Below are 72,089 nucleotides of genomic sequence, written 5' to 3' on the forward strand. Positions count from 1 at the left end.
GGCTTTCAATGCTATTGGTGTCGTTCGCTGGCGTCTTTGTCGTCGTTGTTGTCACGATGACGGCTCGTTTGATGACAGATGCAAATTCTGCTTTTCTATAACCCGCCCCCGAAACCATTTCTTTGTATACCTCGTATCTTGTCCTTCTACATTGGCTGTGTGCTTCCCCTCTTCTTTCCTCAGTATATTTGTGTTTTGCTTGCGTTGCCTATAGCAGTATAACGAACATCGTCGCTGTCATTGTTATTGCTCACACTGCCGTAACAAGTGGAGTTCTGCTGTAGGATTTCTTGTACGGTGCGTCACTGGCGTTCGAATTAGCAGGAAGCAAGACTACGAAATATGAAAAGAGAGAGACCTACGAAAACAACGCCAAACTGTAAACCAAGGCTCTCAGTAGTCCGCAGGCAACGTCTCGGGTTGATGCTATCAGTGCCGAAAATGTTGGTCGACAACGCGCTGGCGGAACATGCAGGAACAGTGTGATAAAGCGAGACGATATCACCATTAGCAACAACAGCATGGATGGCAGCAGCAGCAGCGGCGGCGGCGGCGGCACCAGAGGTGAGTTCGAAGGCCGACACCTCGACCGCTGTCGCCTTTGCGACGTCATGCTGAGCATGGCACCCACTGCAACAGAAGCAATCGCATGCATCCTTGTTGCATGGACATGGCGATACCGAAGCTATCTATTACTATACAGATGCAGTCGGGCGCTGCTGCTGCTGCTGCTACCGATTCTGAGCCTAGCTGTTACTCAGGTGGGCAAGGATAGCATTTCGAAGTTGCTGCAAATTCAGAACTAGATTACGGTAGAGTGACGGTGGCACCGCTGCTGCTGCCGCAAGCTGATTCTCCCATCGAGTGAAAGGGCAACGGTAAAGCCATACATAGACAGCAATGAAAATGTCAGAAGTACAGACGAATAGAGAGCAGCTTAATTCCCCTGTCTGTCTCTTTTTCCGCCCCATAACTGATGCCGATGACGCATTGCTTGTACTATCATCTCGTTGGGCCATCGAAATCGCGGCAATGAAGCCAACTTATACGTTCATCCATCCCTTCATCGACTGGCAACATTGCGCACCTTTAACCGCAGCAGCATTTCGACGACTTTCAGTGGCTGGTGGGTTGGTCTGTTTTTCAATAGTCGCAGTGCCATCGACACTTCTTTTAAAGTAGGGCTCGTACATGCAATTGCCTCGTCGGGCATTCTGAATGCATGTTTGTGTGTGTGTGTTAGTTTTTAGTCATGTTTTTCAATTCACGAGCGATTAGAATCACGAAGGAACCTATAGCTGAATCAAAGAAAAAGGAACAGCTAGTAACATCAGCGAGCAGTACGGCGAAAAGGTAAGGGCGGCTGCAAGAGCGACACCAACGGCAGGGGAGACATTGAAGTGACATTGGCATAATGATGATCTGGCAAAGTCAGTTTGTTACCTTTTTATTTCTAGTCGCTTGGCTCCTCCTGATTTTTCGTCGTCGACGTCCGCGTCATCTTTTTGCGTCGTCTGTTAAAAATATAGATTTAGCTACCCGATTCGAACGGAAGTAAGGACGAAAGACGAAGCAAACGTCGCAGATTGAATAGTGAAACCGCATTGGCCACCCGTACACATAAACATGGATACCAGATCATTTTGCATGAATAAAGCATGAAGAACAAAGGGTACAGTACAAACAAGCTGACTCGTTCTCAAATTTGACTCATAAACAACTCACTCGCTGGATAAATAGATAGATAAGTAGGCAAAAGACAGCCTTGCTGGCACCATACGCTATTGCTGTTGTCTGTCGTACCGGCGCTCCTGTCGTAGATACAAACGGTCCACCATGAAACGTATCTAAGAGGGGTTTCTAGAAGGGCAGAATACATACGCTTGTCAGCTTGTGTTATTTTAGGAATACCAATTCAAAACCTTACGCCTAGGCAACACTTAGCACCTATAGACTAAATGGCTACGTTTCATAAAATCGAAGTCAAACACTGACTCACTTGGCCGCAATTAGGAAATGAAGACCTGCAAATCGCTTGACTAGCACGTACGTCTAGCTTCGCTGTCTACCCTGCAGACTCCAGCGGATGCCAGGTCATAGGATAATGGGTAACGTACTTGCATGTTAGGGATTTTAGGAACACATTGTAGCGTAGGCTTGAACCCGGGCATAGACACGTTCCGTTCCGTGCGGAGAGCCAGCTTTCTGATGAAGCAACTGACGACGATATCAGACATTAAATATAAAGCTGTTTAACGTAAAAGTATTTTCGTTCACCCAAAACGTATTAACAGAACATCATCAAGTAATTTGGCATAACTTTAGTAACTTAAGCTATTGCTTCAAAAAAATAAAGTAGATAATTCACAACACGGCATTGATTTTTCCATTGCTAAATTCGAGATTTATTACGGTCATTGTTTCCTAGAGGATGCAGCACAGAAATGCGGACCAGCAGCTGCCCATTGTGTTATTGTATGGTTACCCTCACAGAAACAAATTTGACTCTATGGAAAAAGGTCAGAATATAGTGGTGTTTGTTAATATCGCTCAGACCCATAGCTTTTAGTGTGGCAATAACCAGATTTTAGATACTAGATATCTTTATAAACTCTTTGAAAAACTAGCATTGCTCTATATGAAAATCCACGGACCTGAGGTCATTTTCATAAAGGCTCATCTTTCCCCGTCCAATAAGTGCTGTTCAGAGTCAGCTTGTTTGTTTATTGAAAGATCTAACTTTGACATTTATTGATACTTACTTTGTTTTTCTGATGAGGAATCAACGTGCTAGTTCAGTAACATGGCATTCACCCTTTGTGGATACAAGTACTGTAAAATTTTTTTGTACAAATACAAAAAAAAGGCCCGCTATTATGTTTTCTAGAATGATTTATTTCCCCTTGCCATTAATTAATACAATTAACAATTAACACGATAAGCATTTTTCTTGTTCACAAAAGCTGTATGGTGCTATTGTATATAGGCATAGTCCTTTGACGTACTACGGTGCACGTGTCCTTTCTATTATTTGATTGTCGATTAATACCAGTGTTGTTGGCCGGTGGTAAGCACTGCGGAAAATCAAATGAGATCTATCATTGGTTTAGCATGATCTTATGCGATGTCTTGCCCGCATTGTGATAGCCGTACGAGCTCGTATGTTGACAGGACGCAGATCTGGTCTTAGACGAGCTAAACACGAGAACAGCATTCCCGTTTTGCTAGGTACTTCAGCTGCCTATGAAATAGACAAAGATTGCAGAGGCCTGCGTATGTTAGGTTCCCGTTGAGTTTTCTAAACCAAATGAGCGCACCGTCGTTAGATCGGTAGGGATAATGGCTATTCTCTCATGTATTTCTCTTGGCCGTCGCCCCTGCGGGCAGGCAACCGTCTCACGTGTACTAGGCAATACAACAGTGACAACTCGCAGCATCTTTGTGGCCATTGTTCGGAGTACATTATATTGAAATAGTAGAAGGACTACTCAGTAGCGCTCCTCCCTCGGCTGCGGAGGCGGGTAGGACTCTCGTCCATGATGACACGCACTCATACCCATCGGCGTCACTTCCATGTTCATCGTCGTCGTTGTCGTGAGGACGATGGTGGCGTTCGAAATGATGCTGATGCTGATGATGGTGACGATTGAAAGATAACGTCTGATGACTGCTGATAGTGATGACACACACACTCGGATTAACGCTAGCAGAACATGAATGACAACGAGGATGTCGGCAACGAAGTGGCCACAAACATTATTTACTCTGGTAACCGGCAGCGTCAGAGGCATCCACCACTTACAATAGAATGCTGTTGCTAATGTTGATGGCGCTGCTGGCAAGACTGATGAGCACTATCCACGCCCACGTCGGCGCTAAAAGCCTGGGTGTCATCATCGTCATCACGAACATGACCAATGTGGCTTTGATATTATCACTGTTGGCGTTCCTCTGTCCTTTTCGCTCTGTGTACATGTGACAATAACAAGGCATTATGGCTAACAACGCTTAGATGTCGTCGTTGTCTGTTCTTCACCGCCGATTCTATCCATCCTTTCATTCGTTGCAACGTGTTGTCGGTATCGCTGACAGTGTCACACTTGGCGACACACGTCAGGACTCAGCCTCTCCGACCATCTACAACCTACCTCGATACGATTATATACAACAAATATGTATTTACGTGGCGTTGGCGAATCCTGTGTTTATTCGAACGGCATAAATACGGCGGCCATCAGAAACTCGTCACTCGCGTACTTGAAAAACATCACATCATATACGTACATATAGTAGTCAGTCTAGCCGGTACGGCTGGCATTTACGTAGCTAATCAAGCGATTCCTGTTCTACTAGAACCCCTAATGTTGCATTACGCTAAGTTATTGGCTGCCCACTAATCAGCAGAGCCGATAAGACCGCAGCAATGGCAGTAACGGCGATCGAAAGAGAAGCAAAAATATAAATGTATTGTATTTGTTTATGATTGGTTTGTTAGTGAGTGGGGTTGGCTAGCTTAACTTGTCAGGGTTATCATGCAATCCTAAGACAGTCGTCTCTGATATAACCAGTAGGCACAGAGGAAGCAGTCGGAGAGACGAAACAAGCTCACCATGAACTAGATCTGCCGAACGGCAGCGCCACCGCCGGCAACGACAGAGGTACTAACAGCGCCATCGTAAATTCCAACAACACAATGGCTATTTACCACTTTAAGCTCAGCATGGCAAGCAACACTGATTAGATTTAATACTACTCTATTGATGTTGTTTCTCTAATATATAGTCGTTCGTACGTTGCTTGCTATTTCGATAGCCTTGTATCGGCGAGCCTGGCGACACTAACGGATATGGCTAGAAGATATTCTCTAACTGTAAGATTTAGAAGTATTCCCGCAAGATTTATCGTACAGGCAGAACGATTTCAAGCTGGCAAAATACTTTAGGCGAAACGAATTAGCCTGAACGGAACCCGTTGACACAGAATCTTCACAACAATATAGTAGACAATAAGCCAAGCAAAGGTGGGCATGGAAAAGTCCAGACTCATAAGGGCTAACTACTAACGTTACTTGCAGATTAGTTAATTTTTTGCACTAATAGGCAATTTCTACAATAGTATGTCAATATTTTTTTTTGACAAAGGAGATTATTACGTTTTAGTAGCTAAACACTACACTGGGCAAGAAGATGCAACCGACATCATCAGGAGACGAATTCAACCCACCTGAACGATCATATTGGAACGTTCATTTTGTGTATAGCCTTTACTACAGAATTGGGCTTAGCCCGTCCCATAATTTGTCCGCGCTGGCCGATTGAGCCAACGCGAATACCTGTAGGTACGATGTACTAACTATACAACTAGGTAGTTTTTCTAGATATTTTCTGAGCAGTTATCGAACAGCTTTCTTTTCACGGCCAAGAATTGGCGAACCCATATTATTATTTGCCTATGTTTTTTATCGATGCTATTCTCCATTGCTGTGACCTATAAATTCAGTTTCCAGAGTCCCCCATTTCAGTATCTACATATCGTCGACTTGCGCTAATTGCAAATTATGTTCTGGCTTCCTTCGTGCGTCTGTGGGTTAGCGTCTGGTTAGCAGGAGCTTTATTGTCTGATCGTGCTGAACACTGATATAAATAGACGACTATTAAATTGTCCGTTCAATCGTTGTTTATTAGCTGGCCAGGTTGCGGTTTCAGTCTAGACATCAGAATCGGAACCAATCGACCCGATGGATGCAGTGCATAAAACGGCACTAACAATAGAACAACTTTCTGGTAGTAGATAACAAACTACAAGGACGAATTTGTGGAGTTTGTTAGCCGCAAATCAGACAATAGTCTGATATCTATCGGAAGGTATCAATGTGACCGTGTCAATGGTAAAGTAGCCTTTGACCTAACGGAACTGAAATCTGCCATACTGCAATTGTACACCCCTCTGAACACACGTTTTCGACATTACTATCATGCACAGAGCTATGTTATAGTTTGTACAATCAATTTTGTAACATCAGTCATCTGGGGCGTTTTCGCTATGGCTAAGCATTTAGGCATTTCTCTATTTAAGGCTGTGCATTGTTGATCCATTTTATAAAATGCTTCTTTGACTTACAACCGTCGCCATAGCATAGCATTCAATATCGGTGCCAGTGACTTGTCGCACTGCTAGCATTCGGTGCCGTCGACAAGCGGCACCGAATGATATTAAACGAATCTAACGAAGTGTGACACTTCCATTGGTTTCTCGTCTTCTCCGTGCGATCTTGCTGTCGTACGATACTTTTTCTCGCGGAAGAGGCGATGACGGCCATGACGACGATATTCTCCCTCTCGACGCGGTGACTGCCTTCGCCACCGCCACCGCCACCGCCTCCGCCGCTGGCTCTCGTCGATGCTTTTCAGCTCCGCAGCTTTGTCAATTGCACTCAGATGAGCTCATCGGCCTTCAGTGTTGTTCAGCCGTATTAAGCGAACAGGACGGTGTACAGGTCTTCCCCGTACAAACATACAGACAGCAAAGGGGGACAAGTTGCTCAGAATTTGTTTATTTTGTCGCGCAAAAAGCAGAAAGTAGCAAGCAAAAAGGGAATCCTTTCGTTAAAGAGAAAGAAAAAAAAAAAACACTGGATAGTCTATGCAAAGCGTACCACGAGAATGTGGGGAATGGGAACAAGCAAAGTCAATAAAAACGAGCAGAGTAATAAGCGCTCATACTGCTACTACCGACAGGGGCAAAAAGACTGATAAGTCTAGAATCCCTCCAGTATCGCCAGGTCGCCTTAGGGTGTATTAATTGCAGCGTGAGACAAGGAAATCTGCTGCAAATAAGCTGGATCTGGTCCAGCCTTAGTAACGCTGGACACGACAGCATCCTCTACGCCAATATCGAAAGGGGTCATCATAACTTACAATCAATAAGCAGGTCTGATCATCGGCGTATCAAGATTCCACGTAACTTTAAAGAGATGTTTTGAGTTGAAACACCCAATTCTACTCCGGTTGCTTCAGTATTGCTTCAGATGGCCGGTCGCTTCCAGTATAAGACGATACGCGTTTTTACCCGCTTTCGAGTCTATACGGCTTCATGCGCCTTTAAGTTTAGCAGCATCATATGGACATAATCGTATGTCCTTGTCCAGTTCATCTTATCATAAGCACTCATTTAATGAACGACGCTCGACGAGAGTTCGACTTGCGGAAACGTCACCAATATATTATAGAAATGTTCAACTTCGGTATTGGCTATGTATATAATACGGTGTCATAAAATTTAGAATCCGTAAAAAGTCAAATAGTTCGACAAATTGTATCACATATTAGAAACATAAAAGCTTCTGATAATCCAAGTATTATGACAATACGGTTGTCCGTTTTCGAGTTGGTCGTTATGTATTCATTGCTTTGATATGCTAGTACTACAGACCTTTTATTGGTTGGGTAGCTGGTACTACTTGGTAGTCTCGTTATCTCGCACTTCATATAGAGTTCACGATTCTACATAGCCACCCTGTCAATCCGCCCCCTGCACTGCATGCTATAGTCTTAACATAGAGCTATAAAAAAAAAGTTTTCAGAGAAATTTTTGCGTAGCCTAGTTGGTATTATAAATCGGACGGGCCTTTCCACTCGAATCGGCTTGACTCGATCCAGCCCAAATCCGAGCTAGATTCAGAGGGTTTTTGGCTGTCGAGTTGGGCGAATAGAGGCCATTATGAGATGAGATCTGCCCGTTTGAGTGGCCTACGGCTGACGACCTAGTTCATGCCCTGACACACAGGGCTGACACGGCAGCCAGCCGCTATACAATGTCTCAGGAGCTTAAGGTTACCGCCCTTCGTGTCAACACGCAACGCTCGAAGATTTCCACCACAGTGATAACATCAAATGATATACCTGTTCAGGTGTAGGTTAGGCCTGCGACGCGCGCGTTGCGGATTCTTCGAAGACTCGTATCTACTTTGGCGCTCGATCGTCTCAACAATACGTGGTTCTATGGTTGCCTTTTTGACTGACAACACATCAGCATAAGCAAGTCTGGCTTTTGTCCTCACTAAACCCTTTTTCATCAGGCAAAGGCAAGTGTACCTTATGTTTTATCGAATTTCTTCCCAGGTCTATATTAGCCACCCATATTTAGACAAAGAAGATTGAACTAAAGGAAAAAAATGTAGCGAGGGTGAACGTCAAATTGATTCCAGGACCGGGTTATGGGGACGGAGCCCTGCTTTGAAAATACGTATATATATGCTACGGTCGTCTTGCAGAATACTTGCCCTAGTAGGATGCGGAGTCGAGCAGCTGGATTCAGAGTTTTTTTTCACTGATTTACAAGTCACTCCAGTGACGAAAGGGACAATCCGGATTCGTCTCGGCGGCTGTCGCTGGCCGCAATTTCTCTAAGTACCGTCCGGTGCTAGCATGATCGATAAAAGGGTCCGCTGTGCTCGTAGTCGGGGAATTTTGCAGACTTTCTCGGGAACAATTCAAGGACATTGACTGGACAAACAGACCTAGGCTTGTCATTATAGGCAGAGATGTGACTTAATGCAAAAGATAAGAAAGCACTCATATAAGGAAATAGGTTCTATTAGCCTAAACAGGTATACGTTCTAGGAATAGTGCGTTGCTATCTATCTCCGAAGCAGGGTATTATTTAGGCGTGACGTGTACGGCTTTTTGACAATGATACAACGAACTAAGAGGTTATCTATAGCATTTGGCCAGTGCATCCTCAACGGAAGAAGGCCGTTTGGTGATGGATTCTGAGCTCACTTCTAAGTAAATGACACTTTTAACTGTGTCTGTGTATTATACCGGTCGATATTAAATGACGGAGATTTAAAGGACTGACGCGTGCAGCCGCAAGCGGAAATGCTAATCAAGAATAAAAAGGGGCTCTTATACCTGTAGAAATCGATGATACAAATAACGAGAAAAAGAAACTCAGATCACAATTAATCATTAAGTTCTTTTACGTTTTGCATTTCGAACAGATCGACGGGTCAGAAATGGCCGCACCTACATGTTTATTTCTAATTTTTTCTTTAGATTAACTCCTTTCTTTAGATCAGAACCTTAAGCTTATGCAGTATTTTACATCAAATTGAGGGCTACAATTGTCGCCTTCGCAACGTATACTTCATATTCGAGTTTTTCTCATGAACCGCGCACCTAATTGCGTGGCGTCCTAGTGAAAAATGTGGTCTGATTAATAGATCTGTTGATATCTCAATATAAATCCTGAATTATCATGCAGAATGTAAAAAGCATTCTATCAAGGTCTGTCGAGCTCAATCAATCAATCAATCAGCTTACCAATCAAACAAGCAGTCGTGCATTTTTCAAATCATCTGCGATCCACAGACCCGCCTACGGCACCAAATAGGATTGCAATATACGCCAGAATCTGACTCTGTATCAGAGTGTTTCATCCTGTCATATTACCTTGATATCATTTCAGACGCGTTCGTTTTTCCTAATTAGCAGCCTTTTTATAAGTAAAAATAAGTCTCTTTGAGTCTGGCTAAAATCTATGATTATTACGTTACAGCATAGGAACATGGACAAATCCCAGGTGTCTCAGTATCAAGTACCTTGTCAGCGCGTCGTTCTCGTAGCCACCGTACGTCTAACTGGCACGTATTGACCGTCGTAGGTAACAATAGGTGACTTCCTGTTTGGTATTTTTTATAAATATCTATTATATAATAGACACCTTGCACACCTTTAGCTGCTGTTATAGCCTTTTTTTGTTCGTATATATCAATGACGCTGCAGTTTTTTTGCTCTTTGGGCATTTTTGTGGTCAACAACATCATTCGTGGTTTACAACTGGATAGCGCGTTTTTCGTGACTTAACGATTAAACCCATTTAGTCAAGACGATGAACGCCGACAAAAAAATACAACTGGTTAGTTCTTTTGTACGTTGGCCAAGCAGAGAGCAAAGCTCGTACTATCTAAGCGATTTTGGCCGAAGCCCCTTCCTGCTATCAATATACCCCGCCACTCTTGTTTGCCCTCGACGCGTAGCAGCCATGAAACACGTCCACGTATGTAATCATTTTCTTCACTATATATATATATATATGACGGCCACTGAAGTGCTATGCATAATGTCATTATCGTGCCAGACTCGACATTACCCTACGCTACTGAGGTATAATATCTACTGCTGCCTCACTGTTACGTTGTGTTCTTTTTAATGTTTGTGCTGCTGCTGCTGCTGTTATTGTTATTATAACACTACGAGCTTTTCGGATTCGGGTGTTGACAGCCAGCGCCGCGTCGAGTTCCAGCTATTGTTACAAGGCTATAAACGTGTATGTATAATGCGGAGCAGGTCGACTGATCAATCGTCGCCCACCGCTGCGATCGTTTAGAGATAGAACAGCAAGTTTCTGAAGCTCTGTTCTTTTCAGTTTTCCCCCAGTCATTTTCAATCGCAACCTGCGGTTCCGCCAAGTGTTTGGTCTGCTCAAATACTCGAAGCTATCGATGAAACCTCTGTTGGCGGAGACAGAAGCCAACTCGACAAGTGGCGTCCCGGCCCTACTTCGCCCCCAGGCCGATAGGCAGGCTGACCGATGAATTCAATAAAAAGCAAACTCTTCGTTACGACAATGTCTCTACTGCTGCTGCTGCTGCTGCTGCTGTTAGCTAATATGCCCCGACGCAAAACCGCAATGATGGCGCTTTATTACACTCACAGATTATTTAGATTTGAATAGAAATTATCGCGCGCCTGCTGCATCTCATTGTCACTCGTGCTCATTGGCCGGTAGACAGATTGAACCAGGCCGAAGTCTGATGGCAAAGCTGCCATCGTCGGATCAACATCGACAATCATCGTAGCAGAACATGCACAATGACATTTACCATTGAAACGTTTAGCCAGCAGACATCTGGAGTGTTCGTATGCAGGACCGCTACAACGGCTAAGTGCTTTATTTATTATTATTATTTACTTTGCTAGGTAGGCGACCATGCAGACACACACGTATACGTAGCTATAGGAGACGTGCGGACGGAGACAGCGGATAGCGCTGAATTACAAATGGATAACCGTCGAAAAATGCAAGAATGTGCCGAACAGAAAATCCATGCCATTTCGTAACGTAACTGTCGGGCACCAGGGGGAAAGAGCAGAAGCATTTGTCTGATTGATATATTTGTCGGTATCACAGCGACCGCGTAAAGCGATCGTAGCAAAATGATATTCAGTAGACTTTTTGGATGCGAGCTCCGCCGCAAACAGATTCAATGTTTTCGATGAACATTTTGTTAGCCAAGTTTATTCATCGTCACATAATGGCAGCGGATCTGGACCAGATGGCCGGATTCGCCTCTGGAAGGCCACAGGGTTATTTTTAATTTGGAAGGTTGTTACGCAAATGCTTTTGACTATAATTCAGTTACGACAAGTTAGTTCGAGCGGTCCGTAACTGTGCGGCAGAGAGGCCTGACACGCGCCCACCCGAAAAGAAGTGCCAGTTGCTGTTGTCTTCCGAGAGGGGGAATATCAACACCCGGGCGCCCGCAGGTAAACGTCGTGGTTATCGACTAGCCAATTTTCGGCGGGGAGCAGTCGTTGGCGGGTATTGTGGGAGGGATCGAAAATCTATCTATAAGTGTGTTCTTAAAACTGGCCCGTTGCGTCGGATCAGCCCTAGAGGACCGCGATCAATTCTGGCGAAACCTGCCGAGGTCTTGGCGTTTCCGGCTTATCATCGAGCTCATGCGGACCTAATAGAACCTTGCGCCAATTAATGGCACGCTATTCCTCGGAAAGGAGGATATGGTTGACGTACGTGTGTACGTGCATACGTGCATTTGTATGACATGTGCTGGCTTGCCTGACAAAACCAGGAAACTGCGTTACCTTATGATTCGTTGGCAAAAACCGTTGGCACTGGGAGGGCATCGATCCTGCGACGATCACTACGTCTGCTGCTTCGACGACACGATGTGCTTCAAAATGACGGCAAGTTCGTCATTGTTGATGCCATGCAGTCGTGCAGGATACCTTGAATAGCATTAAATACGAACTGCTAAGACATCCACCAATGCACTAAAAAAAGCTGTTCCGCCCAACGCGCGGTCGGAAGTATCCCGGAAATCGATAGCGCAGTATGAATCCACTGCGCGCTAGACGATACCGGCTGCGAAATGAAGACATCTGGTTCGATAAACTTGGTCAAGTTGTAGTGGTGAAAACATATTACGGATTTAACGGATAGAAACACGCGTATGGCTCTATGAAAGTGGACTGAATACCTGTGAAACGCTAATTCCCTTTATAGTTTCCTAGTTTACTTTATATCTATATGTAACGAAAGGTAATCAAGGCTGACGACGTATCGCGTTCTATTAATTGCCTATGTTATATGCGATGTGTGCTCTTCTACAATGATAGGCTTGGCTTAGGACTCTGACTACCGCTGACTAGGTCGACAGTGAACTCTCCTGGTGGCTATGTTGTAGCTCGTCAGGAGACGATTTTTCTTTTATAGACGCAAACCGCCCATCTAACCTCACACAAAATACGTGATCAAGGTAACTGTAAGTTAACAGAAAAAAAAGTTCGATCGCCACTACGTACAGGGTACACCTCGGCCTTCTACTCATTTTATTGTAGAGCACTAGTACAATTATTTGAAAATTTCATTTCTAAATTGATCTTGACCGGTAAATCTAAACATATAAGCAGAGCTGGCAATAACGAATCGTTTTAATTATCTAAACATTATGAGTGCCGGTTATGCGCGCGAAATCCGTAAATAATTCCACGCTGCTACATGAAAGCACCGCTTTGATCTGTCATTGTGTCCTGCCAACAAGTTATGCCCATTTCGGCAACGATTTCAACAAACTACGCAGACGGAACGCTAGGTACGTAGATATATTAAATATCGTATAAGCTTATACAGAACATCAATAGATCTACTTGCCTGTAATATTCGTGCTATTATTACTATAAGGCAAGTCGAACGTACCTTCGACCCATTACACTACCATTTCTCCTCTAGCCCAACTTTCGTCGTATGTCACCTTTTCTCTCAAGTCGTTTTTCCAGATGCGTTTTTGCCTTAGCGATCAATTGGTTTCGACTGGCCTGCCTTTCTTTGGCTGCTCCAAGCAGGCACCAGGAGCTCGATCACAGCCGTCATCATTTGATTTGTCCTTGCCTATGTGCGTCTGTGCCTGTTTTTTTGTGTGACGAGATATCTACGTGTGAGGCGCTAGTTGTAAATGGTCAGCAATTAATAAACAGTTGATGCTTTTGCCCCTCTCGCTGCGTGTTTCTCTCACTGTTTGATTTGATTTAGAGAGAAGCAAAAATCATCTACATTATTCATGAACTTGTGGGCGGCTTACTTTACGGACTAATACACGAACGAACAAAAACAAATGAACGTCGGATAGTATTTAGGAGGCCATCAGCCACCAGAAACACCGTGGCCGACCGATTCGCTGTTCGGAGCGTGAACATTGCCAGGCTTCGCGTATTGCTGCTGCTGTGGCTGCGCCTGATGCCGTTGTTACCCAGACCACACGCACGATTCTGAGGATCGCGCACATTGAAGTAGTATAGAACCAAACGAAATCGGCTTTCACAAGTGTTCCAGTCATTGACACCCAAACAGCGACCGTGACGCCAGCGGCGCTGAGGACACGGCGACGGCGGCGGCATTAGTAACAGCGGCCACAGGTCAATTTCTGGCAGATTCTCGATATCGCCGCTACCAACGTCGTATCGTTTGTAATTTTGATACGTATGTTTGCTTTGTGTCCGAGTGTTTTAGGCTGGTTTCAACAATGTCGGTCTGCTGTTTTTACTAAGTACTACAATTGTAGCCTGTGGCAATTGTGACATTGCTACAGGTGTTGCATAGGTCAACGTTTGTCTATGGTAAACTGCAGATCGTTGATGTCGCATGCGCTGGCGTCGATTGTGCGCATCCGACACATCACTCAAACAACAGTAAAACGTTTCCTGCAAACTGATCTATTTTTTCGCACTATTACAACTACTGATAATACCTAATCCAACATGGCGCTGGACATATTTTCTTGACTGTTTCTCACGTTACCGCCATTGCGATTGTTGTTATTGTTACTACAGCGTAAGGCTAAATTTCGATCTTGTTAAAGAAGGATCGTTTACGAAAAATCAGCAAAAATGCTCTAAATCGTTAAATCAGTAAACTCTGTCCAGAAACTTTGCCCTCGTTCTCATTTCAGATTTATGAAAATTCGAAACTTTTTTTTTAAACAAATGTCATGTTTTACAGCAGCAACACCCTGGGTTACGTCATTCGGCAATTGTTAGATGAAAAAACAACGTACAATTTATATGCGAACGTGTATCATTATCTCTAACTACTTAATTTTCCCCAGAATATATAATAATAATAATAAGAAGAAGAAGAAGTGTTTTATGTCTAGTTATAGCTATAGTGAAAACAGCATAACTGGAACTGCAATACGACATTTAAGTTATATATTCGTATGCAATCGTTAGTACCGGCACAACACTGCCGAGTAACAAATTATCGGAGATAAAATAACGCATGATCCCAATTGTAAGAACCTCAGATCAGCTTATCAAGCTCTGTCGTGCGCGGAACACGTTTGAGTCTATTCACACCTTAATTGTTCATTTTCTACTATAATTGATTGTCAGTTAGAGCGTGCAGTCATATAACGCTTACAGCTTGGTAGCCAATGCGTTTGGCGCCATCGTTGGTCTTTCTGTCGTGACCGCTAGCGCCATCTATGGCCAACCTCGAAAGCTTTCTTGCTCGTTTAGGCTCACCTTAATTCTCCCTGTTTTTGGTGACGAAGAGATAATCAGTCACCCAGGCCCATTCAGCCAACCGATCGGAAAGGGAATGAAACGACTGAGCCTGAACTGTGCACGGTGTTCACTATGTCATCCAGAATATTTAGTGTGATAAGTCAATAAATCTGTAGCAGTCGAATAGGGCTTATTGACTTATGCTTGTCGTCTTTCTTCGCATGCTTTTCCTTAGCGTCCACTTTTCTTTTTCAATTTTTAGGTGTCACTGCGGCGGCGGCTGCTGCTGTCGTCTCCTCATCGGCACCATAATCATCATCAGCGTCATCGTTATTTTCATTTTCAGCAGCACGGGACGACAGACGGGCGGTGCCCGCCTCGCCAATTCACGAATTTGAATTGAATGCATAATCAAGTAGAAAGTTACAGTCAACAAGTAGTAAGCGTCCTCATCGTTATTAATGTATATGGTGTTATAAATGTGCACAAACGGACCGTCTTCCTGCTTTTTCTTCTGCTCATTAGTCCTTTTTCTGTCGATTGTTGTCAGTTTAGTCTGCGCCGTGGTGCTTAGAGCATCACTTGTTCGAGCCATTTGATTTGCCTCTTTTATAACGTTATTTAATTGGGCTGGCTGAGCAACGGTGATCGGTCAGCTGATGGAAGATACATATACGAAGGAGCGATCACGTGTACTTTGATCATCGCGTTTACTGTCGCTAATTCCGATCATTGTGATGTTCAGTGACACTGCCATCTGCGACTGCTGCAATAAATATTACTTGAAGATAAAATTATTTTTTTGTGTTAACTGACTCACGCTACATTTTAGTATAAAGCAACATCGGTACTGTTGTTTCTAGGTGCTGTTACTCTTTCTAGCTTGTTCCAGTCACTTGATGAGCATCTGAGATCATTGGATTTTTTCGTAATGGCTACCCGCCACAACAGGCCGGACTGCGTAGCCATCTTCCCTAATTCGTTTTCTGTTTCTTCACTCTCACGCAACAAGTGCTACGTACCTATTATATTTTGTTCATTCATTTTCGAATTTCTTCAACGGATATATTGCATTTTATGCTCGTTCGTAGCTTTGTTCCCCCGTTCCCCTCTCTTCCCTTTTAACTTGTATGTTACTTTACTCTAAATTGTTTTTGTCTCCACAATTTTGCGTCCTTCTGTATTGGGCATCTTCCGCACATCGAGCACAGTAGTAGGTCTTTTTACCTTCGTCTACTATCCTATCTGTAGGTGATGGCCAATGTTGACATGTGACAGCTTTTCCCGTTGCAGCCGTGGGCGCTGACTAGCGTATGATGTTGCTTGTGACGGCTGTAACTTTAACTTGAGAGTCAACGCACGTCGCTTTTATCATCTTGTCTAATTGAACGATAGCACACCGCGTGTCGAAGATTGATTAAGGCATACGATTTGGCGAGAACGTAACGCAATTCATAAAGTCGAACATGAGAAAACGCTAGACGACGTCACCAAATATGGCAGGAGTCAATAACTGTAGCAAAGTTTGCAATGGACCATTGTATTTTTCAAGCCGATTACAAACACTATACAGTTAATAGGTACACAGCAGAATCGTACGCCTTTCGTACCTAAAATCGAATACACATAACTCGTGTAATAGCCGTGTCCTTATTCCATAAGGTAGTGGCCGTCAATCTCGACATCGGCGTGTGCATGTGTGCCTATTCTTATGAGTGATCCCTTGTTAATAACTGGTTTGGTCCCTCACATGGAGGTCAATAACGACGATCTACAATTTTACGCCTACTTCGTCGCTTTTTTCGTCTAATGCTACGAGTGCCGGCGGTACACAAAATTGACTATGTGCGCATGAACGGTACGAGCCAGGTGGGTACTGCAGTGGGTGTTGATATGGACGACTAAGGAAGCAAACTTCACGGGGTTCGGGCGATAGTTTCGTACAGTGGCTTAAACTGAGTTTGTAGGAGTCGTAGACATGGTATAATCATCTCAGCCATAGGAGAGTATAAACTAAAGGGGTCCTGTAGATTTGTTTACCCTTGATTAGCATTTTTGGAGAGTTGTTTCAAAGGATATTCGAGAGAATAGGCCTATCGCTCAGACTTCTCGCATTGTTATCTGCTGCTGCTGGCACTCTCACCGTTACTCTGTTTAGGCGTTACATAGCCGTCCAATGCAGGTCCCAGCTTCGTACGAGAGCAGAAGTAAGGTCTCATATAGGCAAAAAAGTGATCAAGAACAAAAAAAAAAAGTAAAATATAAAAAAAGACGAAGCTGACGACAACGTATAAAACAATTATTAACGTAGGCTATTTTTGAGAAATAGGTGAACTTCATATTCTCGAAATGTTCAAAAACAAGCAAAATAGTTATTAATAAGGGCCTTTAGCAGAAGCCGTTGCTGTTAGGTAATGCTTTCTATCTTGTGACGAGCGTCACATTTGTTTCATAATAGCATCTCCTATTATATCACCTATTTAGTGAATTGTACTCTCTTATCATAAAGAAACAGGGCAAACAGGCAGCCTTCGAGTAAATGAAAACCTATTAATTGCCACACAATAACGCACCGATCTATGTGTAGCTGAGGTACAAAAATAAGATTAAATAATAATAAGGAGAGTAACTATCATTATTGGCGTGCTGGTAAGTTTATCTTACAGTAAATGATTGATTAATCACCATATATATATCACACACACAAACCACATGGCCAGAACAGCAGTCTTCTATGCGGAGCAGTTCAATAGGTCGTTACTTTTAGAGAAGTAACATGGAAACCCTACAAAGCTCCGAAACACCTACAGTTTATTTACATATCCATTAGTGGAATTACTGAATACTATCTATATAGCAAAAAATAACAGCGACCACAAATATTAGACGTCTGATCAGCCATCACCGAGCCTAAACCTTAGCGAATGGTCATCCAAGTATGTGTTTCCTACGCATTATGTCTCTCTGCCAACCTACAAATAGCAATCATATAACGTAACAACGACGATATATGGTAGTAGCCGTCGCTAGGACTTAAGCGTTCTTGTTGTCGTGTGACGCAGAAGAGCTTTGAATATTTCAATTTGTCTGTGAAAAGCGGTTTGGCAATGATGGTGGCGGTGATTGTTATGCCATGGCCCGAGGGCATAGTCGAAGCCTCTCCCGAGTGTGATGCTTGCTGCATCAGCGAGTTCAGATCGTTCCTTCGCTTCTTCGGCTAGAGCTGAGCTTCCCCAGAGAGAAGGACTCCCTGAGGGACCTGAAAAGAGCGCTCCATCGTCATTGAGGCGGTCGGATAGTGGTGTGGTTCTGTTTGATGATATTTTTCATAATTAATGCACCTGTCACCATCCGTCAGAAACAGTAGTGGCGGCTGCTGAGCCTGTTAGGTGTCGATTCACCTTTTTTCCAACCTTTTCCGCTGTTGCTTTCAAGACGAGAGCTCACAGAAAACACTGCTGAATCATAATATCTACTTACACAGAGGATGGAAATTGTCGGCACAATGGCTTTGTTAAAAATCTACTAAAAAAGAAAATGGTCGTGCATACATACAGACATTGTTAGATGATCTCTACTTGAACGCACAAAATTCTCACAAGCATTTAAAGATCATCAATCTATCACAGTTTTATCAAGTACTTGGAGTATTAACACCGTACGTATCGATGAAAACAGCTTTTCTGGTTTGACTTACCATAGAGGAGAGAAAGTTTATTTATATTTATCTGACAGCGCTTTGTCAATTTTCTCATATTGACGGCACGTAGAAATTAAAATCGTTAGTGAACCCGTAAAACGTTGTCTTCTGATTGTATCAATTTATGTCTGTCGATATCTTTATTTTATCTAGCCAATTTTCACTGATGATAAACAGCATTCATTCAATTCACTAATTAACTTATGCAGTACTAATTATCTCTTTTTTGTTCCCCATGATAAATCAAATAGTCCGCCATATACCAGCTTGCTGTATCTGTAATGAGCCGTACAAGACATATGCTAGAATGTCGAGAGCGACATAGATGTTGGATGACAAATGCAAAAAGCTATACACACTCGGATTCAGCTACTATGTCAGTGAGATGTTTTTGAGACATATCTTTGAGCAGATACCAACTGTGTTTACATAATTAGGCAAATAATAGAAAATTGTTGAATATCATTCAAGCGTCTTACCAGTAATTTACCTAAGGTTTGTCCTGTTGACAATTTGTAGATTTCCATCGCTATCGTTATGGGTCCTAAGAGATATTTTACTAATGACTTATCACTACCGGCTGATTTTTTACGGATCGGCATTGTAATCGGGACTGGCTGATCACAATCAACAAGATCGATTGATTCGGGTTCTTGGCAAAGCTCTTGTGGGACACCAAGGCAAACCAAGTCCTTGCTAGCGAAAGAGTGTACAAGATCCCTCGAGGTGGTAACCAGAAGAGAAGGGTCCCGGTAGGAGGAATCAAATCTAGGTAAAGGATAGCGGAGAAAGCGGTACAACCGACTATGAGGGGTTGCTCAACGGGGATTGATTTCGAGACAAGCGCGGCGGAAGACGCTGTTGAGAAAGCGCATAAAGCTCATGAGCGACAGAAGGGCAATGTCTAAAGAAACATGGATTGTCTTCTACGGTCCAGATCTCATTTATTGTCAAACAGGCAGTACAATACTGTTGTAGCAGAGCTGGATGCGTTAGTCATAACCGAGTACCGCACCGTTCTATTCACTTTGGTCGTCCAGTTGGTGAAGCTCGTTCCGAAGAGAATCGAAGCTGCCCTGATCGCTATATGAAGCGGGACAAGAACGTGGGCTGGTGCGAGTACTTTCGTGCAGAAGGTGACCGGTAGAGTGAAGGACACAAAAGCAAAATTAACCTTTCGAGTTTTACGCTCGTTGGTGACAAAGTTTGTAAGGTCCAAGACAATTGCGCTTACGATATAGCTAGGAACGGTAAATATTCGATAATCAACGGCTCCTAGAGGACTTACGAAGAGATGACAACAGTAAATAAAAGGTGTACAAGGCACGTGGATAGCGATATCAGCTAACTTCTCAACGTGATTTCCCACTGATTGGCCTTATTGAATGGACCTGTCTCACCATAACACACGTCGAGCAAGCAAATATCATGGTTATCACGAAGAACTTCTTCGCAGTACTGTTGTTCCGCTCAAGCAAATACATCTTTAGTGAATCCATGGCTTTTGTTTATTTGTGTATGTTACAGGAGCCATACGTGCCCAGATCCACATATATACATACAGCAAACGAAATCGCAACATACAACGACGTCTACAAACAAACCAACACAATCTCATAGTCTACGTACATCATTTTCAGGTATAAACGCACCGGCAGCTCAGACTACGCACTGTTAACATCGCTACCTCATCTTGTCATACCAAATGAAACAATCGGTCCATTGTTATTTGCATAGTTCAGTAGCTCGCAACGCGTTGAAGGCTCTAAGGTTAACTAAACAATATATTGAATACGGACACTAACTGGCCACTAAGTGGCCGACGTAAGAGCAGAAACGGGAGTCACAGTTTTCCAATCGATACTGAAGTTTTGCGGGTTAGCTAATTGTTAGGCAAGGGCGATGTTTACGTATCGTGATAACAGACCCACAGGCTCAGTTAACCCGCTATAAGGTAAGAGCCATGGAGGCTAAGCGGTTTTGCCACCAAGACTGATGGTTTGCGACCGAAATGCCTTAACCTACTCGTAGAAGAGGCACGGTAAGCAGTTGTATAGTTTGGTAGCGTAAACAGACTCAGTGGTCAGGCCAGGTACAGCCTACAGTTAAAGGCAACGGTGCTTATCAAGGGATAAACGGCAAGCCACGGAACGCAGTCACACGTCATAGTCCCGCGTTTTCATGATGCGCATTACTATGCGCTTTATCAAACTTAATAACAGTTGCTAGATATTGCATTTATTAATTCTACTGGCCTCAAGTTTAGGCATAGAGAACATTACATTTCTATTTAGCTTTACAGCAAACGGGAATAGAAGTGGAATGGCTAAGAAATACAGGACAAAAGCGTGTACAAAGGCGCGAAGTGGCACAGTACAATCAATCGGCGGCCCACGGCAACGGTATAACGCTGAATAATCTTGGCTGCTTTTGCATTTATTGCACCTTTAGTTTGCCGTAACCTCCGCATAAACATGATTACCAGTGATCTATCTACACATGATAGCAGTTAAATATGTCTTAAACAATCTAGTACTTCAATGCAGATATATTTTATCATAATATTCAGGTCTTAAATGTGTGTGAACTACATTTTTCCAGAACTTTTTTTACACCTTGCTGAAACAATAAAGCGCGTTATCAGCGCCTTCCCTGTAGCGGGAACACACGGTACATCTGTCATTCATTGCTATTACCGATGTGGTTCGTATTTCATCACCACGATACTAAACACTTCTTTAAGTATAGCCTTTACTGCTAGGTTGCTTTGTGGTCCCATCGCATCACATTAAGCACTTTGCCCTGGTATCCCGGTACTCAACATGACTTCGGTGTCCAAATTGCCCCAAGCTATGCCGTAAATGGATGATTGGATGAATGCCCGTGATAATGGCATCGACGGAGGCGCCCGAAAACACAAAAGCCAAAACAACGCGCCACGTCAGTTTTAGCTGACGTCCATCAGCTTTGACAGCCAGTGACTTATAAATGGAGAAAAAGTGCACCCTGCTGTAGTTATGGACATTGCATTCGCTAGCGATTCCCGTACACTCTTGCACGCACCTTCAAACAGGAACATACCGAAAAGGCCCGCGGCACTCACAGTCTCCTATGCCCTGGGGTGGAGTCGTCCGCCCACCCGCACCCAAACCCCTTCTTCCTGCCAAACGCCCGCCACCCGCCTTTACTGCGAGCCACTCCATTTTCTGGCTGTAGCGATGGTTGCAATGGAGGTAGCCACGCAATAAGCAGCGTATCTACAGGGGCTGACGATCACGACAGGATAATTGCAAAAGCATAGTACCAGTGGAAGAGAGTGAGTTTCTAGGCTTGGCCTAGCTCGGCCCCCGAGGTGGGTGGGCGTCCCGCATGATGTTAAGCTGATACGGTGCTACGGTACAGGTTTTGTTGTAATTGAAGGAGGAATGGACGTTTGGACGACCAAACGTTGGATCTTGATATAGAAAAAGAAGACCCGGACCAAATGAGATCTTTTGCCTCGAAGATCTCGTCTTACCTTTTACTCTGTTGAATATCTACTTTCACCCGATCGCACTGGGATTTTCCGATTCTCTTGAGTAGTTGAATAATAACAGCCGCTGGTGGTCATGATGGTGATCGTGTTCCTTCCGTTGCCAGGACCTACTAGTCGTCATGCTATTACAGCTTCAGTAGCAGAATCAACAACAATATTAACTGTAAAACGGGTCCGTTGCCAGCGACAGAGCAATTCACAGACCGACCGACGCTACCGCCTGTTTGGAGTTAAGTGGCCCCCCTCTCCGCAGCCGCCGCCGCCGCTTCCGCCCTCGTTATGGCCTGGATTGTTGTGGCACCGCCTCCGGCCATCACAATTATACTGACTTTCGGCACTCCACACATCGCAACGCCACTCCAGCGTTGCCACCAGCAGTTACTACATCTACTATTATATTACTACGGTTGCTTCTATGACAGAAGTAACCGAAATCACCGCCGCCCCTGCCGTCTTTGTCGGTGCTAGCCCTGTAGCAAAACCTTTGCTGTTGGGTCTTGCTAGGGATAATCCTAGCAGCGTCTTCTACACTAACTATACCCCGGATCGGTGACACGGCCGCCTCCACAATAGGCTGCATCGCTCACAGTCATTACAACCATAGCCGATGCGGCTAAAGCCAGCGACGCTGCCACTGACGCCGGTAGGGTCAGGTCAGGTCAGAAAGTGCATAATGGCTGATGGCAAGCAATCCTAAGCCTGCTACTGCCTGCCGAGCCCGGGCCGACCCGGCACAGACTGGCCCGCTATGCTCACTTGAATCTCTACTCGGTGACTGGCTGGGGACATCGCTACGGTATGAGACGGATGGAGTGCATTGTGGCACCAAATGAAGTGGGCTGGACGTGGATGAATGCGTGGTTTGGTTTTGCCCTCGTTCAGTGTCTCCGTGTGTATGTGCATGCATGTTGATGGTATCTATCGTCCGCACGGTTTGCTGGTGAGGCGACAGTAGCCGCGGCCGCCTCAGCGAGTTCGTCAGCTAGGGCTAATGCGATAGATAACAACGCAATACTGGGCTGCAGACTTGAATAGCAGCGACGATGAAACTGTTACACATGACTGCGTTACATAACACAGCTCACACTACATAACAACGAGTGACCCGTATCACCGTGAAGCGAGCAGAAGGGAATTCACCGAATGGCCGGTTCGGCTGGCAAAAGCGAACGCTCACTGACTATATCGACTGGGGCAATACGAGAACTCTATGGAAACGGGACGTCGCTGCTGGCATAGCCGTCCTCCCCGCCTCCATACACAGCGATTTGCCATAATGTAACAGAACCCGCTCCGCCGCTGATAATCGTTTACTAACTTATGAGAGAACAATGGCTTGTTCTGTGTATGTATTTCTGACGCCACGACGTGAAGAACTCGCGGCAGGAAGATCGCTCGTACTCACTGCTGTATAAGGAAGTCATCGTAGAACGATGTAGCACAGTAGCATTGTATGTGTAATTTTCTAACAAGCCGAGTAAAAAGTAAAAGCAGTAACTTTATTGAAAGCGAGCTCGTTGGAGGCAATATAAAGCACCTATCCTTGCTGTAACTCTGTGCGCATAAAAAGAAGGAGTTCCGCGCGGATTCATGCAGAATACTTAGAACGCTATTAGTACTTTGGAGAAAATTGCAGTTACTATTATCTCTTGGGCAGATGTATAAGTTGTTCATAATAGATTGGTGATCTACATACGTCAATACGCTTCATTCAAGAAAAATAAGTTATTCAACGAAATAATAATAATGATATTGAAACTGAGTTTAGAAAATAATATTCAATTTTCTTCTATGAGTCAATCCGACAAGCTATAAATATTATGTTTATATGTGACTCATATAAAATTGAGGTGAAACATCTAAGTCGCGTATACCGTTAGAGATCATTATATTTAAATGTGTGTCCACATAACTACAGATCCGTAGACACTTGCCTGTTATTTTCCGTCACAATTATGCAGAGAGAGAGAGAGAGAGAGAGAGAGAGAGAGAGAGAGAGAGAGAGAGAGCGTGTCGATGGGCTTGGACAAGATTGTTCCGTAAAATCAAGTCTGGTAAAAAAGGCAGCCCATTTTTCTATGAATATTGTTGGTGTTTCACGACAGACATCTAATCGATAATCTAGGCTTTTTTTTACTGTTTCAATATCGTACAACGTAATATTATTACCTCCAGTTAGCCGACCTCGTGTATAATCCTTCAATATGAACATTCAATATTGTAGTCTCATGACCGGCAAGCGATTGGTTCCGACAGACAAATCCGTTCGGCCGGACACGATTTCTAACAGCTGCTTAAAACTTCCAATCAACTGTAACTTCATGAGCTTATAATGAATCTAGGTATCTATACATGCATAGTCTATGTATTTATTCTGGATACAATATATAGCCAACAAGTTAACATTGATACTAAGTTACAATGACCGCATGAGATTATTGATGCTAACGAGCGTGCAATCATCGTTCTATTTGACGATATAACGTATTCTATAATAATACATGCTTTATTCGCGTATTTATGATCATCATCTCTTTTTAATGTGTTCCGTCTATTCATCGATCCACGCCTTCTCCTCAATCGTTTATTAAATCAATCAATCAATCAATAGACATTTGCCTGGTAGCTCACCCTGACTCAGAAACGGAAATAGACATCATTTCCCCATTAGCGATAAACGAAGTGACGTCGGCCTGTAGGACAAGACCAAGCGCGTCACGATCGCAAAGTGTTTGCTCTATTTTCCTATCCTACCATTTGCCAGGATAACGTTCTCGATGCACCACCATCAGACAGCAGCGTTACACTGTTTCCTCGGCGGACAAAAATACGCGCGGTGTCGCTCTATCCCGTAACGACGGTCACCAAGATCCTAAGGTTCGTTTCCATTACCACCCTCCAGTGTTTGGTCTGCTCTCGTCGGCTGAGTTCCTGTCGAGAGGCAGATAGCCACCACCGAGACCATTTGCTGTTTTGTGCGGATCACGGCAAATACCACCATTCGTTGGAAGCTTGTTGTTAGAGTAAGGTCCCACAGCAAGAGGACGAACCATTACGTCTTGTGGCCGTCAGACCGGTTACCTGAGGGAAGCGAAGTGAAAACGCAGAGAAGTGCCCTCCGCGTCATCTGTAGTAAGTTGTTGTAAAGTACCGTTGTTATCCTCCTTATTCAAGATAGCCTCACAGTTGTTAGCCCTGCCCCTTCTTCACAGGCGAACACAGAAATCGCAAATATCCGTTGTCAATACCGCCTGTTTGGAACATGGTCTTCGCGTAAGTAAACGCATTCAGCAAATACACATCTGCAGACAAAGAAACGATCTGCTTCGGTATATCGTTTGCAAGCCTTGTCCGTACAAAACGACTCATGAAACGTTAGGAAGCACGGCATATTGCGCTCGTCCCGTATTTCCATAAGTTATTCTCGTATTTCCCGAAAACAAACACAATTATCGTAACTGCACCTCGAGTAGACGGTGTACACCCAGAAAGATCTCGAACAGCATCAAAAAGCACAGTATAGATAATAAGCATGCTGTTCTTGTTGCTGATGCTGATATATGATGGCAGTAGACGGGACCATGATGCGGCTCATCGCGGGACATTTACCTTGAAGCGTTCTTTTCTTTCCATTCCCGCTTCCACTGTAGGCATCGATCAATGCTGCTATCATATAGAAACTAGACCAAGACCACTTCTCTCATTCTTTCTCCCGCTCCTCCTCTCTCGTTTGAGCCTTTCTGGGTCTTATTCGTTGGTGCCCAGTTACGTTCACCGGATTCTGCTCAGCCCAACTTCAGGCCCCCGCTTGCTAGCACGCGATAGTTCCTCCACAAGTCCCGAAAGCATTCCCCCAAAATCCCACCTCAGAGAAGCGCAGAATCTTGCTTCCCTTACTTCTTCCCTGTTGTCCTTATGATGATGGTAACGGTGGTGGGGTAGAAAGCGTGTTGGCCGTTGTGATGGTGCTCCGTGGCCGTTGTTGGTGATGGCTAGATTTCAGAGCTGGCTAGCTAGCTGACTGGGCTCGAAGGTACTGTGGCGGGGAATAGTGACGAGTAGTACGTGCCGCATTAGCATCTCATATGCATTCCCTATTATATGCCGCCAACCCGACTTGCCCCAAGCTCCATTCCCTCCAAGTCCTGGAACATAGCCTCCTAGTGCTGAAACAGCCGGGGTTAGACCCAGTTGCCTGTGCTAGATCCTGCTGGTTCAACACCGCTTGGGGGTTTTCAGGAATGACTATCGTAAGGTGGCGGCGTTGGTGATGGTGTGCGGCGCAGCCTCCAGGTTCGCTTGTGCTGCTGCATGGCGCACTCCTCAAAGGGGCCTGTCTCGACTCTTTCTCTCTTTGACTCCCAGCCTCTTGTATATCCCCATTCTCCCTACCGACTCCTATACTCCTGCGGCTTCCGATGCGGCTGCTGCTGCTGCTGCTGTTGCTAGAGCTAGCTAAGGCAAGCGGAGGATCCATCAGGCGGGAGGTAGAATAGTGCCGTCAATTTCATGTGCCCATGGGGCGGCGTAGCGTCAGCTAACGTGGGAAGTGGTAGGGCCGGCACGCGTGCCGTGTAGCGGGAATACGCGCGAATACGCCAAAGGGCCAAAAGAGGAAGAAAAGCTTGCGTTCAAGAGACTGTCAAGGGTGGGGGATACAACAGCAGCTCTGTTCAAGGGGCTGGGGCATGCGACAGGAACTCTTTAACGACGAGGAAACAGTCCACGACGATGACGACAACGACAATCACAATAACAGTCTACGTGTGTGCTTCTGTGAGAGCCAGTCACAAGAGCAGGCGACAGAAAAAACTTCAGCAACGTCTGCTTGCCAGCCGGCTGGCATCTATGTGATACAGAATCGCCTTGCTAAATAAAGGCGATTCTGTATCACATAGATACTGCTGCGGCTGCCGCTCTTAGTGAAGAAGATTTGATCACCGAAATAATAGTTTGAATAGTTGTTGCAGAATGAATGAATGCGCTTATGACTTGTACTTAGAGAAGTAGATACAAAATCTTTTCTTTTGGCTACCTCAACGGAATTATTGACGAGTAGAAATCTGCTCAAATAAGCACTCAGGTTCGATTCGTGTCAATATATGTTTAATGAAGCTCGTAACCCTCAAGCACCTGAACTATGCAAAGTTCTTACCACGTGCCCGTGAACTGCGAAAACCCTCTCCGTCGCGGTTTCTCTCTGACTCTCCCTCTCTGGGGTGTTTTTAGACATTAAAGCAAGGTCGGCGTATCGCATTATATGTTACAAAATGTGTTTTCCACGTCCCCTGACTGACAAGTCCGTCCGAAACCGGTCGTTTCCGATTAACGTCCAAAGTAGGCACAAAACGTCACAGCAGTGATGGGAGCAAGCGGCTTTTAAACATTCTGCAACTAATAGCACGTTTATACAATACGAATGTCTGCTTTAGCTATAATTTGGACACGCGGCAAATAGATAATAAATGATATACAGTTTATAATGAAGCTAGTGACAATTACGGTAGCACATCTGTGTGCACAAGATCTTATAATTATTAATTTAAAATTCTAGCTTAGGCTGCAACTTGTCGCTGTGGGCCTTGTTTCACCTGCGTAGGCCCAATCTCTGTCAACTATCTGATCTGAGGCGGCCTCTGACAGCGCGTAATACATACGCAAAACAGTTGAACAGCTTAAATATACTTTCATAGACATATACCATAATTGACATCTGCTCTCGCTAAGCGTATGAGCAACCACTGTCTGAGTAACTAAACCTTTGAGCTCTTCGAACGTTCTTCAGTATTAACTATTTAGAAATCTATAATCCGTAACGTATGAGTAGTACCCTTAATAGGTGCAACCAGTACTGTATATATATATATATATAAAGTAACGATCCAAAATCGGCGCTATAATGGAAACAAAACCACTGAATTTCGGAGTCGACAGATATTAGGCAGGGATCAGCTAATAAATCTCGCATTGTCCCTTATAGAGGAAGCACAGCCGGATTTTGGATACTAGCCTAGCTATATAGGTCAGTGGTACGCAACGGATCAGAGAAAAAGCAAGATAAAACTATACATTGCCAATAACAATTATGATGCTTTATTTTCCAATTACTGTTTTTACGAAGCAGCAAATTAATGGAACTATATGGATTCTCCATTAAACGAATATCGATGAGTTCGCGTGTTTTAAAAATAAAGGCTAGAAATCAACTAATTGTGATAATGCGTTCAAGTTTTTAATCAAAAACCCACCGCGCTCGACCTTGCCTACCGCCATTATTCAATGTCGAGTAAAATTTTTAGCTGGCTTTTTAATATGGACCATTTTTTTTCATCGACGCTAGGATCAAATTGTAAAAATGCGTATATTGCATCTTATCTCTGTTGTACAAACGCAATGCTATATTAGATCTGCTATTAGCCAATCAACGATAAGGTTGACTTCGGTCATTTTCTCCAATAGCGCAAAGTACGTGTGGGTTTAGGGCAAGACGCGTTTGATCTTTGGCGTTCGGGACGTTAAGCGCCATTTCAAAAGATCAAGAATGCGCATCTCGTGCTGAGTTAGTGAACCTCGACGAGTATCAAATCTTTGGCTGTGCATATTTTTAGCGTTATAATGAGTATACACACAGGCCCACACTCAACTTCTGTTCGAGTAGCTCGTATCGGGGCCTCCGCAGCAGCAGCAGCAACAACGACCTATGAAATATTCATAGGACTTGGGAGCATGCTGTTGAGTATCAGACGTGCCGGCCAAGGTTATGACCTCTAGGAATTAGCATAGCATTACGATGCCTTTGCATGATCTCTGTCTAGGTGTTGATACCTCAATCAAATGATATAATGTGAGATATATGAAGGTTTAATCGCGTAACACATGCTGCTAAATATTACTGATGGACGTCGCCGATGGTGGAACAGTTGACGCAAACTTAAATTCATTTTCGGCCTTACGACAGTCAGCGAATCTTTCAAGCTTCCATTTGCACAGAATCTGTGGGTTGATCTCTTCATTGATAGGCAGATTGATAGCACCACTCAAATTTCCATGTCGATGAGGCGTGTCCAACGAACGGAACGACGATCGATGAACGAATCAGCGTCTAAAACTGTGTGAGAAAAAACGAAACTCGGTCATTGGATGATCCGTCTATTGTGTCAATGAGTGTTACGAAATGATATGGGACAAAGCGAAAGTCTTCATCAGAGCCGCTTGTTACATTCCATACATGATAAGCTGTACATTAGAACTTCTTCATACTAATCCTCTTGACGTACGTACGTACGTACGTACCCCTATAGTGAAGTCGGTCGGTCGGTCTGAGTAATGCTTCAACAGATTCGATTCTCCAGTTGTATCTATCTCCAGTAAAAAATCAAAGTATAACTGTGTTCGCCGTGGTTCAATAATCCAATACATGAAAAGCAGCAATGCGTATTGATAATGACAACAGCTTGGTTGAGTTGGAACTCACACTTCAAGAACGTTAATGGCTTTCCTGATATTTTTCACCAAAACTAAAAAAAAAAACCTTTTCCTAAACCCATAATAGCCATATAGCAGCTATAGCATCCGAAAGGAGCATACGTTATGCAAGCGTTTACCGCGCATACGTCTCGTGTAACGAAGGCAGCCGATTTATTTTACGTCACCTCCGCCTGATAAGACAATAGGATTTCGGACACGCCGCTTATCGTCGTTGCTCCTGCTCCAGTATAGTTCTTCCCTTACCGCAACTAGGGCGTCGGCAACCCCTCAGTCTTCGGCAGTCTTTCCGATGACATGAACTACAGCAGCGTTTAGATCGCCTGTTGCCCAAATACTGGTTCATCCACATACAGCAGCCTAGGATAGGCACAGAAACGTGCATGGTTCTCCTCCATCGACGAACGTGCATATACGTGCCGCCTAGTCGATGTGTTGCTCGAGAGTCCTGCGCATTTTATCATAGACCACATTGCTCGAAAAAGGACTATTGTGTGGATAGCGCAGTCAGCCTGCTCTGCTAGTGTGTTTAATCCAGAAGCTGCCGCCGGCCTAAGCTATGACGCTGACGTTGGGATGTAACCATTTGCCCTGGCCAGTTGGCCAGTCGTGTTCCTCTAGCGGGCATCGGAATACATTTGCATTTTAACTAGCATACTGCCTTACTGCACGCGTTGCTTGTCCCGGTGACTAGCGGCTATCTGCCCTTACGTCTGCTTCCGTAAACCGGCCGACCCTCAACGCAATACTTTTAAGTGCCGGACCGCGTCCAAACGCGTCGTCGTCTTGCCGGCGTTCGAGTAACCAACAAAGCGACCTTAGGCTTTGCGGTTTCGTTAATCATCATCAATATCGGTGTCTATAGCAAGAGATAAGTTGAATAGATCCACAGTTGGAACAGAATCCGGCCGTGAAGTCGACGCTGCCAGTCTGCCGTAACTTGGGAACATTATGTATATAGTTCGGTAAAAAGATGGGTTCAAGAGCTTCTTAGGTTGGGGATTTGTTGTTTTATTACGAAGATGTTTTAGTTTTTTCTTGCTATACACTTAAAGTGTAAACCTAGAGTCAGTACTGACCCGTATATGAGATGTCACGACATTTGTAGCGGAACTTCGAAAAGGAGCCAAATTCTAACTTAATTGCATAATTGCTCTGAAAAGGCTTTATTAGTTTCTGGGAGTTGGGATTTCTGTTGTCTTCGTATTGACTCTAATTCTAAACAGAACAATCACTGGATTTCTATTTAGTAAACGCGTGATAATATTTCTACTAATAAAAATGGAATATTTACATCTATACATAACAAGTTACAGTTAGTAAAGTTTCGTACGAGGATATACACAACAGTAACATATCAATATTAATTTAGCAATTCACCTAATGACTATGCGATATCTTTAAAAAAACGGTAAGAGTGCTGTTCAGGCCGTCACCCGGGCCGTTGTCCGTTAACGATCTTCGTTCCATTGTCTTTTTTGTCTGTAGACTGCTGGACCGCCCACTCGGGTGCTTCGTCAAATATTGCCCGTTATATAGTTTTCAATTTTATTCAAGTTAAAGCACGTCAGAAACACCTTTTCGTCGAAAAAACTCTTGTTGAGAAATTGTTATTACATTTGAACAGCAGCCATTAGGCAGTCTTCATTCTGTGTAGCCACGTATATGAAAATATAGCATGAGGAAAAATGCCAAAAATATATGTTAATAATTTGGTTAAGTTAGTTAGAGTTAATTGGTGATGACGAATAGGATTGGTCCAGCTGAGGCGCTATCTTTCAAATTTAGACATTTCCATTTGGCTAGCAAATAAACCCTTAATACTGCATGTTTATATGGGCACAAACGATTGCCAGTGGGCCTATCATAGATAGGGCCGCAGCATCCTGTTTGCGCTAGGACGCTTCCAATATGACAAGGCTGTCGCAGCGATAGCAGTGTCTAACGGCGCTGCGTTGTCCTTTAATTTTAACTAGGTGTCAAGGTGTGTACATTTGTCAAAGCGTACTTCCGACCGTAAAGACGATATATCGGTTGAAGGAATATAAAGGCATGGCAGAACAACGGGCACATATGTTGATTCGTCTTGTTGGCGTGGCATCTCAACGGACGTCTGTAGAAAAACGGTTACAACCGTTATGATTGAATTGTTTTCTTCTCGACCGTGATTCGGCGATACACAGTTTACAGCAGACGAACAATTATCCACACACACACACACACACGTAAAGGGTAACTTCGAGCTGGCACTGTCAACATGTAATTACTGCTACCATTTACACCTGGACAATTATCATGACCTTTTTGAATGAATTGTTTTGTCAGTTAGAATTTTTTCGTCTACGTTGCGGTTGAACCTGTTTCTTAAAACTGTGTAAGCTCGCCATCCTGTGTTGGAAGCCCATCGTTATGCAGGGTCCGTATTTCATTGTCTATTCTAAGTATAGAGCTCCTTCTATAGCTGTTGATTTTAACACAGAAGTTTTAACAAGTTGGAAACAGATACACAAAGTATCACTGCTTTGACGAAACGGTAATACTTTCACAAATGCCGCTATGCGGATCTTTTTATATAACCACTCGTGAATTTGATATTAGTGTTATCACTAATGAATTGTCATGAAGGAGACACTATAATTATTTCTAGAAATAAGATTTTAACTTAATTACTAATCATGTAGAAATTCTGGACGAATGATGAAACGTAAAATGGTAAATAATATATATCTAAGTCGCCATATTAAGTAAGGAAAGGACCCGTATGGTAATACGGGTTTCTTCCTTACTTAATAAGACGATAATGACCACTTACTTCTTATAGCTAAGATATAGTTATAATCAAGTGTCTGTTATAGATCATATGTAGGCTAAGAGTAATTCAAGGAGTGACTCGCCAAGCTTCAGCAAGTTCCGTTATAGGAAAATTGCTAGTCCTGACTCTGTCATAGCAGTCGTTATACATCTTAGGGAACGAATATCTTGTACCTAGTTGGGTACCTACAAGGACTAGATGATAAACGGCGTTACTAGAATTACTCGAAAGCCAAACGTATCTCTAGGCCTCTCTGAGAATGAGGATACGTGCTTCCGTTAAAATGATTCGTTGTCAAATGGACCTCTTTAGGCGGGAACTGTATTTTTGATCACAGAATTCGGAGGTCCGTACATCAGTCCATTCGGCAACACTCGCCCCTCGATGATGCTCTAAGAGTTCTTCTAGCCGTTGCTTCGTCCTTCTCGTTCATTCTCCTCTTTCGTCTTTTCGTTGTCTGCGCTTCAGCGGTTCTCAAATGGATTCGTTCGTCCACCGGTTCTTTTAACTTCCTTACTTTTTTCTCTTTCCACCTCTGGATCTTCGTCATTCTCTACGACTCTGAAGCTGCCTCCCCGCCCTACCCCAAACAATGCCCTAGAACCAAGGACCTTCCATCGAATCAGCCAAGCCGCCTAGTCCCTGAGATGGATGAGAGGAAGGTTTTTGTCGAAGCAGAAGCTGATCGTAAAGGACTAAAAAGAAAGGTAGAGATTCAATTTTTCCCTCTATCCGGTTCCAGCAGAAAACTGCTGCTACAACCGTTTGCGTCGACCAACTGAAAGGTCCATGGCGGCCCCCGATCCTGCTTTTCTTTCGTAGGACCCTGCCAGGTCCACGACCACTACCAGCAGCAGCACCATCACCTTTTAGCTTGCTAACGCGTCTCGAAGTTTCGTCGTGTTCCCTGGCTTTCTTTTGTACTCCTTACCGATTTTTTTCCTGGTCTGCGTCTCATCTTCGTTCCTCCTTTGACTGTAATTCGACAGTCACCTTTCGTCGCGTAGTTTTCCTCTATTGCTGCTGCCGTTTTTTATTTTGCTTCTGCTCCGTTTTTCCTGTCGCCATTGCCGATGCCTCGTCTTCAGAATGCTGCCTTCCGGAGCTGGCTGCGTGACGTGGATCGTTCAACCATGTTGGGAATGGGTGATGGAGAAGGAAGCATGCCCTCCGCCCCATGGCAGAAATAGCGTCATTTCTAATGTAGTGTGATCATGGCTTGCTCGCCTGGCTTCTCTGCTTTTCCCTCTTAAACTCTATTCGAACACTCAGTTGCCGGCAGTTTCCTGGTAGAGCCAATATGAAGCAGGCCGTTTGAGCTGATCGGAACGGCAGACCCTGCATCCGGCCCGCCAGGCAGGGGGATCCATGCCGCCATCATGTTCGCACGCCCCATGGGCTTCTTGGTTAAGTCCAAGAGTTCGTGATCTTCTCCGCGGAGAGAGGGCAAACCCGCTGCAGGGCGAGAGTGACACAGAGTCGAGAGGGAGATAGCTGGAGCGGAAGGGCGTCCCTGGTCCTCCGGTCCCTCAGTGGGGGAGGTCCGTATTGATTATGTAAATGAGGACGGTCTCACCGTCACCACCAACACTATTGCGGCTGGCACCAACGCCGTGTGCCGGATGCCCCAGGACCGACTAACTCTTCCAGGTCACACAAACCCACGCATCGACCGCTGCTATCGGCAGCACGTTATCCTCGATGGGCTTGCCTCGACTAGCCATCAGCGTTTGCCTCACCATGACTCTCGACTCGACCTAGCCGGACTCATAGAGTGAGCCCCTTCAAGTGTGTCTGACTGCGTATACGTGTGGAAGCATGCGGACATCGGAGGAATCGGCTTGGTAGTTCGCTAGTCGTTGCGTATAGTACATCACAGTACCACACTGGTAGGACCAGTGAGCACACGTTTGGTCGATGTTCGTCGACAGGCAGCCATAGCGGCTATTGGACACTGCAGCCTGTGGCCTGTCAAGGCAGGACAACAAAACTTCTCCCTTTGTCAAGGCTCCGTTAGCGCTATGTCGTCGTTTCCCTCGATCGTCTCGGCAGTACTGCCTGTTCGACTTGGCTACTCAATATGCAGCCCTGCGCTGGGCTGTTCAGCCAGAGAGCTGCTTCCTTTAGTCAAGGTTTGCCCCTCTGCAGTCTCTCGATTCTGTTTTTCCCGGTTGGTTCTGCTTGCGCCGAGAGTCCACGCTCTTCCTGGTTCGCTGCTTAACTACGCCTGCTACTCGTCTAGAAGCTTCGCTAATGCCACTAACGCTAGTACTAGGAGTGAAGAACACGGCAAGAGAGAACAGCCAAATCAGCCAACAGCAGGCAGCACATCGAGTATGGGCGACAGCGACCACACCATAAACCGTTTTACGTCGCCGCTGCTAGGGACGGACCCTGTTAGGGATTGTGTAGGGCTGGAACAGTGCTGCTTCAGGCTGCAAAAGCAAGGCTGTTGGTGGATCGGCCGCTCACGCCGGCCGACAGACCGCCGGACTACTTGTTCGGAGAGGAGGATGCCACCATTCTTGTCGCCGTGTCCTGCACAGGCGGCGGCGACGGTGCTACTAATCCCTGCCGCCGACGGCCGTCATGGTCCTCGCCAGAAGCAGCAGCTCGAGCCACCTAACTATCCCTCCATAGCCCCTTCGCTCCGATCCAATAGAAAGTGGGGACTTTGTCCCCAAACTAAGTCAAGGCTTAAAACGAGCCTCACATAGGAACAGAGCCCAAGCAATGTCGTACTTGCAGCGGCAACTGTTCGACGGTATAGCGATCCAGCGGCAGTCCAAGAAGCCACAGATCAGCGTCCAGCTGCTCCGTGCTCCCAGAATCGTGTTCCGGTGATTGTATGCGGGTTGTTGGACGGTTTTAGCTAACGACTGCATTATATCTCGGCGTGGTCAACAATGCTTGTTGTCCGCGCCTTTTGTATAGCCCTAGAAACCACTTTAAAGTTGGACGCAATATAGTGTTGGACAGGTATTTCACTTAGTTTTTCTAATATGTGTAAGGGTTTGTAATAGCAGTAACTTAAGTGGCAGGATATATATAAAATGGTTCCACATTGATAATATCATTTTAATTGAAAAATTGGATTCCATTGTCGCACGGTACTCATACACGTAACTTGACATTAGCCTCCTGGAAGCATGTCTCCCCAAAAGAGATATTCAAATGTAAAAGGCATACGTACTGAAATATTAGGATTTAGCCTTAACTCACATTAGTTATAGTAATAGTCGTCTAGCTATAGGGTCTTTTTCATTTAACTGTGGCCCGTTTGCTTGTATACGAAGCGGGGCAGTCTCCCATTAAATAATGGGACGTATCTCCCATTTCTTCAGTTTAAACCATTTAAATTTGCCGATTTTAGCCAACGTTGTTTCAATATAAATATAATTCAATTGAAAAAAACTAATTATTTTGAGTGAATTAAGTAATTTTACAGATTACGTCATATCACTTATTCTCCGAGAGTCGTGCAGGTTGAATAGCTCTGTCCATATTATTTCATAGTTTTTGGAATTCTGCTATGAGAACGACTGCTGGGTGAGGTAACCAGACATACTATATTGATAGCGGGCTTTAGATATAAGTATATCTATGAATCGAAACTTTTGCGTAGCCAGCTAACAGCACAAATGTCTTACACTATACTTCTGTCGTTTCGAAATCCTATTCCACAGCTATTTATATCGTTGTTTCTTCAATTTGCAGAAGAGTTTTCTGCATTAGCTAAAGCAACGGGCATTGCATATTCTCTCACTAGGAGGTCTTTAATCCGAATTCTGTCAACAAATTAGGATCCTAGAAGCCGCCTACCTCATTTCATCAGCATTCATCCACCAGCGTAAAAACTAAAGCTGTATACACCTGTTGTTACGCGGGCTTTTTCAAATAGCATAAAAGTCGTATGATCTCACTTCGGTCAGGTAGAAGGCATGTCGAATTCAAATGTCTAGTGCTTTCTGTATTGAAGTACAAATCTAAGAAACGGATAGTGTCGGACAAATAGTTACAGTTTGTCTAATGCGTCAAATGTTCATCATTAAATATAAGCAGAACTTAGATATGTGCACAGCCGTAACACCAATCTTAGCACTATCTCAATATACATCTCTATTAAATACAATGCAGGAACTATCTGTGCTAGTCGTAATTGAATCGCCACCGACTTACCATTTATATAAGATAGTCACATACCTCAATGCTATCACTACCTAAAACCAGCACGACATTTTTCCTTTGTGGCCATAATCACTGATTTGGTCGTTCCGTTTTTTTCTCTCCCGTAGCCTCGCGGGCACCCTCAGCCATTGCTCGCGCTTCAATGTCAGACTCAATGACTTTTACTTCAAATGAGCTAATGAAAGAGCTAACGAGCAGTTCGCCGTCCCTAACTCTTAGACTGCTCTGCTTCGAATTTACCATGCCTGTGATTCCCGTAACCCCTGTAATACTCTACCCTACCCAATTTTTCTACGTACCCTCACTGACTTCGCCAACTTTCATCGACCGCGCTTTCATCACCATGAAACCGTGCGTTCCTATTTAGGCTTAACTTTCATTTTATGAAGGGACTTTATCGATATATAGTAGCCAACCGATCGCAGCTATTATGTAACGGAGACGACTGTTGCACAAGGTTTATGTTAGCGGAACGCTGCGCGGCCATCCAGACCTATAGATCCTAGGGAGTCTCCCTTCAAGTAGAAGCTTTTGGCATGAGTTTCACCTATAGACTTTCAAAACTGCCCTGATAGCTGTCAGTATGGCTGACGAACGTGCAGCACTTTTGTTATTACGACCGAGCTGTCTCGATTCCCCTACCCCCTCACCCATAGGTGTATATAAATTATATTTCTGCGTTATGTGTAAGCTGGTGAATAAGCTAGACCCCCGACGTAACCGTAGCCCCGAGTCACATGAGAGAGTGACCAACAGCAAACCACAAGACATTCACAAATGTAATATATGGCTAGGACAAAGCGAGAGAGAATCTTTCTCGCTTTTTGCCCCTAACGAAAATGCTTGGGAGGCTGTCATCGTTCAACGCGGTCTCTGCTCAACGGGCTCGACAGTAGACTTGACTAAGGTGGAACAAAGCCATCACTTATAAATCATTCGGACTAGTGCGATCTTTTTTTGGAACTCCATGCGGCTAACGGCACACACACACTGCACTCGTCTCCCATAGTAAGGCTTTTCTATGTCGGCGAAAGCCAGCTTCTCAGCGCTCCTCAGCTTCGCCTGAGCCGAGTAGCAACCTCCTTTTTCTTTATAAGAAGGCTCTATCTTAAACAAAGAAATACGGGACGAAGGAGGGATTAAGGGAATTACCTACTAAGGGAGGGTCACTGAATATGGTTATCATGGCAGCAGCGGCGGAGCAGAAAAATGTAAGCAAATAAATGTATTTGCTGTAACAAATAAAAAGATAAAATAAATACGAATTAGGAAGCATTTGAATTGGTAAGAGGGCAAGGTCGTGACGGACGTAGGACTTTGACCAATTCAATGCCAGTTGATTGCTCCAAATAACTTACAAAATACCAGTGTTGTTTACATACCTCAGACGAGATTAGAGAAAGGTCAGTTAACTTATAATTTCGTCGATGAATATGTTGTGACCCCATAAATGGTTAACTGATTGCCTTTAAGCTAAGGCACCGTCAATACTCTTTTTGTTAACACAACATATACAAAGCAACTAAACTAACAACAATTATTAGCTTCAATGCTTCAGGCCTAGGCCCGCACTCACACGTAGACGCTATCCGATCATCACTTGTTTCATGGCTACCCCATGCCGCTAGAGGAAATCTAGCTTTTCACCGTGACCTTGGAGAAACATTAATTGAAGCTGTCTGTAATTTCGTTAGATAGGTGTGTGTGGCCAATGATAGCTTGCTCTCGTTTACATTGACCCTAATCCTCAGGCGTCGTCATCGTCTCAGACGGTCGAGACATGGTCAGCTACCTAATTTTCGTCTGTTCTGCTGGTTTCGCTACACCCCGTCAGCTGTGAGGTCAGCATACAAAACAGGCCGGTAGCCTGCGGCCCGCGGATGTACGGTCTGACGTGAGCGCACTTTCTGATGAATTCTCGCCTGTTCTAGCTGTGTATTTAACCTGAACTTGAAATATCCATCGTCGTCTCTCGAACTAAAAGTCAAAGTAATGCAATAAAAAGTTGTATGGCGGAAAACATGTTTGAAAAAAACCTGTTGCATAAGCCAAAATGAGGTAGAGCTATTTACTTATAGCGTGCCGTGAGGTAAAGTGAAGCTCAAACTAACTATCAGTAGGATAATCATTCCATTCTATTAAATGCAGATCATCTAATGAAGGTGTGAGACGTCGAAACTTTGATTTATAGACGTGACAGTGTATCATCTTAATTTGAAAAGAAAATGTAGAGCAGATACATTGAAGAAGCAGCAGCAAAACGACGATGTACTGCACAGAAATCCATCACGTTTGCAAATTTGTGTATATGTACTTACGAATAACCGTGTACAGAGCCAATTTCTAGAGACGTTTCATTTCGTTTCACTAATTCTTAGCCTATAGCGAAGAGGATTTGTCAGGTAACAGGTACAGTCAAATTAAAAAACAATTTTTTTATGAAACTACAGCCGAAATTCTTGTAAGTTGGCCCGAGCTTCTGACCATCGCCTAGGATACGATGGTATGAAATTATCCTAAGCTCTCCAGTTCGAATCTAGATTGAAATCTTGGCACTAAATCTAGGATAAGAACTACGATATTCTGCCGGTGATGGGTTACCAAAGATGCTTAGTGGCGCTATTGTTGCATCCGAAAATTTCTAGTTTATGCTGGCTCAAGTCTCCTCGAAAGGGTCGATCTTAGATCCTACAGTAAAATAACAAATATTCACGCTTGTTATTTATGCAAAAGTAAATAATGCGCACGTTAATTTCTGCTTGCACCTAATTATTTGAACGTGAACCCCATAACGACGTTAATTTCCGATGGGAAGTGAACAGTCATGAACAAGCGGCGCCACCGATGTTTTGTTGTTGGACACCTTTAGATACAGCATGCGTCGGAAGCTCCAATATTTCGAAGTAATACTACCGTGCACATACAACGGATTGAAGGCATATACAATAGGGGCTGGCAAACCGTAACTCCCTTGACGCATCCGTTTAAGTGACGCGCACACAGCACGCTTCAGTAGCTGACTTACAATGAGGCTCAATAGCTGCCCATCTCTCTGCGGCAACAAGCGATGTTCGAATGCAAGAGACAGCGATAAAGAGCTCGTTACGTGAGGGTTTCAAAGTATTTCTCATCGGAGTAAATGTCGCCGTCGTTTCTGTGGCCATCGCCAGCTTTCCCACTGATTCTTGTATGGGTTACCGGTGGACAGCTGCGGGCTGCTGGTGTCAGTTTCATAGTTCGGTGGCTGGCGCGCGGGCAGGCAGGTATAGGCCGGTTGAGTGGTGATTTTAATGCCTGGCGAAGCCAGGCCATTCCTTCTTCAACTGGTTGGCCATCGCTGGTCGATTGTTCGAACTAACGTATTGACTGGGCGTTTGGGTGATTTAAGTGACCGGTGTGGCCATGTATGTGTGTGCGCGAAAACATATCGTCAGAGCGCGCTATATATTGCTGCGCAAAAGAAGATTATCCACAGTATGTCGATGCCCAGCCCCGAACCATTGTTTTACCGGAGGCGGAACACCACTGGTCCTTCTCGTCGATATGCGGCGAACGCTTTGTTAAAACATCAGTTTGGCTAGCGACGCCTGCCTGCCGATAAGTTCGTGCTCATCGAAACAGTGCCTCACATACGATACTGCACTGCACATGTCCATTATCCATCCATAGGCAAACCGCGTTTGTCCTCATTGGAACTGCCCTTCATGACGCCGATGCCGTTGTCACCCCCCTGACATGATGCTGTCTCATGGACAGCTGGTGGCGCTGCAGCGAACCGTCGGCCCCGAGCGAATAGATCAGGCGTGGAGGGCTGGAGATGAGGGGCCGCGTTCTGCTCCTCGTTCGACGATGCCGGTCAGTGCTGTTACAATGTTCTCCGGCGGAGAAACTACGAGGGAGAGCGTGGGAGGCAGAGGGTGCAAGATAGGAAACGTACGAGGGAGAGCAGGTAGACAAATTGCTACTGTGTGTGACCTCCATGCTTAATGAGGAGGACGCCCTACAGACCGATCTGCGCTGGTCTCCTTTGTCAGCTTAGTGAGATAACTTCAGGGAAGCCGAGGAGTGAGCGGACGGCCTTTCCTCTAGTAGAGTTTGGATAGCGTATAACCAACGATGTTTGCCAGCATTGACTTCAACGTTACCTCGCCAACTTTAACGATATGAACATTTACAAGTAGAAGAAAAACTACGTGGTATTTTTTAGCCTTTTCATGCAACGAAGTAGTGGAGAACTCAAAATCTTTCTCAGGGGGCTTTTCGTACCCGGGTGAAACTGTGCAACTTCAAATGAATTCACCAGATGTCGAATAGTTGTCATAGCTTACGTTAAATACGTGAAAAAATAGGTACTTCTCGATAGATTAAGTTTTACATATTAACTGACAAATATGGGGCATGTGTTGACAAGGGTACAGCATTGAAACTATTTTGTTTATATCTTTGTAACGGCGGCACTGATCAAAAGCCCAACAAGAATGCTATTTTTTATGTAACAGAAATATCGAGATATTTTTTTAGAAGAGACCCTTAAACAATTAGTGAGTTATGTGCAAAAGAGGTGATTTCTGCGATAGATAGGCGTGGATATGCTTGTAACATCTAGCAAATCTTATAGTTTTATTCGTGAATAAGCAGGAAAAATGGAAATATAAATATCTTACTTCAAGCGCCTCGCCCTCGAACCAGATATTACTTACGGAATTAAGTTCCGTCTACTTCGTGCAACACAAATTGCAACCGAATCGCATAAGGAGACGCCAAAGATGGGTCGATTTAAGACATACAAAGAGCAGATGCGGTAAGCATGCGTAACCCTTTTGTACGTTTCTGCCTCTCCGTTTGCCATGAATGTGGCTTGTGAGATGTAGTGGATGACTTAAGTAAGTATCAGTTTAAGCTTGCCTCACAAAAACATATTCTGAATAGCAACGTATGCAGTAAATCTAATAAAAATCCTATTTTCTATTATGGGTGATTCATTGAGTTCCAGTTTTAACGGGAACTTTCAACATGAACACAGGCGTTTTTTAATTTCTAATGATTTATTGAGTTAATTAAAGAACTCCAATAGATCTACTAAATTAACGATCCAACTATATCCTGCTACTACTGTTCCGTTGGAAATTGTCTTGCGAAAAACCTAGATCCTCCAACATGTGCATATAAACACTTGGAGCTAAAGTTCATAAACTAATACAGTATATTTATCTTTATAGTACTGTGGTCGTAGAGCAGTACATGCTTTTGAGAAAGACAAACGCCCGTACCTAACAAGGTGAGTCGCAGGCACCCTAGTTATGTTTTAGCAATATATATGAATGTATACAAATGAGGACCTCTAAATTTAAGCGGGTGCGCGGTGAGATTATTTTGCACGGTGTTTTTTTATTAGGAAAATTATTACGCAAGGGTAATTGTTTGCAGAGCTTCGAGGTATATATCACAACACGATGCCTTATCTTTTTTAGTTGAGATTATTGTAAATTATTTTTATTTTTTTATTGACAGTTTGATAGTTTAAGTTTAATCTAATAGTTAGCTTTGCTAAGGGGTGGCTGAAGTCTTCCTTGATCGCTTATCGTGTCCTGCGCTATCCCTTGGTAGAGCCTTTGCTAATTGACAGGCAGCTTTTAGCTGCATTAATTGTAGCTGAGTTAGCGTGTATGTGAAGGACGTGAACTATATTTCTTAGCCTGTGTGTCGGCGATGGTTTCCGAAAAACTTTTTCCTTCTATATCCCTGCCTAAATTTCTGCTGTCGGGGCTAAGAAAATGCAAATCACTTGCAAAGTCAATGGGGGAACGACGCAGATGTGGTTGGCTTTATAGTGCCCTGATTAATTGTCAGTTAGTTTTGTATTTAATAAATAGCGCTTGTGACTTATTGTTCTTTTTCTATCCTACAGATGAATTGCTTGTTATAACTTTACCAAACATCCGGTTTGCCAATAAGTCAACTACATACAGGTAAGTTCTGACCCTTGTGTTGCCTTCGAACTGTATAGTGCAAAGACCTCCGATTTCCAAGCTTAGAGAAACGCTTGTTTGGGGGAACGTCCGCCTTTTTGTTGTGCAATAATGCTAGCTAGCTAGCATTGTCGTTCATCCGGAATCGGTAAATTTCTACTGCGTCTTGCCTAGCGTCAAACGTCCCTTTTTCTTGTTGAAAACCTCTTTAACGATTGCCTCGATATTTTTCTAATTTCTCATTTTGTAATCTGGGTATCCTACAGATACGTACATTTTCTATTTTTGCTTATTGTTGGTGGACTTCAGTTTCGGGGAGCTTCTCTACCTCTTTGACAATATCAAGCATTTTTGAAATTCGCCACTTGTGGTCAATGCTTTAATGTCTTTCAGAACCTGTTCCAGTACCCTGGGATTCGGGAGTCTCAATGACTTGAAGTTGACTACAGTATCGTTGGCGGTCGGCTGCAATTTCGAGCGCAACACCTCATTGTTACGAGTACTATGTCGTTAGCCCGTAACCTGCGCTGTCTGTGGTTGTTTTGATATGTGTCCTGATGCTTTTCCATTTTGTAGAAGAGGGAGACGTAGATAAGTCTGTGCGGGTTTTTCATCTGTTGGAAGTGATCAATTTCTAGAGGCGGAAAATACAACAATTTTTCTGCTATTTTTTTAGATTGTGAAAATTTGGCCTATCCGCATAGGATGCAGCACTTAGATCGTAGCAATGAGCGTGCACTAATCCAGCTTTTGTCTTTTTCTAACGCAGCATTAGAATTGCGCTTCTCTTATGAACTTCCGATAGGAGTACAAGTAACATTTTAGATGATTAAACTTCTCTCGGATTTAGACAACTTTAAACCAATCGTTGCTCGATCGCTAGTTTGCTATCACTAACTTTTGCGCGGGAATCTGCAAGTTTTGCACTGGATAACGACTTTGTTGTATTGTTTCGGGAACACAAATCTAGGCGAGCGGCCTAGTTAGCTGACGTGTTGGAACTATTCTTACATAGGTGGTATTACATCATGACAAGTCACGAAAATGCTCAATTGGAAATCCACGGTGGGTCTGGCGACAAATGAAAGTAGGCGACACTTTTTTCTCCAATGACTTCCCAGATTGCGAACATATTTTGTTGCTGCCTTCAATAGTTTACGGGGTGCTTTTATAGTTTCCTGGCTTGAGTTTTTTGTACTTGCCACCGACTAGTTGGATTAATATTTGTGATTTTAACAGATACATCGTATGCTTGACATGAGGCATAACATGGAGTGCGCTTAGAATGCCTCTTGGCCCGACAGCCCGAGGCGAGATCGTATAGCGTTGTTCCAGGCACGTAGGCCCCTGGATCTTTATCTAAAGTCTAACATTGATGGCTGAGTCTTGAGTTTAGTCTCGTGCTGCTTCGCTTGCATTCATGGGTAACGAATCCCACCCAACAGAAATTCATTTGAGACTCGTGCGAGGATCAAGAGGCTCGGTACGATTTATCTTTATGTAGAAGCATCGCTTCAAATGTATTTGTAAAGTAATAAATTACTATATAGTTAAGTTATGCTACACGTAATTTAATTGTAGGTGATCTTGTCAAGAGGGTCAATGTCAACCACAAAATAACACAAATAAAATCATCTCGAGACACCCAGTAGCTCGTTTAGTATTTCAGTCTGCTTGATGTCACCGTTTATTAAACGCCAGATCCTCGTACCTACAAAAGTAGTCGAGCAAAGGAACGGAATAAACACAGGAGACGAATTAGCTTTTCGTTCGACTCAGATCGTCACTGACGGCGGCAATGAAGTTCAAGTTCGGAGCGCTCGAGCAGTAACTGTAATACGAACGGCCCGATAACCGGATCTGTTCAGAAATGGTACTCGCCATACGAGAACTACCAACTGTGAAGTCTCATGATTGAAACAAGTAGAAATTGATTTGTCTCGTCCATCTTTGTCTCATCTATTTTTGTTGGGCTTGTCTCCATTCTAGCGTGTTCGAATCCGTCGTCCGACGCGTCCCGTTCTCAGTGAGCCGTCGTGACGGATATTATTAGCTGATGGATTCGAGTAGGTCAAAGACGACCGCAGTACTTCTTATGTAAACAGTAGTAGCAGCAGCAGCGACATGTGCCGAAGATCTAATAACAGTTTACTCGCTTGAATTTAGCGGGCTAAAAGAGGCTAGACCATCCCAGCAGGTGTCTGGCCCTGCTAATTCTATTTCGTTCTCCTGTTCATTCACTGCCATTACGTTACTCAACGAGAATTACTGTAAAATCGCAGCATAGCCCTACTGTAGATTGTGCTTTGTTCGAACGCACTGAGCTATTGCTATCAGCCGCGGTAAGCAGCGACTCGGTCTGACCCTCATGACAACGAGGCGTTCGACGGTTGGTTTTCGTGAGTGCTTCTTTTGTCTGTGTCGCGATCTACAATAGCTACCAAAACGAAATATTGACGCGACACGAATCGAGATGCTCCGAAACATTTCCATCCCAAACAATGGCTTTATGGAACAAGCGACTAAGGCAATCATCGTTCGACAGCTCGGTGAAAGGAAATACAGTTTATTTCTATCACGACAAGAACCTACTTTAAAGCAATCATTGCTTTCATTCATTGCTGATGGCTGAATATGACCATTTCTTCATTTAAATACCGTTAAACCAGCTTAATTGATAAGGCAGGTGGTGCCTACACGGAGACACAGTGGTAGCCGCCAGGCTTTCATAAAACATGTAATAAAAATGGCTGGAACATCTCATTACAACAGGAAGCAGATAAATCTCACGTTTATCATCGGTGGGCTTATTTAAGGAGGGCAGCTGATACTCATAGCAAATTGTTAAGCAGAGAATATATTTAGAATTAATCTACGTTTGCGATTGTGGCGTATGTTTCTTTGCGGTATAACCACTACAACCAGCAAATAAATACCGTATATCATGGTTTGAATAAGCTAATCAAACGGGGGCAAAAGAGCTCCTAGCCTCCAGTATAGATGCATAGAGCAGAATTCGTTGTGGCAAGCTTTTCATCTATATCTCTTGCGTGCAGGCGGCTACTCCCAGTCGAGGAGGCCAACGAAAGCACACGCGCAATTGCATTTAGTGACGTGAATTGAGGTAAGATGGTCGCATGTGTGGTGGTCGTGTACTTAGTGGCGTGCTGGCACGATCGGTGATCTGCGGACGAGGCTGTTTCGGCCAAGCACGTCAAGCAGTGGCTTCGGTCTCACCTCAGGGGGGTATATTGAAACTACTGAAGTGCGACGCGTTGTTGGTTGTGTTGAGCCCGATTGAGCTGAATAACGGCAAGCCGGCATCATTTCGAGAAAGGGTTATGGGTTTTGCATAAATTAGTCTCCTGAGCTACCGAGCGAGTGCTGTCTCTGTTCAAGCAGATCTGAACGGACGGTGCAAGGTCTGCGAGCAGGCTTCTCTTCGGTTTTTTCACACCGCAGCAGAACTGCTTGTATGTAGCTCGTTGTAACAGAAAGCCTTGCTTTGTGTATAACATCGCGCGGATGCCGCTTCAACTTAGAGCCGAATGCCAACTCCATCCCTATACGTTATCTTTGCATGGCATTGCAAACGTAGTTGTAGCAATTCACCACCAGCAATCCGCTCAATAGCAGGCTGCTGCTAGGACTCCAAATAGCCTTTTTGCGTTCACGAACGCAAACAAATGCGGACGCCCTTTTGGGAGTGCTATCAGCAGCGGCAGCCTGCTGCGGCCTGGCCAAGCACGACAACTTTCCTAGCTACAACTAGCTGGAACGGGATGATATCGTCAAGCGTCGCCGGCTCTGTTCTGCTCGCTCTCTAGAGGCTCATGCGCTCCCCCGGGTCGCGCTCGTGCCTGCTCCGTCTGCTACCGATGATGACGCTCGAGCTTCTTTTAGGACTAGAAGGGGAGGAAGAACGGAGTAGCCCCCAGAGATAAAGGTTTAGCAATATAACCTGCACAATTCAAGGGCAACAACAACAACAACAACGAGTTACTACAAGTGGGCGCGAGGCGACAAAAGTAAAGCGAGGCTCCATGTGCGATTCGTTAGAGGTCGACAATAACATTGCAACAAATGACACTAATGCCAAGCAGGTTTCAAAAAACACATTCGCCATGTGTATGACACGAATGTTTCTAAGGAAAAGATTGGGAACTCTCGACGATGATTCTGGAATTCAGTGCATAGCGAATGTAAATATTACAGCACATTTTTGAAGGACTGGTTTCGGACCTCGACGAACTCGTTCTGTGTAAAGCAAATTGAAAAGATCCTTCGAACAAAACTATAGGGAGCTAACTCGGCCCAGGTTTTGGAAAATCGTACTGTTATTATTATTATTATTATTATAGTTCATTCATAATCACTTAGCGTCATGAATCGTCATAATTGAAATATTCTCAATCAGTAGTTTTTAAATTCGCAGTTCCGTGAGCATACGCTCATTTTCACATAAGCTACTGTCACGGTAAACAATAAGCCGCTAATTGAACACTGTTCTAATAGATGCCACTATAATTGCACGCATTTCGTAGCGAGAATTCGTCCGCGCCACTTGACCTCTATACAAGGTCATTCCATCTATTAAACACATAGGCCGAGCTCGGCAATCGGACCTGAGTCACCAGCGACGTACGAAACGCATAACAGAATGTTTGCCGCCGTTTCATACGTCGGACCCCCTATCAACTCCTAAGTTATGTAAAAGTGATAGTTTTGATTAGCATGATGACGCTATTCAAGACTCGTGGAGATGTGACGACGCCAATAGCAGCTTTTCTGCTCAATATTTTCCTCCGTTCTCGTAACAGCAGTACTCTCTGCCTCTCGTTCGCGCCAAACTCCCGTTTGTGCTTCTGCTGTTCCGTCCAGAGACGATGCGATCCGAATCGTCGCTGCGGCGGCCGTCGTTCCGAAGTCGTTCGCTCCGCCGCCTGGCAATGCTCATTACAATTGCTAATATGTTGCGCTCTTTGCATACATAACGTGCGAAACGAACTGGGTTGGAAATAACAAGGGATAATCTGGGGTTTCGCGCCGCCGACGACAGGAAAGACTGGAATTCCTTTACGGTGTCGAGGAGTACACGAGATTAGTTACCCCACGTCAGACTCGTTCTACCAGCATGGGGTTGCCACTGTCGGACGTGAGGCTTGGAGCGGGCAGGCACAAAGGTAAAGTGGCGGCGGGGACAAGGACAGTTGGGCGCTGGCGAACTCGTCCGTTAACGGTTTTTTTTTAGTCCACACGAACCTCTACGTAGCTATACTTTACGCTCCTAGTTGAACGTAGCTTTGATGCTGCTACCAACCACTTGACGAAAGGTTTTTATTATATAATATATTTGAGAGATCTTAAGTGGCGCGATACAAATCTAATTTCTGTCACATATCTAAAAAACTACGACGTACAAATAGTGCACTGATCAAGAATAACGTATACCAAATAGAGACAGTCATTAAGTTAACGAGCGTCGTCTGTACGTTGACGGTTCGAATTTCTAGCATTTTTACATAATTCGCGTGACATTCGCCTCCGGCTTGTCCTAAAACTGTAGCGTGTACAGTCCATCCTTGAAATACCTAAATTCAAAGACAGGCCTTCGTTATTATGTGTTTGAGCGTAACGCATTCTTCCTACATACGCACCCTGGCTTCCTTTCTTCCACTTAAAATCTCTTTCTATACTCTTATCTTTTTTTTTTTGGTTCATCCCTCTTCGCTGCAGAAATACTGAAACAACTAGTTGCTTCGTCCCTCGCAGAGTGACAAGTTCATCGTATGCCGGGGGGTGATCAAAGAAGCATCTTCGTCAGCTAAAATAAAAGCCTTATCTGCTATCGTCATCTCTCGTCCTTTTTTATTGTCTATTCCGTCCTTATTCTCAGTCACTTAACCAACGGCAGCGACCCGGCGGTTCGCTGTTCGAGGAACGGTCGATTCCGAAACCGACTAACCGTATGCCCGGCAGTCGCCCCGGTAATTCGTCGTCGTGGAGTGAGTTTAATTCGTTGCATAAATTTGATTGTATAAGTGAAGCAGCAGTCGACGAGCCTGCTGCTTACCAGTCTGCCGGCCCCTTCGTTCTCTCCATCTCACTCCGGCCTGACGTAGCTACGTCGTACAAGGATCTACGAAAGGAAGCAAACAGGTTCGCATACCACTTGCGGAAATCTCTGCTTTGCTTGCCACCGCCGTCGCTACGGAAGAAAGGCACCAGGAGCAGCTTTTGTGCGGTGGCTATCAACAGCAGCAGGAAGAATCAGTGTTTATGGCGGTCGCTTCTGGCTGCGGCTGCAATCGTCCTCGTGCGCTGCTGCTGTTTTTGCGGGTGGCGGTCGGCGATGTTGAGTCGCTGCTGGCGGTTTTGGCTGCGGCTGGCTCTCCGGCTGCTGGCCGTGTTCATTTCCATTGCTAATACACTTTCGTCTTTTGCATGCATAAAACGCCGTCGCAGCAGCAGCAGCAGCAGCAGCCGTGGCGGCTGCTGCTGGCGCTACTCGCTCGTGCTGCCAGCGGCAGCGGGACCAGCCCGCCAGCTGGGTGGCTGGCTCTGTCGTGTCGATCGCACAGCTCGCCTCGGTCGTCTGTCTGGTGGAAGCGCTCGCTGTGTTAGTGCGGATGATGGGCGCGACGACGGTGGATGTGGCTATAGAGGCAGTGGTTAGCCGAGTTGGTCATGTCGCCGTTTTCGTCATTGTTGCCATCTTTACGGTCGTGGCAATGTTGATAATGGTAAGGGCTCTTGTCACTGCTACAGCCGCTGCTGCTGCTGCTGCTGCTGCTGCTGCTGCTACTGCTACTGTGCTAAGGACGTACTGGAGTCATCAATACGGCCGACACAGCTATCGGTGGCAAAGGAATAGTTGCATAGTAGCGTCATACGATAGAGAGCGTTTGTCGGTTGGTGCTGCGCGACCGCACGATGCTAAGAAGTTGCCCCCTGTGTCCCTGTCGTTGAGTCTGGCGCGCCCAAAACGTTCAGTTCCTCTTGTACATGTCGACTGGATTGCTGACTCGGCTAGCTCAATGGCCCATGGGATTGCTTCTATCGAATCTATTAAAGGCCGTTTAAGGACTTTTCCGTGAAATGTTTAAATACTGCCATGTTGCTTATTGTTTATAAGTATGTTATTCGTATGCCGTGAATGATTGTGGAGTGTCAGTCGGTACATCGTCTATTGTCTGCGCGTCAGGTCGGCTTATGTTACCACCACATCGGACTAACAAAGTATTTCATGATCGGACATCTACGCGACAGAGACTATTCGGTAAGAAGCCCGTGGACGATATGCCATCGGACTTCCTTCAGCGGCAGAGCCACGTAGGAGGGCCACGTAGGAAAACTAAGGATGCCATTGTGTTGACGTTAACGTGACTTTGGTCGGCTTGACGCTGGTGGAGCTGTCTTGCTGTAACTTTTTCGTTGCTGGAATTTTTTTATTGTCAAATTAAGTTCGGTAGGAGATACCGAGACGGAGGTACGAGGTCTGTACTTGCTACCCGTCACGACAACCGACTGCTCCATCGACGGCACCCTCTAACGAGGTGTTCTCTATGGGGAGTAAATAAAAGTGGGCTGTGTACTCGTTCAGTATCATATGTGCTACGATACACCCAAAGCACAGCCTCGACTCATTGTGAAGCACTTCCTATGTTGAAGTGTATTGCACTTTTCCATGCATATTCCAGAGTAAGTAAGTTACAGTTCGCAGTTATTGCAGACATATGTAAGTGTGTGGACATGTGCGTGTAAGTACAAAGGTGACAGTTATGGGAGTGTATGAAGTACTCCGAAACGTGTGAACCGACCCAAATAAATCTTTCTGTGATATGCCGAACGCCGGATATATCAGGATTCACTTGATACCTTGAGAATAACAAAAAAAATACAAACATCCTGTATGATAGTCAATGATAGCAGCTGTGGCAGAATCAACATACGTATCGATTGCGTATATTAATGGGTTCCGCAAAATTAGCCAATATAGTCAATTATCTATGAAATGAGTAAGCGTAGATCAATAAAAATGAAATACAACTGTTTAAATTCAAAGTACTTTCCGTGTAGTCTTTTTCTATATTATTAACAATACGCACGATCACATAAATCTTGACTCATCGTTATTTGATTGCGTCCGTCACATTATGGGTTTTTAACCAGGTCCGAATTGAGTCGGCACGGATATAATCATCCCAGCACTTAATTGTCTCGTAAATTATCACACAATTTCATGCAGTTATATAACGACATGTTGTTTCGTATCGCCAAACATAATCGAAACAACGAACTGGCAGCCGGAATGTATTTCACAAGAAGTGTGATAGATCCAAATACTCACCCAGGACAGACTTTTCCTTGTATTCCCTCTGATGTCATTCTTCTAGCTTCGTTCCAGATTTGCCCGCGTCTTAGTCTGTGCCTTGGTCGTACTAGCAGCGCTCAGTACGACTGTCCCTGATCTGTGTGCCCTCCTGTACCGGGTAACGTTCGAAGACGACGGCATCTTCTTTGCTTCCTGCTGTCGAGGCCAGGAACTTCGTGCGGGCTCCTTTTGTCCCAACGCCTTCCTTGCTTTCGCCGCCATTGTGGTCCATCCATGCCTCTGTTTCCATCGTTACTCGGGCGTACAACAGCTATAGGAACACTAGCAGCAGCAGCAGCAGCAGCAGCGGTCTTTCATGGCTGAATAGCGACGCACTACCTTTACGCTGAAACCGCCTGTCTGTTGTTGGACAGGATATAAATAGGAAGGAGCTACGCAGGACACGCCGGCAGGTCCCCTCTTGGTATGTTCCACTTACTTAGCATGCAACTCACACCGCCTAGCCACCACCTGTCTCCTTTACTCCGACGTCCTTAGCGGGACGGCGACGACAGAAACGACACCAACGCCGTCGTCATCACCGTTCGCAGTGGCAATCTGTAACGTCTATGCTGGACTGTGATAGCGCTGTTACGTACTACGGGCGCTACAGGCAGTTTGAGAACAAAAAGAAAAAGTCGGGTTTATTTTAGGGCCAATTGCTTCTCAGCTAGTGTCGAGTGCTGTCTGTGAGCCGAGATAACGCAGCTTCTCAGTCGAGACGCAAAAGAAACGGATAGACAAGCTCGTGTCTCACTGCAATTTGTACTTCGTCTTTTATTACTGCCTTCCGATAAGGTTCGTCAGCTAGCTCTGCTGCGGGACATATAGTTTTGTTATTACAATTAGAGATTTCCTAGAGAGGATATAAAAATAATTACGAGTAAGGAGCATCTCGCACTATTTTGCTTACTATTCTGTGAGTTTTTTGTTCTTTATAGCGAGGTAAGCTTACTATAGTGAATACGGCACGAACGTTAGTTATTGAATAATAATAGGTTTGTTTGATAGCCTCATGTTATTCTAGGCTATATCAACGCGAAACTAACGGGACTCGTTTTTCTCAGTGCACTTGTCGTTAATATTTTCAGTAACGCTACGATCAACGATCTGATTCGCAATAACGCAGCCGCAGTTTATGAGTACCAATTTTTGTTAGGGATGACCGTAGGACAGAGAAGAAGCGGAAAAAAAATGGGCCCTAAAAATAGTCCCTTTTATATTGTTCTACTCAGTTAACTCGATAGCGAGTTTCACTGCAGCTTACTTCTGCCCGAGTCCTGCACTAACGCTCCATTGCTATATTTTGATGGTCTGTCCATAAATCCCTATGCTCCTGTTCATGTGTTTGTATGCTCCTAACTGTATTATCTGTTTCTGATGGCTCCAAAGACCACGACAACGACATTAACAACAACAGCAGACGTAGACAGCACTCAACGTCTAACGGCCACATAGAACAGCGAGCGCTGCAGCCGACGCAAGGCGTCGGCGACAGTCACATCGACATAGCGGAACAGAGGCTCTATGGTACTACTATATATAATAAGTGGTGGCGTCCTGCCCGTGGCTGTCCGGTGGGCGCCCCGTGGGCAGCCTTTGGATTGGCCGTGACGTCGGTAGGGGAGCTGCATAATCAGCGGGGCCCTCCCTTTTGAAAGCCCCTCAACGACCCTTCTCCTACCCAACTCGGGTCTACCCCACCGTAGGCGATCTCTGCCTCTCTCAGCATGGCTATCCAGTCCTGGCCTGCTGCTGTTGTCCCCTCGGGGCCCGCGCCCCATTTGTGAAGTAATGCCGCTGCTGCCGGTAGTCGCAATAGTAGCAGTATGTAGTGGCGTATGTGAGACTGACTAGCTGCCTGGCATGCAGACTGCTGCTGCTGAGGCTGCCGAGACGCCCTCTCGCTTCCTCGGGCCATCTTCCCACCTTAATCCGATTCCTCGTCGGTTCGGTCGCTGCTTGCTCGCTTCGGCCCTTCGTTTGCCTGGTCTGTCAGTTCGGTCGGTCGCCCGTTCGGCCGGTTGCTTGCCAGGAGGGGCTGGTTGAGGCCCAATACCGCGCACGCTCAGCAGCAGCCCTCGCGCAGCTAGGGAGTGGGCAAGCAGGAACGCAGGCACAGCCTTCTCGTTCATCTCTTCGCCCACCAGGCTGGCTGGCTGTTTTCGCCCGTTCTATCGAGCCTTCTTTCCCATCCCTTCAGCCTGACGGCTCTCTAGCTGGCTGCTTGCTGCTTCATCGAGCTTTCTTCTACCCATTCGCTCTTCTCCCTTGCCACTATTTCTGTAGTCCTGCTGCCGCCACTTCCGCCGCCGCCGTCGCTTGCTTTGAACCTACTTGCTGGTTCGCTGTTCCGGCTCTGTCTGCGGACCATGCCGAGCGAAGCTGCGGCGCGCCATCGTACATCCTGTGGCCGTCACTTCGTGGCACAGGGAGGTCTCTGAACAGAGTTGCTGAGGCCCCGCCAGGGCTGCTCCTGCCCCGTTTTTCTCCCCTGTCAGGCGCGCAGACGCTGCCGCCTCTGACTGCATTGGCGGGACGGCTGATAGAAGACCAAGGGTTGCAGAGCAGGGGTGGCCAGGGGCCAACAGGGGGACTACAGAGAATGCAAAGGAATGGGAAAGAACGGAGAGCGGAACTGAGCGGCGTTAGCGACGGCATTGGCAGCGGCTGCTATCGCAACCCACTGGCAAACTAGCGCAAACGGCATAGCAGAACGTAATAGCAGAGCGCAAGATAGAACAGCCCGTAACGTCTCTCTCTACTCGCCTGCCTCCCGTCCCACCGTTTGGAGAAACCCGGCGACGAGCGACGGATAGGGCTGGTCATGGTCTGGCAGTGGAAGAAGCGGCGGACGAGGATGGATCCTGAGGGAAGTCGCTAGTGGAGATAGGGCAAACGGGACAAGCGGACAGACAGCAGGCGGACCAACGCCGCCACCACCGACTAAGAGAACTCGAGCCTAAGACCTTATCCGGTGCCGTCCTTAGTGGGCCAAACCATTTCAAGCTTCCTTACGCCGACCCCGATTTCCCGGGCCCTTTTATTCATCTGCAACGAACGAGAGCGAACGAACCAACGAGAGGACTTGTGGGTGTGTACTCTACTGCCGCCTATTCTGCTCCGTGGAGTGTTTGGTGTGTTACAGCAGATCCGAGTGTAGTTTGAGACGAGAGCTGCTAGTCGGCGGCCCGAGTCGAGTTGCCGGGGCCACAGCTGTGCCAGGGGACCATCTATCTCGGCCAGCGGCTAGGGAGGGAACGAGCTAGCAAACTCGGAGCCTGAGGTCCTTCGGCTTGCGCCTGAAGCTCGCCTGCCAAATACGCGGACAGCCAACCGACCGTACGAGGCCAAGCAGCCAACCTTCGTTTAGACGTTTAGGCCAACTCATGCTTTGCTGCTGCCCCGTCTGCCCAAGCAAGAAGAACGCGCGACTTGTTTCACGAAGCTTTGACACAATCCAGGAAAGGCGGATGGGAGGATGGCCTTTTCTCACATATCCGTACGTATGTATGATACAATACTCACAGCAACATGCACATGCCAGGACCCAGATACGGCCTCACACTGGCTCAGAGACATAGGGAGAATAATTTTCGCGGGATGGCCCCCCCGTTCGAGTGGAGTACTTGTCAAGCAGTCGTATATAGCTTACATGTATACCTGAATATTCCAGTCGACTCAGATTACTACAGGGCGCATAAGTGAATATTGTAAGCATCACCAGAATCTACACCTGAATAGGTGCGACTGATTAGCCAAAGCCAAAATGCCCCTTCACAAAACGTACAATACATTAGCACACAAATACAATAGCAAATCAGATAATCAACGTCGATATTATTGATAATAAATCACGCGCATCGGTGGTTATTAAAAAAAGGTCTCTATTTTCTGTTGGACAAAAAAAGATATCGTTTTCAAGCAGGCTTACTCACTAAGACAATTCTTTGAATTAACCAAAACCATAATGAACGATATGTAACAATAGCGCAATCAAATAGGACCACCTAGAAATTTCATACATTGTCGAGCTTGAATAAAGATAGCTCCATGTTTGAAATAAGCATCCGCGTGTGATTTTTTTTATGTAAACACTGATCCTTTTCGCTTTTTAATGGTAGTACATGGCAAGTGATGACAGTGTCGCTAACGAAACATTTTCAAACCACACTGGAACAAAGGACACCTATTAAGGTTCCTATCTGGACTCCCGATACCCGGCTGTGTGATCACTGCTGTAGCTTGCTTGGGTATGCTTCAAATGCACCTTCCGGGTTCTAGGCCCACTGTTGAAGAACTATGATCTTGCATTGCAAGATGTTCATGATGTCTTATCCGGCCCTGACTCGCCCTCTAACATGATGCTACACGTTTTCAATTAGATCCAAGTCGGGTGAATTTTCAGATTATAGCAGAACCTTGACACCTCAAAGACACACTACACCATTTGATCTGACGACTTTTGATATATCGACACATGTCTCCTATTTGTGTACACGGCGACCCCGCGCTCTGTTACCGTTTGGCACAATCGATAACCCTCTATACATTGGGCTTTTTGTACTTTATGGCGCTGTGCACCATTTTCAGTTTTCGTGCTTTTTTTTCTCGAAGAGCGAAACCCTTCATTTTCCACTTTTTAGGCCACATTGTCTATTGCACACTTCGCTATTTCGGTCTATTCCATTTGCGGTTACTTTTTGTATACGCCTCTGGTTATTAGAATCAGCTGCTTTTCCATAGTTATAACAGAAAGAAGAACATCGAAATTTACTTAAACATGATCTTTAGTCGTAATGAAGTCGTTATTATCGGATAGATGAGAATAGCTATGAATCACCTACGTCTTGCCATGACTTCAATATTCGTACATGTTGAAAGGAACAGCTAATCCACCGACCACCCTAGTGAATGCCTTCCCTTCCACGTTGTTTTTCTGGCAGTTGTCTCGTCACCGTAATGTTCTACCAGTGCAGAGATATCTTTGACCATGCGTGAAACTTCTGAACGGCCTTATTCGATTGACCAATGAATTTATATATATATATATATATATATATATATATAAAATAACAATTTAGCTTCGCACCGTTGGCAGACGAAGTTTGGTAACTATTTTATTGATCAACTATCATTAAAAAAGCTTCGTTCTATGATAAAGATACTGCTTACCACTGAATGTCAATTTAGTTCAGCGAAACAGAGCACTCAATTTAAGATTGTTACAAGAAATAGATGTTATAACATTTACACAGATAGGCGACAAACGAGGAACGAACTACAGAGTATCGATTCCTAACAGATAAGTTTAAATAACTACTCTTAGTTATCATAGACGACGCGCGGGTCAGGATACGCAGCCCACCGGAGAAGGTTCAGGAAACGAAATGGCGTCAAACAGGTCGGGAAGAGACTTCGGTAGCGGCGTTGAATAGATTAGAACATAAACTGGTACTCATATTAGTCATGGTATTGACAGCATTCGTTGTTGCAAAAAAACTAAAAAAGGACGTCCAGTTCTGTCAGACACCTCGAACTCCTGCAGGGTGTTATCGATAACGCAGGACCCGACCGCCGTGAACGATCTCATTGCGTTTCTCAATCGATGCCTGGATCGCCAAAGAAAATATTAATTGAGCAATTGTTTTCATTACAAATTTGCTCGATATATGCCATAGGTGGAATGCAAAACCTATCGTCGACTGTGTTAAACTATCAATAATCTCAAGTCGCAGATGTACAAATACCGACAAGCCCTCAGAACATTGAATTCAATATGTAACAGGTAAAGGGAAGCAGGCCTAACATACATCGAAGTTCTTCGACAAGCGATCGACCACAAACCAGATTTGTGCACGTTATTGTAAAGCTTTTCCAAAGTATCACTCTCTTATTTTCCTTCAGAATTAGTACAGTAGACGGATCAATTATAATATTGTACCCCCACGAAACGTTGTTTTTCAACATGTGGTTATTTTATCGATCTTATTCTATCGGTCGGCACTAATTATTTCGAGATTGATACTCTTGGGGGTGACAGGGGTGCAGTTGCGCACCACGTACTTTTTCGCGCATTTCATTGTGTATTCGTTCGCTACTGCTTCTGCGGCTGCCGGTTCTTCTGCTCCGTCAGGTGTTTTCAAATAAAGGCGCCAAACGCAGATAGGGTAAAAGCCCTCACTCCTGATACACGCACTCCTAATTATCATTCCACTCGCTAGGTCAGCACTTGTAGCGGGAGAACCTGCCGGAACCTGGTAAAGCATGACAGGTGAGCAAACGACCGGATGTCTTTCGTCTTTTGCTCGCTGTTTTGGCAGCTTACTATATAGCTAGTATGTCAATGGCTTTGAAGCTTTTGGCAACATCAACGATTGCAGCGTTTTTGGTTCGTCGAAAGCGAGAACTGCATTGTCTTGCCGGTCATCCCTGATCTGATAGTGAAACACTCGATCAGCGATTTCTTTGTTGCAGTGAAGGGAAGGTAAGTAGTATGAGCATCTTCTCTCCGGCACTGAAGTGCGATTCGTCCGACTAGTAACAATGATGCAAGAGTGAATGAACACCTTAAAGTTCATACTGAAAATAACGCCACATATTTAAGTACCAAAAGACGGAACGATCATGTTTATCCGGTAACTTTTGTTTTACAACTCCCATAACGAAAGACTTCATCATAACTGACCTACCCTCAGGCTGCACTTTGATGTAATCAGAAGCAGGCGAAGATTAATAAAGTGGTCATTTGTGCCGCTTGTTCTTCTTCTTACTTCTATCGACTAGCTCTGTATTCCAAGTGATATAAAATACTGTTGCCTATCCGCAACGAGCGAATCAAAAGATGAGCGAGAAAAATGGCGAGGACGTACAAACGCAGTCAATCAAGTCGCGCAACGACGGATCACTGAACAGGGGAGTGTAGTGGAAGTAGTCGAAATGACTCAGATGTTCGTTTGACGTTTGCACACATTAGGATCTTAAAGTAAAAAAGAAACGAGTTACAAAAATTCGCACCTTTCCATCCCACAGGAACATGGGAGCTCGGACGAAGAATAGCGAGCAAATCACGCTTTCGGCCCTGACCGTCTCGTGTGGTCTTCACCATGAACGAAAATAAGGGGCGGCGGGAAAGACCTATCTTATTCTCGCTGATCGATTCAGCCTTTTTCTTCTCTTGTTGTGCCCGTTCCCCTTTCGAGTGGCGGTCGGTCGGTTGGTTGGTTTTCGAGCATCTTCGCCTTTTTCCCGTGTTCTCCTGTGGTGATCAACGCCATCTGATGCTCAAACAAGGGGCCAGCCGCTCATGACAGTTTTATACGAACATCAGCGCTCGGTTACCCAACACAGAATCTACAGAGCGTAACTGTATATTGCTGCGAGGTAACAGGCAACCCTTCACGATGCCTGCTAGGCGTGTACCATTACAACTAGGCGTGAAAGGATAGAAGGAAAACTCGGTACTTGGTAGGGTGAAAAGCGATGCGTTAGGTTGTAGCAGCAACAAGCCCAAAGAAGGCAGCCCAACCGTTGGAAGAAATGAAAGGTAAAAAACGAGGACAGGTCGTGCACGAAGGAGCTCCAGTGAATCGTTTGCTTGAGGAAAAATGGTGCTGGCAAAAAGGGGGCCAGCGTTTGAGATGGGAAAAGAAGTTGCCTATGGTCTTCTTTTATAGTCGTGTAGTTCTCTTGGCAAGCACTTTCAGTTTCTTCTCGGCATGTACGAAAAATACCCTCATCACGACTATCGCCTTCGACAGAACCCCTTTAGATTCTGGCCGGGTATAGCAAATCCGCGAGTAACAGCGTGAGCGGCGTGGTGGTGGCTTAGGTTGCCCGGCGCGTACATCCCAAGCACCGTGGCCGGTCCCCTTCCAGTTGCTCTTGGAAAAGGATTAACGCAAGGCGTATAGTAAAGCTTTGGTGGTCGCCGAGACGACAGTAGTAGCAGCAACGGCACCCACAAGGCCCGAATAATTCATCCTACAGGAAACAGGTATTTGGTGGTCTTTCGTTGTCTCTGCGTGTCTATGTGAGCGTACGTCGCTTAGAAGGAGTTCCCGCGTCTCGTTTCAGGTTGCCCCTCGCCTTCTGGCCTTCCCAAGTTGCCTCAAAAGCACAAACCACTACCAACGTGAGCAAGGAAGGAAGCTACCGAGCCGTCGGCAGTGCCCTTAACGACGATCTTTGATAGCACAGCGGTGTCAGTAGTAGTCTCAACGGCTGGGCGGCCTCTACCGGTCGCTTGCCCGCCCCGCCTGCCATCTCTGCCTGCTCCGTAACGAGGATGGAATCTGACACCGCAGACCGCATAAGAGGATCACCGAGAGATGGCCTCGGCTCGAGCAGCAATGCCCCGTGGTATAGCAAGGTGTGCCTGAGTCTGTCTAGTACACATATATATCCCAGGTAAGGGAAGCAGTTTGGGACACAGTGTCAGCGACATACGAGGTAGGAACGCTCCTTAAGAGAGACACACGGCCTTGTCTAGCCAAACCTACCTAGCCTGGTGAGCCTAGGTAGTAGCCTGAGCTGATGAAAACCTGCCTGAGAATCGTCGTGGTGGTCGAGCTCGTCGTCGTTGCTTTCGCCGCCGCCGCCGCCGCCGCCGCCGCCGCCGTCGTCATCGTCATCATCGTCGCCAAGGCCCGATCATCCTTCCAGTCCGTCGGCAGCAACAGCGGCGGGTAAAGCAAAGGCGGTTGAAGGCGTAACTCATGAGGACCGAGCAAGCATCAAGAAGAGACGAGGAAGATGAGAAGGTGACAGTGCCCTGTAGAAACTCACACATTCTACCTAGCACTCGCTGACTGAACCCTTTGAGTTCACGCTTCGAGGAGCTCGGTTTCAACTCCATCCTCTACTCCCCTCACCCCCTACTTACCCCCTGGCTGGATGTACCAACGGCCGTGATGCTCGTCGTTATCAGTCCTCCGTTCAGTCTCTCAATACGGTTTCATTGCAGCAACAGCAGCGCTGCAGCGAAGTGAGTGAAGCGCAAGGGCTTGAGCAAGCGGGGGAGTGAGATCGAATATATAGATGGGTTCCCCGGGTCTCGGCTGTTCCGAAGATCAAACCGAACCAACTCGGAAGCCTAGGAAAGGCAAGACATACAGGAACATCCCTTGGTCAAGAGTGAGCTTGCGCTTTTCGGCTAAACCTGAATTCCTACATTACCACTGCCACTACCCTGCAGAGCACACCAAACGGTGCGACACAGCACAGAACGACACGGGCAGACAGGGAGAACGCATTTGCAGGCATACATCCACAGTCGGTCCTGGCGGCGGGAGCGCGGCCGCGACTATCGCCGCTTTTTCGATTCGTTGCTAGCCAGCTACACACAAGGCTTAACGGGCCTTACGCCTTTGCGGACTTACTTAGATATAGCAAAGGGGATACGACCACTGGCAGTCGTTGGGCGGTGATAGTTGAGTAAGCGGGTGAACCTGAGAATTGCATGCTGAAGAGCATATAGAAAGAGCTGGCTGTTCTTAGAACACTTGCACTCACGCAGTGGATTAGTTTGCGGAGTTCCGCTCAGAGATGGAGGAGCATATTGATGATGATGATAATGATTAGGTTCGTTGACTGACTAGGTAGCTGGCTGGTTCCCTGCTGCTTCGGTATCCTATGTTCGCATAGCTTTTAAACGACAAACAAGTTTGTGCGAGCCCACGACTAGTGCATGCAGGCTGTGTAATCACGGCAAACGTAAGCTTCCTTCAAGGTACCGATAGAAATTAGGGGACACGAGTACAAGCGTCAATAACGAAGTTCTGAGATTGATTTATTTGAAGTTTACGTCGAAAAGATTGTTAAAAGCTGGGAAAGCTAAGCGAACAATAACGCAAACCGGAAGCGTAGATCATCACGTGATGGCAGTAGCCAAGATGTTAGGCTACTGTTGAATTTAATCGAAATTGCATGCTCAGGTCCACTTTGTACCGCCTTATAGAACGATTTTGCCCTTGTTCATAGGTCTGTAAATTTCGAAGAAGATAGCTGTTTGCATCTATAAAGTGCTGACTGGAACTAATCTATTTACCTTGGCCAATCGTGGTTAAGTTCCAAAATCGTTCCTGATGTGGCTGTAAAGGTAACTCTGTCAAACCTTACTCGGTGGGAAGCCTATAAGTAATTAAGCCTCACCCTGGCCATTGTTGTTCCGCTGCCACTCGAGAAGTATGTAAATAAGCGGAGGTAGAGTGAAATGAGCCAAAACTTTAAGAAGCAAACCTTGCGAGATACGCCTTAGTTAAAAGTCACAAATTGAAGGCGGGTGTTTAACTTGAGATACTTGGGATAGCACGAATCGAAGTGACTCCGTACGTCGGCAGGGGGCCTTAAAACCTTGTTTAACAATCAAATATATACATTTGATGATTTTTTTTATAGAACTAAAATTGAATTTAATGAAACTTATCAACAAGTATATTTTACAGGGCTTCGTGCAAGGTATATTATGTTGTATTGCCAGTTTTAAAGCAAATGCCACAAGGAGACTGAGTTTGCGAACGCTATAATTGTCCGGCGATGCTTTTATCTCCAGGCCTTATTACCTGCATGACAAAGTATATAGATATTTTCAATTTAACTCTAAATCTTTAGTAAAATTCTAGATCTATATAGTAGATGAAATACCTATTGGCAGATAAACATACTATAGCTACATTGGTTCTATTTATATTACCTTAAAATATTTCGTACGTTACAATGAAACGTGTGTAAAGTAGTTCTACAGCGCTTTACTGGAAATGGAGCAAATATGCCTTGTTATAGTTATCGTCAATGCCTGTGCCTTATTGTATTAGCGGCATTTTTATGATCCAAGAACTTTGTGTGTTTTTGCCTCATTAAGTCGAACTGTCAGCAGGACAACTGAATAATCTGTGGTGAGAAAACCTCAACTTTCATTAAGTCTCTCGAAGCTATTGGAGTTAACTCCTAGACACTTAAGGTTATTGGCCTGTTTTTGGTTGACTGGCTGGCTAGAAGCATAACTAGGGGAGTGTTTTCCGCTTACGGTGTTACCCCATAGGACAGACCAATGATGTTATATAGCCTGTTCTGCGCAATAACTTTCGTCACTTCGCAGTGATCGTTTACTAGATCCCTAGAAATACAGTGCACTCCTATACCACTTGGATTTCGATCAGCGGCAATTCCTTGTCGGATTGATGTCATCACTGAAGTCGCGGTCCCTTCCCTCGTATCTCCGTACATGAGTGCATTGTAACGTAATAATCTCTCTCCAGACTCCCTCCGCCCCCCGTACGTTCTCTATAAAGTCCCCCATAGAAGCGAGCCACGCACCGGCAATTTGGGCATTTCTCGAACAAAGTGCCATGTGACCACATGAGCTTCAACTCGAATCTCAAACGTGGATGAGGACACTTATATAACCAAGAGTAGTCATTTTTCTTTGAGAGATAGATAATTTGTGTTACAAATGATGTTTTGAATGACTAGATATGAATAAACACTAAGATCAGAAGAAACGTATATTTGTTGATAAAACGCACCAAGGTTTGCCTTTACATACATCCCTAGTACACTAACAATGTAATATTATATTGTAAAAGCAATTTGACATAAAAGAGTCTTAAAGAGCGGTTACCGTAATGGCCTATCGGAAGCTAAAGTGTGTACGGACCGCACTTCCTAAACGAACACCACATGCGTAATAAGATAATATGATGACATTTATAAATTAATTTGTACCAATATTGCTCCTATGTGTATAATCTGAACCCGATCACAGTTGAATCATGCTATTCACAATTTCTGAGCGACAAACCTGAGTCAGATAAACTAATGAATTCCGACATCACCGTATTGCCGTTTTCGGTAGAGCCATCTGCCATTTATGCCAACCACAGGCACCCGGATCCTAGCTCAGAGTCCTTTTCAGGCCGAAGACGCTAAAGCGCAAGTCAATTGCACTCAGCTTCTAGAACAAGGAGATTCAATAGCGACTTGGTCGGCAGCGGCATCAATTGAATCTGTTCGTGATTCTGAGTCGACTCCATGAAGCCACTACGTACTAGCAGTAGCTGTCATGGCTGTACAGTGTTTATGTCACCTCGGCCCGTATCATATCGCCACCCAAAGCGCCTCATCATCTCAAGTCCCTGGGGCTGTTCAGGCTATGCCGGCCAGCTCAAGTCAAGCACTTAAACGACCACGCTTCGCATCGTGGTCTGTATCCGCTCGCTATGCCAAGACCAAAGACGCCTGGAGACGCTGACCTTCGGTACGAAATAAATATGAGCTCCACCAACATGAGCTTTGATGGTTACGCTGATGATGACGAGGGATGGCTATGATGACTATTTTGGTAAGTGGGATAAATGGCATGATGGTGTTGGCAGTGGTGATGTTGAGTACCTATAGAGTACCACGTCGCTCGTTTCGATTCGTTTCGAGCAGTAGTAACCTCAATTGTAGTAGGACACCACCAGGTTATTCTTTAAATGGAAAAGGGACGAATGGAGGAAGGCAACGATGCCCGCAGCGATATCCTAAGTTCTGACTCCGCTCTCTCTCTCTCTCTCTCTCTCTCTCTCTCTCTCTCTCTCTCTCTCTCTCTCTCTCTCTCTCTGTTTTTTGGCCTGCTGTTAATGAACGGCCAGTTAGGCTTCGTCTTGGCGGCGCTATGCGGAGTCCACATGAAAGGTGCCACTTAACAGCCTGAGACGAGTTCACAACGGTACCGAGGCGTGGGCATAATATACTCATGTGCGTGGGATATGAGCACGCAAGGATATTGAGGCCATGCACAATCGTACATCTCGAGCAGTTATACTTCACGCTTAACTATTCCGCTTGTCCCACTTACTTCATGTATGCGTGTAGGTGTCCGTGTGTATTGAGAATGTAGTTGGAGGCGTAGTAGCGAGAAATATCTCGTGTTAGGTGTTTTCCCCTCTATGAATCAGTAGGCCTTCGAATCGCGTCGATCTCAATGACGACAATGATTTCTATCTCTACAGGATCGATCTGCCCCACCCGTATGTACCCCACGAGTATAGATATAGTCGTGAACTAGATAGCACCGTGCCGTGAGCTGCGCATTTATCCGGTGAATGATTTATCGAAGTATAGAAGTACAGCGTACATATTGTGCTGGTTATAGGGGTATACACAGGCCGAAATTATCTACGGTATCGTGGATAAAGGTAGAATACCTAACCTTATCCTCGTTGTTTTAAAGGCTATCTAAACACAATTATACAATAGTTATTATAATTTTCGCTTAAAAATGCCACTCATTTTGTTAGTTTGTCTGTACCGGAACGAAGTAACTTAATGGGTTTGAGGGCTACGTCTGCGGCATCGAGGTAAGGTACCTTCGGTCATGTTTCAGATTTAACTAAGGACAACTAAGGGATACGAAGTAAATCTAACAAGTGGCAAATTCTTTCCGTATTAATTCGGAATCGTTGCTAAAGCCTCTATTGTCGGAGACCTTTGGCGTATATACCTATTTTTGGCCAGAACATTGTTTTTGACATTTTGAAATTTTTACACGAGGGTTTGTTTCTATCACTTAAGCATATTTTTTACTATTTTCTATAAAGCAACTAAAATATAGTTTAAGAACGCGGATACACTCGAACAAGCGAACTGGCCGAAAGATTGTGATGAAAAAAACACATTTCATAGATAAATAAAAAAGCAAAAGTTTAGCAATTTGTATATGACGCCGATGTCTGATTATTAGTGACATATTGTCCAGTATACGTCTACGTTGCAAACTTCTCACACTATATGTAACTAGGTGTATCACCAGATCATAAAGGAAGACATAGGTACATTAAACAAGCTTATTCCGCTGTATCTCTGCTGAAACGACATTCGTTACGGTAGATAAAGTAGACATGGCAAACCGGTTTACTGGCCTTGGATCTGAACCAACCCCTAATGAGAAACTTATACATGAAGAACCCTGCGATCTTTTAATTTAGGTTCACCTATTTAGCTTGTCGACGCTCTCTAATTGCTATATTTGTACAAGGACAGCCGGCATCCATCCATTTTACCCCATAAACCTTCATCCCTACCTTCGGCGTCCCGAAAATGCTTACATTCGACATTAATTTTACCAGCATGTTCCTGTCAATAACTCAACGTCAACAATCGTACCAATAACAACGCTACTGAAGCAGCGATCTCTCGCTTTAATTCGGAATTGATTTCTACTGATTACTCTCTGTGCTTGGACCGTCAATCTTTCTCCGTTACCCCTTATCCCCAGTTCTACGGCTTATATAGTATATCATAGGATAGTGTATATGCAGCCAGTGAAGATTGTCAACGAAACAGAACCAGTTACCTCTCAAAACGGCTATTTCTGCTAGTGCTATCGCTGCCGATCCCGAAGAATATGATACAGCCTGTGTCTGTTTCGTTGCCGTTACTGGCCTCCCTCTCCCTGGGAATATTGCAGAAACAACTGCGGTTTATACTGGGCCCGCTGTCTAAATAACTCTTTCATGTCTACTTCATCGAACTTCGCATTGGATCGGCGGACTGATTTCATTAGCAGGAACAGCAAGAAAATGTTCGCTGGCTTACTAGTGGCCATTCTAAGCTGAATTGAGTGGCTTTTTCTGTAAGCTAAAGTAGCGGGTTTCGGCGGTGGCAGTGAGTGGGTAGCAGGTCCAGTGGATTCAGCTGTTTCCGTCTTATACGATCGTGTCTGGCCTCCGACAGGCGGCTCCTGTGCTATTGCTGCGGTTGTAATGTATTCGTCGTTGACTCCCTTATTCAAATCAGTATCATTATTATTTAATAGTCGTTCGTGTCATGCTCTCAATGGTTCCATTGTCGATGGCAGTTTTCGGTAGTATTTTGCCCTGCCCAATGGGTAGGTTCCGCAGTACGGCTTGTTCCAAGTTGACAGTTGTTGTCTTTGCCTAATTTAGTTGAATTTGTTCGTGACTGATGAAGACTTGAACGAGCCTTCAAAACTTCGCGGTAATTTAAGTTTTTTCAGCCGCCGCTTCACTACACCCTAACCGCAGAACCATTCAGTCAAAACTCCCCGTGTATACCCCACATGAATACGTAAACAAAAATTCACGTGATCAGCTATGAGACAGAAATAAGCGTAATGCTGAGCATCTCGTGATCGGACCGGCAAGAGGTAACAGATCAGCTTTGTAAAAGGATACATCGTAATTGACGATAAAATCATTTTCTCTCTAGAATAATGGGAACACTAAAAAGCTGAGCGCTTCGCGTTTTGCGTTCGGCGATACCTTTAAGCTTCACGTCAGACAGGTATTGCCAGCACCGAACAAAAAGTATCTGTATCCTGACTCGAACCCGGCCTACCACGTGTCCTCAAGGCCTGCAGACCATAGCGACCTTAATATTTCTGTTACCACTGGCCGCGCATTCAGCATATATCGTCGTCTTCACTTGGGCAAGCTTGGCTTAATCAGTTCATATCTTCAAATCTATCTTTCTTAGATTTTTCTGACCCACTGGTAAATGAACGATACGTTGTTTAACAACTCCCTCCCGAAGATGCTGTGCTTTTCTCGCTAGTGTCTACCTTATCTAGAAATGGGGTCCAGCCAAACAATCATATGACGAATATGTCCTGTATTAGTAGTTAGTATAGTAGTTAATTGTACCGTTTCCCTGCAAGTATTAAAAAAAAAAACCCTACAGGCGAACCCTTGTGCGTGTTTTATATATTATAGTTAGCTGCAAAGCAGTGAATGTTCCCACACTACGCTATTGACACCAGCATATTCCTTGTTCCGTTTATAACAATCGGCGTCACTTGCCCTGTGGCAACTCTGAAATATTATAAAAGTCGTTTTATTTTATCATATCTTATCGGTGTATCTTTAGCTAGATAAATTCGAAGTTACATATCTCAGGTAATGTAAGTGGACAAAACGCAAATTGACGCGAAAGCAGCTAACGCAATGTATTTGGTGGGGCCGGAAAGGAATCGTACGTTATAGGTTGTTATCGCCTGGGAAGACAAATTATTTAGACCACCGCTAACAACATCACGATAACTTGCCAATGAAAAAAATCGACCGGAAGCGTCGTCTTTTATCTTTAGCCACCTGAAAAGGACTTGAATAGGGAAATTTTCAAACCTATCTAAACTGTCAAAATCTGTTTCGGCCTCTGCAGCACTCCCTATTAATTTTGTTTATTCAATTTCGATGAAAGGATGAAAAAATCATTTATTACAATTTCTTCATGAAGAAGCAACGCAACTATTACGGAACGGATTATGGGTTGCCAAAACAAATGGTAGAAGATCGTCGCTCATAATGGGGAATATCTAGCTTAATTTTAGATTAAAAAAAAAAAAACCTTTGCCCCCATCTTGGCTTAAAAACAGTATATACTCTTTCAACGATCCTGTATACAGATATAATGTATCTACTTGTACGGTACTAATTTGTTTTGGCAAGGAACCGTCATTAAGGACGGCAGCTGTACATGGCTTGTAGCCTGGCTCGCCGCTATGCAGATATTCGTCTCGTTCTGAATATTCCTAAATCCGCCGAACAAACAGGCCTGTTGTGGCCTTCTGATGCGTATCCGAGATCGGAATCGAGCGGTGACCTAGCCAGCGTCCAACAAGCCCGTTACCTTGGGCACCCTTTATAACTGCTACATGATTCAAACCTTGAAACCCAGCCTCCTACTAGAAGTATCATAAACGGGTCGACGAGGCACTGGTGACCGTCTACCTATTCTTGCGACGCCATTCGACAGTCATTTACAGCTATCGCTGTTCCCTCCCCAGCAGAGTGTCTCTGTTGTATGATCATCAACATATGATGATCTTATGCTTGTATGCTCTCTAAAGGGATCTCACTCCATTCGCTTTATAACGATCGGTGCGATACTTTTCGGACCATCATTAGCGTCTGTATTGGCTATCATGTATTATTAATAGGTAACCGATCGTGCCGAGCAACCAGCTCAGACCTGAGTCACCAGTTTCGGATTGTTGCAGCCTGTGTATGTATATACACGGATGGTCTGCAAAGGTAGGGGTAAAGGAGGGGCATATGATGCGGATGGAGCATGTTGCGATTCACCACATTGCCATACGTTCCTGCATTCGTGAAGGAAAAAAATGTATTTAAAATACATTGTACTCTTCAATTACACATCGAGAGCAATATGCCATGGCACGTGTTTATACATTTGTGTCAGATAGGACGGATGTATGAGTTACCATGGGTAGGCTTCAAGACCACGAGTTAGTCCAGAACGTGTCGAAACAAAGTAGTACGTACGGATTATTGAGGGAGTTCGACAATCAATTTGTTTTTAATCGCACCATAGTAACTTCAGTTCAGTGATATTTAGAATATATAGATGCTAAAGAAAGAAGACTACATATCAGACTGCGACGTACAGAGTTATAACCAAAGTTGAATTGCCGGAGGTCTATTGAGTCGATGAGTAAGCGACGACGCAATAGCGTTATCTTTTCTTGTCTATTCTCTTCGTCGGGCGCCCAGAGCCGTAAAAAAAACCTATAAATTACTATTTTTTTCATTTATCTTTGGTCACTTTCCATAGAGGCTATAGAAGGATTATTTATTTCTTTTGGTCTATCTTCCTCGCACCCTCTCTCTGCTCACGGGTAACATGGGAGAGGCCAGAGGCATACAAAAAATAAAAGAAAAAGCCATTTGTGACCATAGGCTTTTCTGCTCGAACCACACTCAGATCTCGCCATTCGAACAAATAGAACAGTAAGCGAAGCAGGAAACGAAAAAGAATTCAAAAAACATTTGCCACCTCTCTACAGCCCACAATCCGCGTAGAACTCGCTACGGTGGTATCTGTACCTCCCCCCCTCCCCTCCCCCTGCTGCTAAGCACTCTCGGTATCGTTCGGTGAGACTTTGGGGGGAGGAGATTTGAGGGTTTTGGCTATGAGGAGCGAAGTAGTCTTTGCCACTACCACTACGACTACCTACTCGAAGTAGACGATTGTAGATCTCGTTCATCCTCACTAGCCAGGACTACTCTCGGTGATAGACGGTGTGGTTGGCTCCGCCAGCTACCGCAACAGCTGTTGCCTTCGCTAGCAGGGCTGCGGCACTGGGTTGGCCTGCCCTGGATTGGGCGAAACGCAAGCGGACTTTTTGCCTGGGCGCTAGGTGCTTTCCTGAGCCATTCGAAGCGGGCCTAAAAAACCCAGCAGTGCTATAGTACTTTGAAAATGACGCCGATGGCGGTCGCCGGAGATCGCGTTCGACAAATGGGCTAGCAAGTCATAGGTGACTATCGCTCTGACAAATAAACGAGGAAAACCCTCACGCCTGAAAATAATGAGGGAAGAGCCGCTGAGTGTAGAGTGTTCGACGAATTTCAATAGTGGCGTAATCGGCTGTTGAGAAGTCGCTTGGGTGGTTCGGCGGACGGAAAAGTAAATCGACTTGAACACGCCTGAAATGGTTGAACACTTGTGAGCAAACACAAATGTTCAAAATTACATCGGTTTCAAGCGGTCTTAAATGACCGACCGAGAAGGAGATCGTGCGTTGAGCTGAAAACAATACAGAGACATTTTGTAGTCAAGTGCAGGAGCAGGAGTCGTCAACACGGCGGTGTTCGGGTCACTGAGACTGGATTTGAGCTATATCAAGAAATGACGGTGACGACCACCGCATAATTCGATGTTGTTCGGCTAGGCAGTTGAGCACGACAACATTCAAGCCGATTAAGATTCGAAACTGAGACAGATTTTTCGAAATTAATTTACGTACATAGTTTAAATGTATATTCGTAATCGGTGCCCCTTAAGAGATGAAAGTATTAGACTTGTACATGAATTGTACAGGTTTATGCATAGCACTAGCAGTGGCTCAGATGTGCAAACGTTTGGCCGAGAGAGCTAGCGGTCGCTATCTTAATTCCCACCAATAGCACACAGGTGTGATTAAATAAAGGCAACGTACGAGAAGAACGTCTCTCGTTTTCCTGTTGTTTTGACGGAGCGCAAACTACGGCTGAGCGCAAAAGTTCCGCACCTCGTGAAACCGATTGGCCACATTAACCCCCAGGTCACAGTATTGCCAATATAGCCACCTCTCGACATTTGCACTCGCAACTGTTTCAAGCTGGCTTCTAGCGTTGATTTTGTGGGAAGTCATCAGCTTCAGTGGTACGGTCTGTCACGTCTCTTTATTCTACAGACGATAACTGCAGTCTCGGCGACAGCTCTCCACGCTCTTCTTTGGTCAGCCCGCGTTTACAGATGAGTCAATGCTTCACTGACAATGAACAGATACCTGAATGGCTTACTTTTGTTAGATACTTTGCCTGGCATTGTGCTCACTTCCCTTGTATTTCGTTAGTGTCTACGTGGGAACGTTCTTTCTTCTGTTCCGTCGGCTTTGCCGTCCTATTCTTTTTCAGACGTTTTTTCATTTCGCCTTTATTTACAGTCGATCGTATAAGGATCGTTGAAGTCCTATCGGGCCAAGATAGTGCGTGCCAGCATCTTAAACTATCCGTAGCGCGAAGGAGAAGAAAGCGTTAGTTAGTTGCGGCGGGGGCTCGGTCGCATCCAGTTGCTGCTGGAAAGTCGTTCGCCCTAGGATTTGTCTATGCATTCAACATATGCAATTCTCCCACCTTTATTCAATTTAAACATTTAGCTGTTCTATTAAACAACTTCGCCTCTCGTTTCCTGTCGCTTACGATGTTGTCATGCTTTTTGGTCTAATAGTTCTCTCCAGTGATTCCTATCTCACTACCTTGGAAACCGATACCGGAACGAGATGATCAAGCAGTAGGGAGCAAGGACTTACAAGAAAGGCTATTTTTAAGTAAAATTCTTATGTTATTATGTTAACATTTCTGCTATCAGTCCTAGAACGGCCAAAGGCAGCTTGCTTTTAGAGACACACATAACGGAAATATCGTATTATGAGGTGAATTAAGATAGTCTTTTAGAAGGTACAGCGATAAGACACTTCCATACTTTCGAACAGACGTTCGCCATTTATATATTAGATCAGTCACGAATATTTTCAACACTTCTTCTTAAACTATGACAAAAGTGCACGGCAATCTTATTCTCAATTATGACTTATAAGCGGCACATCCTCAGTGTTCCATTCAAGACTGATACATCGTATAAAAATGAATTGTCTTTCAATTTACGATGATACGCATATAACGTCAAAAAGACCGAAGCGTTATATATGTTGCTAGACACAGGTTCCGTATTTCGCTTATGTTATCGCGATACGCAGAACTATGGCGTACGTCTATGAAGGTGCCCTACACGTTAGGAGCTTTGCAACGATTAGTGACAGCCGTACAACCGTCATCGACCTATCCAGTTCGCGTTATTCGCTGCTTTTTTGCGACTCAGCGCAGCTACAGGTTTGATTTGAGCGAGTTATGTGCATTTGCGCACATGCACTGCATCAAGCTATTGTGGGGGCAGTTCCATTAGTAGGAACTATCAGCACTTTGATCATAATTGTGGTCTTTTCCGCTACCATCATCGTCATCATTGTTATAAATGAAGGGAAGCATCCGTGGGGCGGCACGAGGTGTTTCTGTCGCTGCAAACGTTGTGTTCGTTTTCGATGGCGCCTCGTTCCTTTGGTGAGACGCAAACTCGACAACAAGCGTGCTGGCAGCAAGCAATCCCTTGGAGACCTTTCAACAAAATAGCCCCCTGCGCCAGCATTCGTAGTCCGTTTCGTGCGTCCTCTAGTGTAGGAATCCCACTTTCTTCACAAACGCCTGCCGGCGACGCCGCCGCTCCCCGTTGCAGCAGGAGTGTTGTGGCAGGTCCCGCAAAGCGTACGTGAAGTCCCATTGAGACTGGCTACGGGGCCGTTCCAGCTGCTGGCACCTATGCTCCAACTCAATCCAGTGGCCAGCCGTAAGCCGGCGAGAGTTGAATTCGACGCAAGCAGGAACTTTCACTTTCTTTTCTCATTCTCTTTTTTCCTTTCGCTCCTCTCACACTAAGCACGGGTGAGTTCAAATCGAAAAGCATCACTGTTCGTTCTATCAGCCAACTGGACGCTTGTTACCAGGGCTACCGTTTGCTCAAGACGCTTGGCCAGCAGCGCTAACAGACCGCTTCCTTGCAAAAACTCGCTCTTGCTCTCTCTTTTTCTATCCGCGTCCCTCTGCCTCAAAACTCAAGGTAGACCCTGGGGAGTTAAAACTTTGTAAAGAATGAACG

At 45.0% G+C, this 72,089-nt stretch overlaps 1 long non-coding RNA gene across 1 annotated transcript; it reads right to left on the reverse strand.

Moving 5' to 3' along the window:
- Positions 1 to 28,106: 28,106 nt before the first annotated feature.
- LOC111262188 (uncharacterized) lies at positions 28,107 to 52,025 on the reverse strand. The gene is made up of 2 exons (XR_002681446.2): positions 50,847 to 52,025; positions 28,107 to 29,150 (listed from the first exon to the last, which is right to left on the reverse strand). It is a non-coding gene; the product is annotated as an uncharacterized LOC111262188 (long non-coding RNA).
- Between the last annotated feature and the right edge of the window lie 20,064 nt (positions 52,026 to 72,089).

The sequence above is a fragment of the Varroa jacobsoni genome, unplaced genomic scaffold, assembly GCF_002532875.2.
Source record: "Varroa jacobsoni isolate VJ856 unplaced genomic scaffold, vjacob_1.0 scaffold_633, whole genome shotgun sequence".
Taxonomy (NCBI): Eukaryota; Metazoa; Arthropoda; class Arachnida; order Mesostigmata; family Varroidae; genus Varroa; species Varroa jacobsoni.